The sequence below is a fragment of the Caretta caretta genome, chromosome 4 (assembly GCF_965140235.1).
Source record: "Caretta caretta isolate rCarCar2 chromosome 4, rCarCar1.hap1, whole genome shotgun sequence".
NCBI lineage: Eukaryota > Metazoa > Chordata > Testudines > Cheloniidae > Caretta > Caretta caretta.
The window spans coordinates 48,599,508-48,671,596 of NC_134209.1; the positions used below are offsets into that span (position 1 = coordinate 48,599,508).

The 72,089-nt window shown below is 43.2% G+C and overlaps 1 protein-coding gene and 1 long non-coding RNA gene across 3 annotated transcripts; one reads left to right on the forward strand and one right to left on the reverse strand.

Moving 5' to 3' along the window:
- The first annotated feature begins 9,085 nt into the window (after window positions 1-9,085).
- On the forward strand, window positions 9,086-34,888 carry LOC125635104 (uncharacterized). Of its 2 annotated transcripts, none has more exons than XR_012667939.1 (3): window positions 9,086-9,169; window positions 17,595-17,864; window positions 34,146-34,888. It is a non-coding gene; the product is annotated as an uncharacterized LOC125635104 (long non-coding RNA). The 2 variants fall into 2 exon arrangements; XR_007356146.1 differs by lacking the exon at window positions 34,146-34,888 and adding an exon at window positions 23,374-23,480.
- A 15,073-nt stretch (window positions 34,889-49,961) lies between these two features.
- LOC142071817 (uncharacterized) lies at window positions 49,962-59,625 on the reverse strand. Its single transcript, XM_075127373.1, has 3 exons — window positions 58,880-59,625; window positions 58,032-58,491; window positions 49,962-50,052 (listed from the first exon to the last, which is right to left on the reverse strand). Exons 1-3 carry the CDS (start codon window positions 59,457-59,459, stop codon window positions 49,962-49,964), a joined length of 1,131 nt encoding a protein of 376 aa, XP_074983474.1. The 5' UTR covers window positions 59,460-59,625.
- Window positions 59,626-72,089: the final 12,464 nt, after the last annotated feature.

The following is a 72,089-nucleotide window of genomic DNA, read 5'->3' on the forward strand; positions in this document are numbered from 1 at the left end:
CACATCTTCTATGTACCTTCAGATTGTACTGCAGAAAAAGGTAATTTTTTTCCTGTATTAACTAATGCAAAATTCAGCATGAAAAATAAAGCATTCATATGCCAATAAAAACAGTATAGTTTAATAAAGCAAAAGCTGTGCTAATAACTGTGCTCAGTTAGCTCAGTGATATAATCCAAACACTGTAGATCAAACACACAGCCAGGAGAGATGCTTGGTTTGTCATGTCGGATAGATCTTTTCTAATTTTTGTTTACTGTTGTCGCTGATCATGAATACGTGAAATTTGAGCTGGGTTACTCTTATGGTAGGTTTTCATTGCATGTTAGAGCAGTGAGAAGTTTCTATGAACTATACTGTGACGGGGTTCACTCATCACTCTGATGCCTCCTGCTGGCTGCCTTGGGAATTAGCTGTACATGTTAGTGCGCCCTCTGCAGGTGGTGCCTCACTGCCATCACTCCTGCTCCAGGCCCCCTGTCTCTACAAGGACAGCCTCTTCAGCAACACAGCCCTCTGGCTGTGCCACACTCTGCTTTCCCCTCTGGGGGACCTGCAGGCCACTGTCCAGCCACTTCCTTAGTGGCTACTGCAGTGAGTTGTCTGGCCACTTTCTCATGGCCCCAACAGCCTCTTTGTACTGGCCTCAGGACCTCAGCCTCCAAACCCCAGCAGCCAGACAGGAGCTATCTCCTGCTCCCCTGGTTCCTGCTCACAGCACTTCTATGGCAGTTCTCAGTCCTCCAGAGACACAGTCCTTCCTCCCGGGGCTCCCATCAGAGAACTGCCTTCCTCTTCCCTGCAGCTCCCTTTTTATATAGGCCTGCTTAGCCCTGATTGGCTGTTCCCTTCAGCCCTTCCATGATTGGCTGCCTCCAGCACAGCCTCCTTTTTAACCCTTATTCTGCCAGTGCGGGACAGCTGCCCCATCACCTGTACAAACATGTAGAATTAATCTCAGCAATGTGTTGTGGTAATCATGGGGTCAGCAATGGACAATTATGAAAAGTGCAGTGAAGCCTGCACTAAGAACTATCTCCAATAAGCAACTTCCTGGAATAAGGAACTACTTTAAAATACTTCCAATGTTTTCAAGTTTAATTTTGTTTTACCTTTAATCTCTAAAAGGCCAATCTCTGCAAGGCAGCCAATTTACCAAATCCCTAAAATGGTCACTTAAGACAAGTTCGTTGAAACTTGTAAGATATTGGCATTATGGAGATTGTAAATGTATGCAGTGAATAAGTCCGTCTTCCTTTCTTCCCTTTTAGCAGCAGCCAAGCCATAACTTTCTTGAGATAATTACACTTCTTTTGTGCTGAAGCCCAGAAGTGCATGTGTATTGTACCTGTCTGGGAAAGTGCTTTTGTTGACTGGAAGTCAATTAGAAATATTAAATTTAGTATGTGGAATATCTGGGCATGAAGAAAGACAGTGCAGCCCGTATACATTTGGTTATATCCACTTGTCATTCTATTATTTGCACTAGGTGATTACTTTCCCCTCTTTCAGTAATTACCACACTTTGATGTGCTCGTTTCTGAAAAAAATGTTCAAGGATGCAGCCTCTCTTGTTGCTTTTGTTCAGTTGTATTCATTAGTTTTCCTCTGTGCATACAGAAGTTTCTCCTGAATTCCCTTAGTTATAGAGTCAGCTATCACAGCCAGCTGACCACCTAATGTGTGAGAAATGTTCATATGTGAACCAATCAGCCATCGGCAGGACTATTTTGATTGTATCCAGGAAGAGACTGTATTAGAATCAGAGCTGTTGCTTTTGCATAAATACAAATCCTGGAGCTTTAATATTTCACTTGTCCTGCAGGGAATTACCTGACGTATAGGGCAAATTCTGTTCAATGAAACTGAGTTCCTGGTGGTGGTGGTGGTTTGTTTTTTTAAAAAAAGACTAATTTCTTGCGCAAAAAAAAAAAATACCTTTGCATTCCATTCACAGTGCAACATTTGCTTGCAGATAGAAGCCAGTTCTCCTTAGAAGTTTACTGTATAGATGGATGCCCAGCTCCTGTCATTTAACAGATTAATGTCACGAAGAACATGAAGAAAATATTTCAACTGATAACTGCTTTGACAAGATTTCCTCTAAAGAGTATTTGGGAGCAATTAGGGACTATTGTTTCACTTAGTGTTATCCCTTCCTGAACCCCATGCAACCCAGACAATACCTGTAATATTGGTTGGTTTTGGCGGATTAACCGATTTTTATTTTTTTTAATTCAGTGACTGTAAATAAATTCTGAGTATTTCCTGTCTGAGGAAACCCGTACTCTCTCCAGAGTGATATCTGCATACTAATTAGAACTGGTTTGTCTAGCTTTGGACAGCAAAGGTAATCAGCATTCAGATGAACAAATCATGCTTACAAATTTGCCTGGCCTAACTTCAGGCACATCCTGAGTATAGAAATTCTCAGGTATAGATAGGAAAGACTTAGTTTTATTTCTACATTTGGTGATATTAAGAATTCTAACATGTTAAGATAAAACATGCAAAGCCATATTTGAATGTGAACCTGCTCCTCCTCAACTAGAAGATAAGTAGAGATAATTGTTCAGTTCCACAATATTCTGCAGAAGGCATTGCTCCCTCTGAGGAAACAGTGCTATTTAAATGTAATCCCCTTTTTAACGCCAAATTTACAAAGAGCTTCCATTTCTTGAGTGCTGAAATTTACTCCTGTTCAGTGGCTTATGTATGTAGTGTTGTAGCTGTGTCAGTCCCAGGATATTAGAGATACTAGATGAGTGAGCTGATATCTTTTATTGGATCAATTTCTGTTGGTGAGAGAGACAAGCTTTCAAGCTACACAGAGCTCTTCCTTGGGTCTGGGAAAGGTATTAAGGGACTGTCAAGGTTCCTCCCCCACTCTGAACTCTAGGGTACAGATGTGGGGACCTGCATGAAAATCTCCTAAGCTTACTTTTACCAGCTTAGGTTAAAACTTCCCCAAGGTACAAATTAATTTTATCCTGTGTCCTTGGAATATCCACTGCCACCACCAAACTCTAACTGGGTTTACTGGGAAACATAGTTTGGACACGTCTTTCCCCCCAAAATCCTCCCAACCCTTGCACCCCACTTCCTGGGAAAGGTTTGGTAAAAATCCTCACCAATTTGCATAGGTGACCACAGACCCAAACCCTTGGATCTGAGAACAATGAAAAAGCATTCAGTTTTCTTACAAGAAGACTTTTAATAGAAATAGGAGTAAATAGAAATAAAGGAATCACCTCTGTAAAATCAGGATGGTAGATACCTTACAGGGTAATTAGATTCAAAACATAGAGAATCCCTCTAGGCAAAACCTTAAGTTACAAAAAAGACACACAGACAGAAATAGTCATTCTATTCAGCACAGTTCTTTTCTCAGCCATTTAAAGAAATCATAATCTAACACATACCTAGCTAGATTACTTACTAAAAGTTCTAAGACTCCATTCCTGTTCTATCCCCGGCAAAAGCAGCATATGGACAGACACAGACCTTTTGTTTCTCTCCCTCCTCCCAGCTTTTGAAAGTATCTTGTCTCCTCATTGGTCATTTTGGTCAGGTGCCAGCGAGGTTACCTTTAGCTTCTTAACCCTTTACAGGTGAGGATTTTCCTCTGGCCAGGAGGCATTTTAAAGGGGTTTACCCTTCCCTTTATATTTATGACAGGGACCATTCAAGGAGAAGTGGCCTGTTAATACCCCTGTACTCATAGGACAAAAATGCAGGGGTTGTGGGTTACAGATTGTTGCAATAAGCCATAAATCCAGTGTCTATATAAGACCATGATTTTTGAGTGTCTAGCTATTGGGTCATTTAGTGCACTGGATAAGGTACACCACATGTTGTGATGTGCATGTGTAGAACCTATGGATCTTGTAAGATGTTATGTTGTGTGTTGATCGTTGTAGCAGTGGAGATATGTTTGCAGGTTTTGCATCTGTTGTCCTGTCAGGGTCTGGTGCTACTTTGAGTTGATGTGTTCTGGTCTGTGGTGAGCTTTCATCTGATGGAGAGGCTGGGGGGTTGGTTGAAGGCCAGAAGAAGGGGTTCAGGAAATATTTCTTTAGATGGTGTCCCCATCGAGAATGGATTGTCGTTGATACTCAGTATGGGCTTATGTGTTATTTAAATGGAGGATAGGCCTTGTGCAGTCTTTCTTTAGAAGTGTGAATTTCACCTAGAATTTGCGCATGCATCCAATTTGTGAAGTGAGACAGGTATCTGTACATATAGAAAGCATTTATCATGCAAACACACTCTCACAGGTTGGTCAAAACTGAGCCCCGTGTCAGTATATGTCCCTTACTTCCATTAGGATTCATAGTGCTATCTACTTAAGATTCCTTTCTGGTTTGAAGTTCTCTTGGGAAGTAATTTTTTAAAAAAAAAAAGGGGATTAAAAAAAAAACCCTGATCCATTTCATAATCAGATAATGTTTGTAATAGCATGCCTGAAATGAAAAACAATAGTAAGATAAAACTATTACTGTTCTTTTTAACATATTGATATTGTTATGTCTAATTTATTGTAATCTGGGAGGTCAGTTAGGAGGCAAACTACTTTTCACGTGAAAATCTTGAAACCTCAAATAGAAAACAAAAGACCCACAAATAGCCACAGAAGTGAAAGACATTTGCTTAGTGGTTATCATATTCATGTTTATAAAAAATGTGGATATGCACAGTCAAAATGCATAAAACATAGCCCTCCATTACTTTCTTTTTATAGCATGAGTTGCTTTACTGTGCAAAACTTAATGATCGCATTAAGGAGGGAAATTCCAGAATGCTTCATATAGGAGAATATTTCTACTAAAGATGGGACAGAACTAAGATCTGGATCCAGAATTCTGTGGAGAAAGCATTTCAAAAGTGTTAGCCACAATTTGCAAACGGCCCCTGACTCAATTAATAAACAAAAAACATTATTAAAAAGAAGCCAAGGCTGAATGTGCATCTATGGAATCTAACAGCCAGAAAATGAATTAAGTATTATAATTCTCTACCTAAAATAATAAAACAACAATATCGTAGTCCTCTCCCAAAACTCTGGAAGTTTGAAAATGAATGTTCCCAGTTCAATTTTGTGAGGTATTCCTCCTTCACATACCGCCATTCCATGCATTTCATACATCATTGTTAAAATGTTCACTTAATTTGCTCAAATACATATACAGTTAAGAATATATGAGTAGGAGATTGTAAAATTGCATTTCCTTGTCAAGGGGTCTACTTCCATTATGCAATAATATATTACTATTACCAATAGCTGCTATTAATTTTTGAAAGCACTCCAAATTTTAGTTCATAAACATATTTATCTAGGTTCTCAGCTGGTGTAAATCAGCATAGATACATTGAACTAAATGGAGCTATGCAGTCTGTCCCTTGTCTCTCAGGCTGTGGAAGGCTTGTTTTAGTTTACAATGATATCCAGAAATTGGTCAACTTCAGTGGTAGGTAAAACACCAGTATCAGTAAAATGGTTGACCAGGCTTATCATTATGCTCTATTTGTTGTATAAACTCATGATGGCCCGCTTAGTTTGGATTAGCAAGAATAGAAATTTATGTTGTGCTCTGCCTCACCAGGCTGTTTATCTAGAAAATCAGTGGCTGATCTGTCTACCTTTTCTTTTCAGCTTGACTGTGTGGCACATAAGGTTTCTAACCGCAAGTTAATTTTTAATAAAAAGTCCGTTGATTAAATGACTTCAGAGGACACATCGGCAAGCTACAAAAAAAATTGTTTTGGTGCCATTTTCTCAGCAAGAACTTATTCACAGGAACAGAGCACATATTCACATAACTCTTCCTGTCACATTTCTCCCTGCAAAAAAAGGAACACCAGAATGTATTTATAGAACTGCTCTTAGGCTACAAAATTACAATCTACTTTTCAGGTGTGTTGTGGGTAGCAGACAGCAGAATCCAAACAGAAGCTTTAATTCTGCAGAAAATCAGTGACATGTTGAGATTTACAGCAAGTCCCTCCCCAAAGATTCAAATTCTGGAGAAAAGGATCTTCTCTGCTTAGGAATTTACCAAGTCTCACTTGAAATTATTTTGAAAGGCATTTTCAAATTTAAGTCCCAAATGGCAATGTTAAGCCCTTGCACATGCCTTTGAGACAATGGTAGAGAATTTCCAAAAAACGCAGATTGTGTGCTGGGTTGCTAGTTGGGCCAGAACACTGAGACAATAAATAGTTAGCTGTTCCCTTATGGAACCTGCTGCAAGAACTGATGGGCTGATGTAGCCTTAGTCCGGGGCATTCTTAAGGAGAACAACCCAGACAAACTTGTGAGCAGATTGTATTTCATGGTGGATTTAGGCACCATGTCTTTTGGTTACAATTTAATTTATATTAAGGAAAGGACAAAACGAAGCCTGTAAGACCAAATTAGTCATCAGACATACAAAAACACAGGCCCAGCCTTTAGTAAGTATAAATCAGCGCAGCTCCATTGACTTTAATGTCCTAGATCAGTGGTTTTCAACCTGTGGACCCCTGGAAGTCTGCAGATTATGTCTAAGGGGTCCATGAAAAGTTATCATAGAACCTGTTATCAGACCCTTAGGTCCTCAGACTATGTCTCAGATTTCCAAAGGGGTCCCTACCTCCATTCAAAATTTTTAGGGGTCTGCAAATGAAAAATGGTTGAAAACCACTGTCCAGACCTTGGCCTCAGCAACCATTCAATGATTTCAGTGGAGCTATGCCAATTTACACCACATGAGGATCTATTCTCAAGACCATAATAATGAGAAGTCTTGATGCCGTTATTCTAAAGCAGAACACAAGCAGAGAGCTGCCTTTAATTCATCATGACAGGATGAATATCTCACTTTAAAATATTCTCATTCTGATTTTGTTATACTTTGAAAACAGTATGAAAGAGGAAACAAGCATAATTTAAGTAGACAGTTTTAAAAGAAGAAAAAAAATTTCCTCCTGTTCCAGATCCCCACCCTCCTGATCCTAATTTGAAGCCATAATGTAATGTGTTGAATATATGGAAGAGGGGTGTGTGTATATATATATATATATATATATAAAAAACAAAAAAATCTTTGCCCTCTTCCTTTCTTTTCCCAGCTTCAGATTCTCCACTGGTCATCTTATAACTAGTCTAACAATGACTGGGTTATATTTCCCATTGCTTTTCACAAAGTGTCTTTCTTTCCTTTATATACTGATTTCAGTTAAGTGCTCCATTAATTTGAGTGTTTGAAAAAGTTCTCTTTTCGGGGCTTGCAACATTTTGAAAAAATCTTCCAAGCTCTAATGTGTGGTATATTTGAGGGGAGCTACAGAACTGGTTCATGATGAAAGAGCCCAGTTCTGCACTGACCACCCTCAGCAATCCTTGAAGCCTGTGGATTACATAGGGTCCAGAACAGGGGTGGGCAAACTACGGCCTGGGGGCTGCATCCAGTCCTTCAGACATTTTAATCAGGCCCTCAAGCTCCTACTGCTGAGGCGGGGCAAGCCCCTGACCCCGTCCACGCAGCTCCTGTAGCTCCCATTGGCTGGCAACCGCGGCCAATAGGAGCTGCAGGTGCGGTGCCTGTGGACGGGGCAGTACACAGCGCCACCTGGGTGCACCTCCGCATAGGAACCAGAGCGGGGACATGCCACTGATTCCGAGAGCTGCTTGAGGTAAGCGCCGCCCGGAGCCTGCACCCCGACCCCTTCTCGTGCCCCAGCCCTGATCCCCATCCCACCCTCCGAACTCCTCAGTCCCAGCCTGCAGCCTCCTCCTGCACCCCAGAGCCTGCACCCCCAGCTGGAGCTCTCACGTCCCCACCCATACCTCTGCCCCAGCCCGGAGTCCCGGCCCGCACCCTGAACTTCTCATTTCTGGCCCCATCCCAGTGCCCACACCCCCAGCCAGAGCCCTCACCCCTTCCTGCACCCCAACCCCCAATTTCATGAGCATTCAAGGCCCACCATACAATTTCCTTACCCAGCTGTGACCCTCAGGCCAAAAAGTTTGCCCACCCTGGTCTAGAATTTGGTTTATAGCAAGTAACTTTAGGTAAAGTTTGCATTAGGCTTGGAAACTTGAAAAGCTTTCTTTAAAAAAAAAAAAACCCGAAACACAGAACCCAAGACAAGTAGGAATATGTGATTTGCCACATTGGATCATATGATTATCCCCATTAGATCTAGTATCCAGCCTCTTACTGTGGCTGAAACTATTAGCCATTTCCTTTATAAAATGACTTTGCATATGCAGCCCAAAATTACATTGGCCTTTTTAACTGCCACGTTGTGTTGCAATCTAAACTCTAATGAGCTGACCTCTATAAACCCTAGTTCCTATCAGAATTATTGATTTGCAGGTTTCTTCCTCTCTTGAATATCTGGATTTTAATTCCTCAGGTATTAGTTTGCCTTTTTTCCAAGCTAAGTCTCATTTAGTTGTTTTCTGCCTATCTTCCTGCTCGCTCGCTAGTAATCATTGCATTTTTTCCTCTATCCCCCCTAGTATTTTCAACTCTTTGCAATTTAATATCATTAGCAAATGTATTGACAGTTTGCATCCTTTCCCTGATTATTTATGAAAATATTAAACAAGATTGTAAATACCAACAATCCCTGCAGGATTGCATTAGATACTGCCCCCCAACTCAATACATTGACATGATTTTGTTTATGGCCTCAGCCAGTTTTTCGTCCAAAACCAATCTGAATTATTTTCACAATTAAAATTATATTAAATATTTTACTAAAATCTAAATGTATAACACAGTTTCAACTTCCATTTTTCTAGTTATATCAAAAAGTCAAGTCTGCATGTGTGCAATATAAATATACAAATATTGATAGTAAAATGATCCAACCTCTTTAGTCATTTACAGTGTTTAATGCCATTGATGTGTGCTCCTGTAGTAGATTAGTTTCTTAATTTCTTACACCACCCTCAAAAAACACTTCAGACTTAAAAATAAGAATGCATCTTGTCTTCAGTATTTTACAAACCACCTCCTTCCTCTCTGATTCAGAGTAATCTAAACACAAGAAGTTATTTATATAGGTGCTAATAGGGCCTAATATTCCTTTTTTCACTCCCCTCCTTCCTCTAGTCACACTGACTTTTCAGCTTCTGCTGCAGAGGAATCTGGTGTCATGGAAGAAACATCCTTGACCGGTAAGTACTCCTTTTTATGTATATAACCTGGCTCCCATTTGTGTTGTCCATAAGTCCCTTTCACCAGGAGGTATACACTACCCATTCTTGTACCTGCATCTCCACCTCAATACCAGCACATTCAGCGCTTGAAATCTTTCTTGAGAGATTGGCAGAGCTGCAAGTTAAAGCACTGCAAAAGTTAACCACTGTTGCAACTATCATCCCTCTGCTACTGTGCAAGCTCTTTCTTGTGTGGTGTTGCTATAAGCCGTGGCAACACTTTCTTCCTTTTTTATAATAGAAAAATAACTAACTTGAAGCCAAGAGAACACAATTTTTCACCTTCAAGATATCATCCTGTATTTGTTAAAGAACAATTACAATCCCAGTCCCATATGATAATAGCTGTGCGTTAACAATGGCTAGAGGCATAACTTCCCTGTATACAGTAGAATACCTTGGGAATGGAGGTTGTTCGTAACTCTGAACAAAATGTTACAGTTCTTTCAAAAGTTTTACAACTGAACATTGACTTAATAGAGCTTTGAAACTTTACTATGCTGCTTCCTCTTTATTTATCTATTTTTGTAGTTTATGTTTAACACAGTACTGTACTATATTTGCATGGTTTTTTGTTTTTGGGGGGGGGTTTGGTCTTTGCTGCTGCCTGATTGTGTACTTCCGGTTACAAATGAGATGTGTGGTTCACTGGTCAGTTCGTAACTCTGGTGATCGTAACTCTGAGGTTCTACTGTGGTTTATTGTAGAAATATAGGCTAAAATTTGCTATCAACCCATGCGTTATCTTTTTCTCTGTGTAATTCCTGTATCGTAAAATTAAGTTTTCAATCTATATTATCCTAAAATAAACTACTTCGCATGGACAGGTGCTCCAGTATTGATAGCTTCTGTTTCACTGAGCAGCTCAATTAGTGTGATATTCTATCACCTTTAGTTAAAGTGAGTAGTGCTTTACTTGGAGAGTTGCCCCATGGAAGTCAATGTGAGTATGGGATTGCTAAACTTTAAAGCCAGAAGGAACTATCATGATTATCTAGTCTGACCACCTTCAACTTGCAAGCCTCAGAACCTCATCCACCCACTCCTTTAGTGGGCCCATAACCTCTGGCTGAGTTACTGAAGTCCTCAAATCTGGATTTAAATTTCCAAATTTGATTTAAAATCTACCATTTATTTTAGTTCAAACCAGGAAATGACCCATGACCCACAGTGCAGAGGAAGGCAAATAAAATCCCCAGGTTCTCTGCCAATCTGACCAGGGGAATATCCCTTCCTGACCCCAAATTAGACCCAGAGCTTGTGGGCAAGACCCATGAGCCAGACACCTGGAAAAAAATTCTCTGTAGTAACTCAGCACCCTTCCCATCTAATGTCCCTTCTCTGGCTGTTGGAGATTTTGGCTGTTAGGCCATATGCGATTGTAGGCATTCTCATCATACCAGCCCCTCCATAAAATCAAGCTCAATCTTAAAACAAGTTAGGTTTTTTTAATGCCTACTACTCCCCTATGAAGGCTTTTCCAGAACTTCACTCCTCTGATGGTTAGAAACCTTCATCTAATTTCAAGTCTAATCTTTTGTACTACTTGACACAAAGTAAATTAGCAGTATCTATGCCTCAATATCCTTGTCTATATTTCTTCTATAAAATAGGATAATAATTTACCCCACGAGTGTTTTAAGAATTAATGAGCTAATATTTGCAAAGCAAATGAAGTTTTAAAATGCTCAGTATTAATATGATTGTGATTGGTTTCCCTTGGGACGGGATAGAAAGCTGTTAACATTAAGAGCGGATTTCCTGTCCTACTTTGCTCCCTTTGCACAGCCCAGACTGGTTGCATCCATCTAACTGGGGATTCATCCCTGGAATAAGGAAGTCTCCAGTGGGCATAAAACTAGTGTAGCCTTTCCTATACCACTCTCCTCATACCCCCTAATGCAGGGTTCATGTCAAGACTGGAGAAGAGGGTTTGCTGCACTCTGGCTATGCTCACTGCTAATCAGTCCTTATTGGACCCTCCAGTAAACTGTGCTAGTGTTGGGGACTGGCCAGAGAATTAGCTTTCTGATAGCTCTCCTAATATGTTTCACCATGTGTGAATTTAGCAAAGCAGAGAATCTGGATTGGCCATAGAAATGTTCTGTATCTGAAATATCACCTATTCACATCTAACCGCAGTAGAGGGGAGAATTATACCCTTCCCTTTACTAGTAATTCTACCCATGAATTATCTGTAACAATGGAAAAAGGAAACAAACCCACACACAAATAAAGCACTTACTTAGTCATTTTAGCTTCATTTTCATTGGTGTGCAAATAAACAGTACATATACAGAAAATGGTAGATGAAGCCTACTAATTAATGTGGGTATAAAATCCATTCAGGATAAATACAAAAGCATACATAATAAAAAGACTGTCTTTTGAACAGATCTCTTCAGAGATTAAAAACAAAACATTATAGTTCAAATCCCTACCCCAGCATACACCTGTGTAACTCCATAGAAATCAATAGAACTATATCTGTGTACACCAGCTGATTATCTGCCCCCAAAATATTTGAGGGTTAGGACCTGGACTAAGTAGCTTCTTATGTTCTCAGATCTTGTCATATTACTATCAATTGTTCCTTCTAAACAAGGTTGGCTTTTCAGAGCTGTAGTAAACCATTCAATCACGTTGTCTGCATAAGAGGTATGAGGCCCACTCCTAAATATAATCCTTTGGGGCAACCTAAAATAAATTGCCAACTGTTTGTTTTTAATCATTGTTGGACAGTGTGAGCTCATCAAGTGCTCCTAATAAACATATGTGGTGATGGGGTTTTCTGATTATTCAGGAATCTGGAAGGTATTCCACCAATAATTATAATATATGTGACAAAAGTAAAAATATGTGACATGCTAGCATCATGTTGACTACCCTCCCAGCATTTACTGGGTCTGTTTTACCTGCTCTAAATAAATGTTTTGAGATCTGGTAAGTTGAGTGTTTTACATTGGCAAAAATCTCTGGAATAAAGAGCAAGAGGCATTCATGATTTTCTGTTTCCCTTTCTGTAGGGATATGTGCCATTCTTTTCCCCATTTTTCTTTAAGGCAACATTAACGGGATACTGTACTGTATTGCACATTCTCCAGAGAGGGAGGATAGATTTACAGTTAAAGTACAAAACTGAGTACCAAAGCCCTGGCTTCTATTATTGACTCTGTTACAGACCTCCTCTGTGAGCTTGGGCATGTCAATTAACCCCCATCTGCCTTGATTTGCCTACACGTAAATGAGGCATAATGCTACTTACCTACCTCACAGGACTGTTGAGTCTTTAATGCATTAATGGTTGTGTAAATGAACAGATGAGAAGAACAGAGAGAAGTCACCATAGAAGCAGTGTTCTTATTACTAAAATTCTCTCTTATGCAAAAGGGAAACTTAAAATCTGCGGGCCAGATACACAATTGGAGTAAATCAGCATTGTATGCCAGTTTATACCAACTGAGAGTTTATGCTTTGTTTACATCTCACAGTAAAAAAAAAAATTGACCATTATATCTGCAGTTGTCATAAATATAAAGGGAGGGGTAACCACCTTTCTGTATACAGAACTATAAAATCCCTCCTGGCCAGAGGCAAAACCCTTTCACCTGTAAAGGGTTAAGAAGCTAGGATAACCTCGCTGGCACCTGACCAAAATGACCAATGAGGAGGCAAGTTACTTTCAAAGCTGGGGGGGATGGGACAAAGGGTCTGTCTGTCTGTGTGATGCTTTTGCTGGGAACAGAAAAGGAAGGGAGTCTTAGAACTTAGTAAGTAATCTAGCTAGATATGTGTTAGATTTCTGTTTTGTTTAAATGGCTGGTAAAATAGCTGTGCTGAATGGAATGTATATTCCTGTTTCTCTTTGTAACTTAAGGTTTTGCCTAGAGCGAATCTCTGTTTTGAATCTAACTACCCTGTAAGGTATTACCATCCTGATTACAGAGGTGATTCTTTAATTAAAATTCTTCTTTTAAGAACCTGATTGCTTTTTCATTGTCCTGAAGATCCAAGGGTTTGGGTCTGTGTTCACCTAGGCAAATTAGTGAGGAGTTTTATCAAGCCTTCCCCAGGAGAGGGGGTGTAGGGCTTGGGGGGGGGGGGGATATTTTGGGGGGAAGACATCTCCAAGTGGTCTCTTTCCCTGTTCTTTGTTTTAACACGCTTGGTGGTAGCAGCATAAGGTCCAAGGACAAAAGGTAAAAGTTTGTACCTTGGGGAAGTTTTAACCTAAGCTGGCAAGAATAAGCTTAGGGGGTCTTTCATGCAGGTCCCCACATCTGTACCCTAGAGTTCAGAGTGGGGAAGGAACCTTGCCAGCAGTAGCCCTGTTTTACAAGAAGGGGGAATATTGTAAATACCAGTATAAAGGCAAATATCACAGTATTATAAATATCGAGATTAACAGCACATAGGGTAAGTGATTTCTTTTTAGACAACCACGTCACAGCCATTTGTTTGTGAATCAGTTCATGTAATTGTTGACAAAAGGGGCCCACATGAGTATAGTAACCTGTATGTGTTTTGAATGAAGGAAAAGAGTCACCGAGTTTGTACGTCCTTGACTTTTAGTACACTCTTCTTCAGAAATATAAACATGTATGGAAGAACTCTCATCTGGTGCAAACTGATGTGACTCCATTGCATTCAGCAAATTTGACCCATGATATTTTACCTTTAGTTTGAAAGTGTTGCTTTCCCTATAACTGCATGGATGGAGGTGATGAGTAAATCAGTGCTAGTAAGGGCCTTCATCCCTTGAAAGGCACTCTACATGGAATCCAAAACTGGTATCTTTCATAATGGAGTAGGGAGAGAAGTAAGCAGGGGAAGGTATTAAATTAACAAAAGGAAGGTGCAAAATTTGTTTAAATATTAAACCAAGCCAAGGCACAGAGCCAGAGAGGTGGATTCATTGCATAATAGGATGAAGAGTAAAGCCAGATAAAAGATGTATAGGTCTAGTAGTCCCATGTCACCAGTTCAGCATGGTCTTTTTAAAGTCACAAGTAAAAATCAGGTTTCAGAGTAACAGCCATGTTAGTCTGTATTCGCAAAAAGAAAAGGAGTACTTGTGGCACCTTAGAGACTAACCAATTTATTTGAGCATAAGCTTTCATGAGCTACAGCTCACTTCATCGGATGCATACTGTGGAAAGTATAGAAGATCTTTTTATACACACAAAGCATGAAAAAATGGGTGTTTACCACTACAAAAGGCTTTCTCTCCCCCCACCCCACTCTCCTGTTGGTAATAGCTTATCTAAAGTGATCACTCTCCTTACAATGTGTATGATAATCAAGGTGGGCCATTTCCAGCATCATACACATTGTAAGGAGAGTGGTCACTTTAGATAAGTTATTACCAGCAGGAGAGTGGGGTGAGGGGAGAGAGAATCTTTTGTAGTGGTAAACACCCATTTTTTCATGCTTTGTGTGTATAAAAAGATCTTCTGTAATTTCCACAGTATGCATCCAATGAAGTGAGCTGTAGCTCACGAAAGCTTATGCTCAAATAAAGTGGTTAGTCTCTAAGGTGCCACAAGTAAAAATCAGTGCTACTTTTTATATATTTTCTCCAGATACATCTTCTCAAAAGATTAATCTCCCTACAGATTTGTAACAGAAATTGTGTGAGCTGGGATCCACTAGCCAATATTTAGTTTTTGCTTACTGTTACCAACTATTTGCCTGTATCTACATACCATTAATTTTAAAAATGGGAAATTGTTTGGCAGATTTTCACTACCTAACAAATTGTGAGTTACCTAGAGATGCCATCAGTGTGTTACAAACAGTGAAAGGATGAATTGCATCCATTTCTGGGCATGGTTGACCTATTAGGGCCCTTTCAAATTCATGGTCCATTTTGGTCAATTTCATGGTCGTAGGATTTAAATTTCATTATTTCAGCTATTTAAATCTGAAATTTCACGGTGTTGAAACTGTAGGAGTCCTGACCCAAAAAGGAGTGGGGGGGAGGGTGGGGTCGCAAGGTTATTGGGGAGGGGGGTTGTGGTACTGCTACCCTCACATCTGTGCTGTTGCTAGCAGCAGCTCTGCCTTCAGACCTGGGCAGCTGGAGAGCGGTGGCTGCTGTTGGCAGGGAGCCCAGCTCTGAAGGCAGAGCCACTGCCAGAAGCAGTGCAAAAGCATGGTATCGTGCAGCCACCCTTACTTCTGCGCTGCTGCCTGCAGGGCTAGGTCCTCAATCAGCAGCCACCACTCTCTGGCTGCCCACCTCTGAAGGCAGCAGCGCAGAAGTAAGGGTGGAGTGGTATGGTATTGCCACCCTTACTTCTGCACTGCTGCCGGTGGGGAGCTGCCTTCACAACTGGGTGCCTGGCTAACAGCCACCTCTCTCCAGTGCCCAGCTCTGAAGGCAGCTCAGAAGTAAGGGTGGCAATACTGTGACCCCCTTAAAATAACCTTGTGACCCCCCCTGCAACTCCCCTTTTGGTCTCCCTTGTGAAGCCTGTATAGTATAGAGTAAAAGCACAAAAAAGACCAGCTTTCACAGGGGGGAGACCAGATTTCACAGTGCATGATGCTTTTTTCATGACCGTGACTTTTATAAAGGGCCATGCATACCTATGACATTATACAAGTCATATAGTATAATAAATTACTAAATAATAAAATATAAATACACTTAATTCCAGTAAATATATTGCTCAGTAAATTAATTCATTAGTATTTAATTACTGAAAATTACCAGCATCACTAATTACTTGCAGAATGGACATGTTATTTCACTACTGTTAATCATTGTAAACATTTGTTTCATGAAGTTTATTAACACTAATTTTAAGTTCACATTTTATAAAAATGATTCTGCCTAAAACTGGAGCCTTCTTTCATTACTGGTATTTTTAAAATATGTTCCCAAAACCACATCAGGACATCACAGTATCTTGCCATACACCATAAGCCATTGCAATATAAATCAGAATTTATCATTACACAGTACAGGATGTAAAACAGAAAATCCAGGGAAACAGAGTCCTAAAGAACATTTTCTTCCTTTTCTCAGACGTCTTCTGTTAGCTTTGAAAAGGCTCAAATTAGAAGTTTGCAACTAATAAATGCTGACTGCCCTTAGAAAAAGCCTTTTCTTTGCATTGTTATGCCACCCTCAGTTCAACAAGTCAGCAACACTGACTATTTCCTAGAAGCAGCTCTTTGCTTTACCCATAGGATTGATTGTGTAAAAGGGACAATGATTTAGGAGCTTTAATAAAGTATTCTGGGTTTTAACCACTATACTAGAGAGAGAGTATTGCAAGACTTATTTCTTCATCTTGTGCAAGAACCAACTGAAAACAAATTGAAAGGTCAGGAGTCATGGTGGGTGGAGTTGAAATGCATGGCCCCTCCAAGACAGGCATCCATGTTAAGAGCACAAATATTTTTTTTAGTCAGTTTCCTTAAAGTAATCCTGTAATGCTGTGATATCCATATCATGTACATCTAGGAACAGCTGGTGACCAGTACGTAGTAGTAAGTATAATCTTTTTGGATAATTGATACATCAGTGGGAAGGTAAATCATCCACACTGCAGGACTTTCTACTTCTTGAAAATCAAACTTCCCAAAAAAATCAGTACACACTTGGTGAAGAAAGAATTTAGGTTTTGCAGAAAAATATGACAGACCCTTTCTTTTCAAGGGAAAATTAATCATAAAGGGTAGTCTAGTCTCCCTTACTCATATTAATATTGTCACTAGTTGTAACCATTTTTATTGACAAGCATTCTATGAGGGGGAAAAAGCAACTGATAATGCTCTTATCCCCCGGACAGGATTCAGAAACATTATCTACATTTACAAAAGAAATCTTGTGTGTGTGTTTGTGTTGCAGACAGGTCAGTATGTTACTGTATGAATTTAACTTGTAAAAATGTGAAGAGTGTATCATTCTTCACTGACAGTGTTTAATTCACTTTTAACTGGTGCCATTTCCGAGATGGAAATGCTGCTATCCAAACTTCTAGCAAAAATATTTTATGTATTGAGTAGCCCATGAACATACAGCAGATAATCACAGTAATGAAATTCACATGGCCCTGTATTTTATGTATGATAACCATGTGACACTCTGTACCTCAAAGCAGCACCCTGGAACCCACATATTCACCACTGTCATATAATTATATGTTTTGTAATGATGCCTCGCGAGGTATCATTTTAAAAGTCTTGCTCTGTTAAATATCAATATCCTATTGGATTGTATGCACTATGATTGTATGTGAAGTTATGAAATTTTGCCATGTGTGTGCTGTGTTGTGAGGTTGGGGAACACCCACAATCAGTCTTTCAGGTACAACACTGGAGTAGCCAGACATGCTGATGGCCCACTAAAGGGAATCTACTTTCCCAACAGCCATCCCAGAAGACTTCTCAGAGACAGTATGTAGACAGTGGCGAATGCTTGACCAATGGGGGTGGACCCCAATGTCAGATGCATAGATCTTTCCAGCAAGCTGGAAGAAACTCTGAGAGGGGAAGTGACATCATGACTGGGCCTCACTCCCTGCACAACTCAATACCTGGAAGAAACGTCTGGAGGACAAAGACTTTGAACTGGGCAGTGTGGTCCCAAGCTGGAAAGGAGTCTTAGCCTGTATATTGAGGAACTATACCATCTGTCAGGGTAAGACACTGCTTGATGCAAATCCTCTTTAGTTTATAGAACCCAGACTGCAAATTTATTTTTGTCTCTTAGGTAACCAACTTAGATTTTAAGTAGCAGGCATAGAAATCAATCTTTCTATAGTTGATAAATCTGTTTTATACTTTACCTAAAAAAATGAGTTTTAGGTGAAGTTCTTGGGACATCTCAGCTCAGTTTACAAAGACTAGTGTGTGTCCTCTCCACATCGAGGAAGGAGCAGGCTGGGTAATGAACATTGGTCAGGCTTCTGACCAGGGCATGATGGTACAGTTCTAGAGTGCACGGCTGGGGAGCTGGAGGGGAATTGGCTGGAGCCTCTCTATTATTAGTTCATGAGTGGGAGAAGCATAAATGTAACTCAGTTGCGTGTGTCTCTGCCTCTGGATGTCTGTGTAAGTGCAATACGTGCCAGAGATTTGTAGCTTGCCAACAGCATCACAGGGTGAGAGGCAGCCCAGGTTGATAGGACAGAGGACTACGAACAGTCCCACAGTCCAGGCTGCACCTTGGGGGAAAACCCATCACAACTCATCAAAAGGTTCATTTGTGAAAGGCTTCAGCTTCTAGAAAGCTGCTAGAAAGAGAGCCTCATGCCCTTGGACTAAAAGTTTGATCAGGTGACTTAATGGTCCTAGCTTGGAGAGGTTTCTCTCCATGTTCCAGTCTAGTGAGTTCTTATTAAACTCATTTGTTGTTTAGAAATAGGCCTGTATACTAAAGATGAGCAGCCTGCTTGCTCTGAGGGCTAGTGTGGAGATGGGGTGGGGACACAGCCCAGTCTTCTTCCTGCCCCTCTCTGGAACTTAGTTTCAAATTCCCACCTCTTGCCTTGGGGTTCAGAAGCCTCCTACAGCCTTTGGAGAGGTAGGAAAGCCCCAGAAATAATCACCTTCATCAGCAAACAAACAACCTAAGTGCCTCCCACCAGGAGTCCTTTAGTCACCAGTCTGAGCACTTTCTCCCCTTTGGCTGATTATAGCATGCCATGCAAGTTCATAAGGGCCAGGCAGACAGGCAACACCTGGGGCTGAGCTGAAACTCTTGGACTGCTGTGTCCCTACAAGGGCAGTACATTCCATGTCCAGCACCCCATGCAGCCTCTCCTCCAAGTAAGGGTGGGATTTCTTGACACGTCCCTTTGCCAACCAGGGAACTGGGAGAGGACAGCTGGCCCCTTCATTCTATTGATATTTGAAAGGGCCAGTTGCAATCTGGCCTTTATTTTGAGTAGTTGAGTACCCATACGCCACTATGGATATCTCGTACAACAATTTCATGCCAAAATTAAAACCTCCTTATGCAATGATTGACCTCAACAAAATGAATAGATTGGCCAGGCAAAAACTATTAAAATAAAAGCCCTTAAGAAAAATAGCCATTAGCAATTCCACTTCAGGGTAGGCAAATAACTGATATTCGGGTTCAGTGATGGAACAAAAAAAATTAAATTGTTTAGGGTCAGCCTACAACAATTCTTCCAGGGGGCAAGAGGGAGTCAATTCTGATCAAACCAAAACTTGAGATGTTTAGGGGTTTTCTTGTATGGGTTTTTGTTGCTGTTAAATATAGTTAACTTTTGAAACAATGACTTTTTGAAACAAAAAGTCAAGATTTTGTTTAGAAAATGTTGAAAGGAAATGTTTTGACTTTAAGAATCCGTTTTTTCTTTTTTATTTGGCTGAAACTATTTGCCAAAGTCAACCCAAATTCAAAAATAGTTTTGTTCATCCAAAAAAAATGCATTTTTCAGAAAATAAACTATTAATCCCCAAAACTTACCCAGCTCCAATTCTACTGCCATCCACCCACCTCTTTCCCAAGAACATAGGATAAGGGGTGACATTGCAACATTTCTTTAACAAATCTAGGTTCTGACCTACCAAGGGATTTGTGGGTGAGAAAGTGAGTTCTATTAAACACTTCACACTACATGTGTAAATTTTGGCAACAAAACTATTGTACTGTAGCATCTCCTCCACTGGGAGCTGTTGTAATTATTGCCTGAAACATTTTTAGGAAATTGGTAAGCCTAAAAAATGCATCATTCCTTCTTTGTCACTTTTCTCTAAAATCTGCATGAACAGTGTTTTGGGTAGTGTATTATATAATTACCCTAGTAAACTAAGCACAGGGAGTACAGTAATAAACTCCAAATACATATTCTCTGAGAAAAACCTTGAGGAGTTGGCATACACAAGATTTTCCATGTTATTTCGTTGAAAATAACCCCTTTGACTGGAGAGATTTGTCATTCATGTGCAGCATTAAAATTGTCAAGTTTGTAGGCAACAAGTATATTTGACCCTTAATGTACCTAATTTTCTGTAAACACAGAATTAGATGTGAAGTTTAAGTGTATAGGCAATTCTGATTCATTTAAAAAAAGACAGTCAGTTTCATTATATCTAATAACTTTATAAATTAATGTAATTGTTCAGCAAATGTAGGCTTTGCATATAAAGTACCTTAATCTAATCCTAATATTAATTGAGTGTATATCAAAGTCTTTCTCTTAAAGATGTGATGTATTTTTTCCAAGTACAATGAGTCTATAAAAGAAGTTTCTAATTGGCTGAAAAAAAAATTCAGGCTCTTCAGTATTCTCCATTTTCTGTAAAGGAAATTGCTCTCAAATCAGTACAGTCTATAAGATTAGAAATCTATTTTAATTGTACCCACAGTATAACTATCTGGTTTTGCCCTCATTAAGCTGGGAAAACTTCCATGTAGTTAATGATAGTATTGTCTCTGAAAAGAAGGTAGCATAGTCCAGTGGATAGAGCAGGTAATGAGAATCAAGAGGATAGTGTCCATTTTTGGACAGTCCACAGATGTCAGTTGTCAGTCCTCGGGCCTGCAACCTATGGACTGATGAAGGAAGATTCCTAAAATGGACACTGTACTGAAGACCTGGGTTACATTCCTGGATCTGCAACTGAGGACTTTGGATAAATCAGTTAAAGCCAAATTTTCAGTGTTTATTTGGGGGTATAGCCGGACAGTCACCCCACTCTGGCCTTGAAGGGGTTAAAACAGCCCTGGGAGCCACTGAGGCAAGGTGGGGATAGAGGGTTGGGGGTTCCCCTGGGTAGGGAGACCCAGATTGTGGGTTACTGCTCGGGGCAGAACCCTGACATAGGGGGGCACTGGGGTCCGGGAGAGATACAGGGGCCAGTGGCAGGTGAGGCACCAGCCTGTGGAGGGCGCTCCTGAGGTTGGAGAGCTAATTCCCAGGATGACCAGCAGGAGGTGCCGCACCAGTGAGTCATCACTTCGTTACAGGGGACACATGAGGAGGATGAGCATGTATGGTGTAGCTAGGAGTGTGTAGAACCTACATCTATAAAAAGATGGGTGTCATATGTGGGGCTGCTTTGTAGAGATCCCCACACCAGGGCCTCCACTGGTCTAGGCTGCTAACCCTGGCCAGCCCAATCTGCTGACATAACATACAGGGCTGGTGGCCTAAGGAGATATGGAAACTCCTGAACCTTCTAATCTGCTACTGCCTTTGTGGGGTTTATACAAATTATGTTCTGAACTGCAGCAGCTAAGACTGTTTCCCTTGCCATCACTGTGCATAAAGACCTTTTGACGTTTCAAAACCGAGCAAAAGCCCAGCAAATCTGATGTAGGCACATTCAGGCTGGCTGTGAATCAGGCAAATGTAAGTCACAAGGCCCAGGAGGAGCTGGTGCTTAAACAATGTTGCCAATCCTCACATTCTGCTATAGTTTGTCTTGACTTTTAGCCTACACCTTCAGAGCAGAGTTAATTCACACTGTAACACACAACAGTAACCTTGTTACTCCAGCGTTGCCCCAACTCCACTCCTGTCCATGCACAAAACCCTCTCACCCAAGTTCAGTGGTGCTTTAAACCTGCCTTAGCTGGGAGTATAGGCTAGAGGTTGGGTGCTATTTTCACTTGGGTAGTAAGCTGCCCAGTTTGTAGGTTGGACACAGGCTAAATCATTTCTCATAATTCCCTCTATGTGCCCAGAAGGACAGACAAATTCTCCCACAATTCAATAGTAAAGAATCATGGGATGTCTCAGCTTATTGCAGCACAAAGAACCATAGGATAGGCCACCCAGAACTTCCAGAAGTCCTAGTGACACACATACGGATGAGTGCAGCACCAGTGAGAATACAGTAACTCGAGTGTGGCTTTGCGGTGTGGCTGCTTACACTTGAGTTAGGCTAACACAGGAGCTCAGAGCTGGGGGCCCAACTGCCTGACTTAACTCTGTGGTAAAGGCTTACCCTTAGAGGGAAGTTTTCTGATGTCCTTCATATGTTAATACATTAGCATACATTAATAGGTTAATAGAGGTGGGGGGTGCAGATCTGGGCAGCTGGCCAGCATTGACTAAATTGGGTAGCCATACTCATGTACATTCTTAAGCGAAGTAGACACCCTTCTGTATTTACCTTCCTCAGTCCTTGCACTGTGAATGGAGCCTGCATTCAAGCAAGTGCCTGGATGCCTAGAAACTATGGCAGAAGCCACCCTGAAAGGGAAAAATGATCTGGTTTGCAAAAAACATGTAAAATCGTTTTGTAGCTATGCATCACTGTCCCAGGGAACCTTGCAGCACCATCTGCTTTTCAACAAATGCCACAAGTTTCTGTCATGAATGAGAGCCCTGATTTGAATGAATTATCAGTTAGTGTAGGCACATTTTAATAATATAAAAAAATCTGATGGCAACACACTGTAGAAAGCATGCAAAGAGGTCTCCTAAAACCACAAAGATGTCAGTTTAACTCTTCATTAAAATAAAAGTTCTCATGTGAAGATTATTTGGCTTGGGAAAAGAAAATAGATGAAAAATATTATGTAGGAAAACAAACAGGTACAGAACCCTGTATGTAGAGTATAAAGGGAAGTTATTGTTCAGTGTTAATAAATCTACTTCACTGGGATGATATGAAACTTAATTAATTTTTTTTCAAATTAGTTTGAGGTCTTTAGTTAAAATGTTCTATAAATGCAAACTATTACTATTTATTATTTCTAATATTTGTAATTAACATTTCCTAAATTCAGTGTGAGTTACTTTAAAAGAATAGTCAACTACAAGAAGTATTTAAATAAAGGGATGCACCACCAATCTGTTCATATAGAATCTTTTTTCTGCCAATAATCACTAGTAGAATATTACTTCATCAAAGTTTTGCAGTGTGTCTGGTGAAGAAACAGTAAAATCTTCCAACTTACAGTACAGTGGCAGTACTCACCAGTTCAGAGAAAGCATTTACAGAAACTTCAAATGTCCATTTCACCCAAGCTCTGAGAAAGAAAAGAGGAACCGACTTCCCACAAACTTGCACTGCTGACAAGCTTCTCAGTGTCATTTTAAAAAAAGAGGGAACCTTTCAAAAAAGCTGTATTCTTGCCAAGTGGATGAGTTGGGACAGGAAGACGTTACCCAACCAATTTTTTGCTTCACCTGCTCCAAAGGAGTATACTACCTCTTTTACAGACAGGCTGGAGCCTACAACTAGGACTGCCTGGGGTGTAATCAAAGAGACCCTGCCCCACCCTACAGCTGGGATATATAAACGCAAAGAGGAAGCTAAAGACAAGGGAAGTAAAAGGTATGTAGACTGTAATGTTGGAGGTTTTCTATCAGGCTCTAGGAGACCAGCCTAACCAGAGGTTTTATTTGGGGATTTTAAGTTTGGGAGCTGAACTAAGGTTCTGAGGTGAGGACCTTATGAGCTCTTCATTTGAATTCTCCTATCCTGAAGCTGTGTTAAAGGACATGTTGTTTTGTTAGCGTGTGTTTGCTTCTCCTTGCCTTGGGCTGCTAAAGTGAACTTGTTGCTCCCAAGCAGGGGGAATCAATGCAGAACACACCCACAGTACCCCTGCTGGGCTGCAAGGGGCTGTGCAGGGACCTCCGACACCTTTACACCTGCATATAAGCAAAGTTAAGATTAAAATGTATCTACTATGGAGATATTGATATGATCTTGAAGTTGTTATAATGTTACTGTCCTAGCTGTTTAACTTGAGCCTACCAGATCCACTATCTGTCACAATGAAGCAGTGCCTGGGAATGCCAATTCAGTGCTTAAGGACATATTATTTGTTCATAAAGAGTTAGATCCATCTCCCATGAAAAGTCAATGGGAGTCATGCCATCAGCTTCCATGGGAGCAGGAGCAAGCTGAAAGTCTGCTGGGTGCTTTTCAGGGTGTTAATAACATGTTCACTTCACTCACATATTTTTAGAATCTTGGGTTGGCCAGTATTACAACTCACTTGAATTCTGGATGATGTCTAAGATTTTTATGTTAGCCAAAAATGTGCTATGTACTTCATAGGTATGTAAGAATTCAGGTGCCTGGCCAAAATTGCTCACAGGGGACAAAAGTACAGAAAAGGAAAAGGGATGTAACCCAAGATTTACTTTTTTTTTTTTAATAGGCTGAATAAGGATCTACAGCAGCAGATGTGTCATAAGATGAATTGCCTCTATGAGAAATTTGTTTGCTGCCCTGCTCTGACCCAGGGCCTGCGCTTACCCAGAACTACTTTGCACAGTTCCTGCCTGAAGGTCTGGGCCATAGACTGAGTATTCTCCAACCCAGCCGAGAGTGTGTAGCGAGGCGGTGTGGTGCCCCACCACACCACAGGGGGCCGAGTCCCCTTACAGTTGGTGGAGAATGCAGGCATGAGCCCTTGACCACTGTGAGAAGGGGTCTGGGGGGGGGAATGTTCCCCCAAAGGAGTCATGGATATGTCCAAACTTTTTAAGCTCCTGGCGGAGAGCCAGGATCTCCAGCAGGCAGCCCAGCTCCAGCAGCAACAGCAGCTCATCCAGCAGCTGGGGACCCAGTAGCAGCAGCTGATTCGAGACCTGGGTGTTCAGAACCAGGAGTTCCAGCGACAATGCATACAGCAGCTAACGACGGCACTGCCGTGCCCCCCAGAGCCCCAGCCGGGAGACGTGGCCGGGTCACCCTGCCCCACTGCGCCTGTGCGGCTAACCAAAATGGGTCCAGAGGATGACCCCGAAGCCTTTTTGGTGACTTTTGAAAGGTTGGTGCAGATTGTAGGGTGGGCACCCGACCAGTGGGCCACCCTCCTGGCCCCATATCTTACCGGGACTGCCCAAAGTGTGTACCAGGGGCTATCCATGGAGGATATACCCAGGTAAAGGCAGCGATTCTAGAGGCCTTAAATGTCAACCCAGAAACCTTCCAGCAGCGGTTCAGGAGTCTGACCTACCCCACAGGCACCTGACCCCAGTTGGTGGCCCAGGAGCTGAGGGAGCTGTGCAAGCGGTGGCTACAGCCCGAGAGGCAAACCCCAGGTGAGCTCACTGAGCAAGTCATCCTGGAACAGTTCATCCACATCCTCCCGCCGCGAGGAGGGGCCTGGGTCCTCCGCCATCGGCCTGCGATGCTAGCAGCCGCCATCGCTCTAATGGAAGATTTCCTTGCAGCTGAAGCCCCAGTGGGACCGGCTATTTGAGCCCACCCACCAGGACCCAAGCGCCCTAACCTAGAGATGAAGGGGAGTGCTCGGATCAAGCTGCAAAACCCTTTGCAGGGCCAGGAGCCCCAGTATAGACATCCCAAGGGGCCAGTTCAACAAGCCCCTCATGATCCTGAGACAGGGGTCGGAAAAACCAGTTGAAGCCCCCCAAGGGGCCCTGGGGGAGCATCCGCCCGGCCCGGACAACCGGAGCTCAGACCCTGTTTCACCTGTAGGAAATATGGCCACTTGCAACAGGATTGCACCGAGAGGAACTGCAGTTCGGTCACGTTTGCGTAGGGGAAAACCACGCCCAACGGCCACAGACCACCAAGATTACAGTGCCAGTAGTTGTTGGGGATTTCCCGACCCTGGCCCTGATTGACTCAGGCTGCAGCCAGACCCTAATCCACCAAAGTTTAGGCCTCCCGGCAAACCCCCACCTGGAGACCATCCGGTTGCAGTGTATCCAGGGTGATGTACGGCCCTACACCAGTGCCCAAGTCCAGCTAACAGTGGATGGGGTCACACGGCTGGTGGTGGTTGGCCTGGTTCCACAACTAGCCTGTCCTGTGATCCTGGGATGTGATTGGCCAAAGTTCTCAGGGGTCCTTCATTCAAATGCCAAGGAAGGCCCCGAGATCACCCCAGCACTAGAAGGAGGCTGCTTTGGCACCCATGGAGAGGAGGGGAAGGAAAGGGACCCCAATAGACAGAGAGGAGAGCCCGAGGACCCCCCGCCATCAAACCTAGGGTTAGCACCGACTTCTGCCGGGACCAAAGGGAGGACCCTACCTTTAGTCGAGCATATGAGCAGCCTGCAGTCATTGATGGGCCCATGATCGATCTGTGCCGGGCAAAGGTGTGGCCCCTTTTCGAGTTACGTCATGACCGTCTCTATCAGGTGGAACGAGATCCCCGCACTGGAGACGTCCAGACCCAACTGCTTGTGCCTCGATGTCACCGACGAGCAGTAATGAAACTCACCCATGACATCCCGCCTGCAGGGCACTTGGGCCATGAAAAGACCATCACCTGAATTTTGACACTGTTCTTTTGGCCTGGTGTGCACCAGGAGGTGAGTAACTACTGTAGTTCCTGTCCAGAATGTCAGCTGGCTGCTCCCGCACAGACGCCCAAGGACCCAATGATTCCCATGTCCATTGTAGAAACACTATTTGAGCGAGCAGCCATGGACTTGGTGGGCCCCCTCCCAAAAAGTATGGCTGGGTTTCAGTATGTGTTGGTCAGCGTGGATTATGCCACCCGTTTCCCCGAAGCTGCCCCGCTACGGAGTATCACCACCAGAACCATCACTGATGAGCTCATGAAGGTCTTTGCCCGGGTGGGCTTACCCCGGGAACCCCTTACTGACCAGGGCACCAACTTCACCTACAGACTGCAACCTCCTGGGGATCAAGCAGCTACGCACCTCCATCTACCACCTGCACAGCACTTCTTTGAGGTTCAACCATATCCTCAAAGAAGTGCTGTGCAAATTTCCCCCAGAGGACCTATGCCAATGGAATCAGCTGCTCCCGCCTTTGCTTCTGGCCGTCTGTGAGGTACCCCAATCTTCCACAAAATTTTCCCCTTTTGAGCTATTGTATGGACGTCGCCCAAGGGGGCTACTGGACCTCCATGAGGGAGACATGGGAGCAAGCCCTGTCACCAACCCAGAGCCTTCTGAAGTATGTCTTCCAGCTTCAGGAACGCCTCACTCAGAGAGGAGCTCTAGCTCGGGAGAACTTGAAGGTGGCTCAGGAAGCTCAGGCTGAAACATACAACCGGGAAACCCGGGTCCGCAATTTCAAACCCAGCGATTGGGTTCTGCTCATACTGCCCCCCTAGCGAATCAAAACTACTGGCCCGTTGTCAGGGGCCATATGAGGTGGTCCGAAAGGTTGGACCAGTCACCTATGAGATTAACCAGCCTGACTGGCGCAAGAAAACTCAACGATACCATATTAACCTCCTGAAGCCCTGGCCAGAAAAGAGGGCCTTTTAATTAACCCATGCCCCCCAGAGCCCAAATTGGGCCCCCGAGTACCCCTGACCGAGGACTCCATGGTGCCCCAACTCGGAGAAACCCTGACCAAGGAGCAACGTAAGCAGACCCGGTGCCTCCTACAGGCATTCCCCAGAACTTTCACTGCCCAGCCAGGCCACATGACCCTCATTCACCATACCATTCGGACAGAGACTGGAGTGGTGATCCAGGAGTCGAACAGGCCCTTGCCAAACCGCATGCTGCAAGTTGTTGAGGAGGAAGTCCAAGCTATGCTAGCCTTGGGGGTCATTGAAACATCACAAAGTGAGTGCCGCATACCTGGACGATGTCGTCATTTACAGCTGCCAGTGGGAGAACCACCTGGAACAGGTAGCTGCGGTCCTGAGGTCCCTGCGGGCAGCAGGATTAACTGCCAATCCAAAAAATGCCGCATTGGATGGCTAGAGACCACCTACCTGGGATACACTATCAGGAGGGGACAGGTGAGACCCCTTGTGGGAAAGGTTGAGGCCCTGGCGGCCTGCCCACTGCCCGCCACGAAGCACCAAGTGCACCAGTTCCTGGGACTTGCAGGCTACTACCGGTGGTTTATTCTCGGTTTCGCATCTATCGCAGCCCCTTTAACCTGACTTTTTTGACCAAAGACAGCCCCCGACGTATAGTGTGCACCCCAGAGTGCGAGGATGCCTTCCAGGCACTCAAAGACACGAGCCCCAACTTTAACTGGCAGTTCATCCTCCAGATGGACACCTCAGAGGTAGGACTTGAGGCCATCCTGTCCCAGGAGGTAGATGGAGAAGAAACCTGGTCTTATACCTCAGTCGAAAATTGTTTCCACGAGATAGGAACTACACGGTGATAGAGAAGGAGGCCCTGGCAGTGAAATGGGCCTGTGACACATTGCGTTACTACCTCCTTGGGGCCCTGTTCATGCTGGTCACTGACCATGCCGCACTTCAGTGGTTAGCCAAAATGAAAAATAATATGAGACTAACGTGCTGGTACCTGACGCTGCAGCCCTATGCTTTTACTGTCCGCCATAGGGCAGGTAAGGACCACGTGAATGTAGACTTCTTGTCCCACCTGGGAGATTTGGAAGGGTCTGGCCTCGATGAGCGGGATCCAGACTTGGGGAGGGGTAGTGTGGTGCCCCACCACCCCGCAGAGGGAAGAACCTCCCCAGACACCAAAGTGGGTGGAGCCAGTGGATCCTTCGCCCGCCTCCCAGAGGTCAAGGCACAGGACAGGAAGTATAAAAGCCCAACCCCGGAGCTCACTTGGGCCGCAGCCGCCAGAGAGGCCAGACGCCTGTGGCCTGGCTTCGGCTTGGGAGACGCTGGCAATCCACGGCAGAGCCGAGGACTGGCCAGACCAGCCAATGCCTATGCCAACCAATGCACGGAGGAGCTGCCCAGCATACCCCTCGCCAGCTGCCCAGAGGAAGCCATGGTGCCAGAACCCTCTGAGGACGCCACCCTGACCCCGGTACCCTAGGAGGGGAGTACAAAAGTAGTCCAGGGGCAGCCGACCCTCATCTGGCTGCAGCACTGCCAGAGTTTATGTCAGTATGTTGTGGCCAGGATCCCTACTGACTCCGCAGCAGGTCTTCTACTGCTGCTAGGGCCCCAGGGTAGGATGCAGTGGAGTGGGTGGGCCTACGTCCCCCCTGCCACCCAACTCGTGGGTGGTAGTCTTCCCCCCCCCACCCTGGTTGCTCAAAGCCAGGAGCCTGGGGTTTGCTGTTGCACTATTTGCTCAGTCCCTGCCTGAGGGCCTGAGCTTCTGACTGTTTGTTTGCTGCCCTGCCCTGACCCAGAACTATTTTGCACAGTCCTTGCCTGAAGGTCTGAGACACAGGGTTGCCAAAATTTTAATTAACTTTAGAATTATCTTGCAAGGAAAGGTATGGCCGCAGAATATTAGTTTACCACCATGAGAAGAACTAAGGAATAAGAAAGAGTTGGAGTTTAGAGGGATGAAGAGAGGACAGATGTGCATAGCATGGGTGTCCTGAAGATGAGACATCCTACTAAGGTTTCTTTGAAGGGAAATCCCTTAAGTATCTATTCCTTTAAACAAGTATGGCATAATTACATCAAAATATGAATCCTTCTATCTAAATGTCTGCTATTAAAGTATTATCTAGATATTCTAGAGGATAAACTTTCAAGAGATGCTACTAATCATAGAATCAGTGTCAAGGAATATATAGATCTATCCTGCACAGCTTATCCTCATGTCATGTCAAAAATGTAGATGAAGCGCAGACCAGACACGAGAGCGATAATGATGAGAGAGGTGGTTTCTGCTCCCTCTTTTGAGGGGTTGCCTTTTGTCACTGAGGATCACATTTTAAAGGACTTTTGGATCCTTGATTATACCTGCAGTCCCAGGTAGCAGCAGTGGCCAATAGGTGTTTTGTTTTTAATTATCATCTGTGTCTGCTGAGGAGGTTGCAGCTCTTCTTCCTTGATGCAGCCATCCTCACAGTTATTCATGTCTGGGACTTTCAGATTGAATATTGTATGCACTCTGCCCTGAAGACAACTCATGGACTTCAGCTTGTGCTGCTCACTTAACAGTGCCAGCCATGTATAGTGTGTTTATCACCTTGCTGATAAACCAAAGCCAAGTCTGAATTCTGGGGCATGGTGAAAAGTCCAACTTTTCTTTCAGCCTTTCATTTAATTTTTCTGAGGTTGAAGATGCTCTGAGGTTCTGAGACGAGTTGAGCTTTCTGAGGAGTGGAGGGATTCCTGTAATTCACATTGAACAATGTATTATTTTGTTAGGTCTTAAACTTTTAAATTAACTAGAACATAAATGGTTGCAGTCTCATTTTATCAGAATAAATAGATTTAAGAAAGATGCCTCTAATGAAAATTTTCTAAAGAATCCTGGAATTTACAGTGAACTTAAAAACTTCAGTGTGTCCCATAACGAGTGTTTGATATCAATAAAACTGTTTGGCTAGGACTGAACAGCCAGGAAAAATGTTTGCCTTCCTGACATGAAAACAATCTTCTCCCTTTTTTTTTTTTATTTTTTCCTTTGTGCTCTGATTTAGAGTAGTAGTAATTATATACATATCTGACAGTAATTATGGGTGAAAACTGGATGAATAGATAAATACTGAAATACCTTCTCTACATCTTAGATGTTCAAGATCTTGGAATAATCTCTGTTCTGCTAGCATGTCTCAGCAGGGTATATTTTATTATTACAAGAAGTCTTTAACAAGAAGTCTGACTCTTTTTACATGTGACTCCAGACAAAATCTGACAAATTGGAGAACACTAGAAAACCAAACCTAGCAGACTGGAATATGCAACCATCAAAAACAAAACTTGTGGCTACAATAAATAGCATAATATATCTAAGCTTTGCAATATTTTCAATAAAAAGAATAATTTGCTCTCTGCTGAACATAGAACTAACGGAAAATCAAATTAGACCAAATAACATCAGTATCCTTTGGCTGCCAAGAGGTGTAGAGGGAGATAATCTGTTTTTTGGACGTTCAGATCTAAAAAATACTTCATCTCAATGTCATAAACTACTCTTTATGCAATGAAAGAGCCCTACAATTTTCAGAGGAGGAAAAAATAGACAGGAAAATAGTGGAAGCAAGAGCACTATTCTACGTAGAATCTCAGATGTAAAAGATGAGGAAGAGGGACATTTGGGGTGATGCAAAAGCAAAGGGAGTTGTAATTCAAAGGGAGGTGGATTCTCTTTATAACTAGATCCATGCCTCTATACACAACTGAAGAGGAGAGTTTTGTTCCTATCTAGCATAGTCTTTATGGAAAAGAACAAGAGGTGTTAAATTATACTCTTTCCCCCCTCTGCAACCCCCCCCCCCCCCCGCATCCATGTTCTTTGTGCATGGACTGAGAGAGATTTTATATCATAGCCCAGATTAAGAGCCAGTGGTACAAAGGAGCTACAAAGCTGCCCTGAGCTGAGGAATCCTCAGATGGTGTAGAGCTGTCATAGCTGGCTCTACACCACCCCCTTCTGGACACTCCATTCTTGTGTGAGGGATGCACCAGGGGGACTGAGGTTGCAAACCAGTGTAATGTATAGCAGCAGTGAGGTTGCTCTACACCAGGGTCCAAGAGCAGACATAGTTTACAACTACCTTTTTTGCCCTCTCTACCCCAATCCTTTGCCAACTGTACTGAGTGATCACAGTATTATGTTTTCTTTCTGGATTCTCACTCACACTCACACTGCATTGCTGTATGACTAGTTGAATATACTTAACTTCCTTAATTTCTAAACTGTGCCCTCAGACAGAGCATCCATATTTCTATCTCTATAGACATTCTGCTCTCACTTTTACATGACAATTAATGGTGTTTCTTTAAAAAGGCAGAGGCCTGAATAAGCAATCAATACTGTTTATATAAGATTGACTCTATAAATATATAGATATAATTCAACTTTGGATAGTACAATGTAAACTTTAAGCATTTTTCCTTTTTCAACATTGGATCAATTTAAAAAATAATAAGGTGGATTAAGAGAGACATACATAGGCAGGCATCTCAGTGCAGCTCAAAGCTTAACAGGATGGATCCAAGGGTAGATACAGAATCACAATTTTAAGGGATGGCATATGTTGAGGGACAAATTAATTATAGGGCAATAACTCTGTCTAGAATCTGCTGGCACCTGACTAGCTGTCCATGCTCACTGCCCATTCCTCAGGCTCATTGGCTGTGCCTGCATAGCAGGAGAGGCAGCTGAGAATGGTACAGATGGAGAGTGTATCCTGCCTCCCCATACAGTCATGGCAACAGCAGTGGCTGAAGAACTGGGAGGAGGTGGGGCTGAGCAAGCTGCAGGTGACCCCACTCCTCAAGCATCCAAACCAATGGCACACTCTCAGCCTTACAAGAGTGCAGTGTGTGTAATTTGAATGGGGGGGAGGGGAGGCATATGTGCATGTCTGAATGAACGTTAACAGATGTAAGCTGGGATTTTCACTTCCCTTGAATACCTTATCCAACCTTATGGACAATGAAGATGAATACTGACCATAGCTTAACATTTCTCAGTAGAAGAATTAAGAAGTCAGGGAGTCTTGAAATTGCCACTTTTTAAATCCTGCCTTGACTACTGCAACATCCTTTGGGGACTTCAATAGCACAGATATAGATGTGAGGTCTTTTTTAGGAGTGGTGGGTGAAATTCTGTGGCCTGCGTTGTGCGGGAGGTCGGACTAGATGATCATAATGGTCCCTTCTGGCCTAAATATCTATGAATCTATGAATCCTTCTGTCTGGATTCCCAAATACACACAATATCCCTGTCAGTGCATAAAAATTGATGTCCCTAAACTCATCTACTTTGTCTATGGGATTCCTGATTTGAATCCCTCTGCTCACTCTACCTCTATCACATTTAAGCTTTTATCTTCAAAGATCTATATAACTCTGCCCCACTCTACGTAACCTCCCTTGTTAAACTTCATGTTGCCCCCATCCCCTCTGCTCTGCCAGTGCTCCCAGCTTTATCTGCCCATTTGTCAGTTTCTCACAGTAATCCCTGTGCCTTCTTCCACATTGCTTCCTATGCATGATGTAACATCTCTGACTTCACCAGAAAAGGCCCTTTCCTGTGTACATTTAAGTCCCTTTCAACAGTCTAATTTCTACCATGATGCTTAAAGTGAGTCATATTTACTTGCATATAATTTGCCTATGGTTGTTTCAATTCTTTCCCCTAACCTCTGACTACTTATCTGTACTTAGCTTGTGAGCTTGTGGGATCAGGACTCATCCTTCTTGAGTGTTTGGAAAGCACTACACACACAGTGGATGCCTCTGTAAAATAACAACAGTAATAATAATTAGAAAAACACAAAAGTTGACGCATGCATTAGATATTTGTCCTCTGAGAACAGAAGGTGAGACCATTTATTTTTGTGTTCTACTTTCTGGGCCTTGAGAGCATTAAAATTCATGCTGTGTGGTTGTCTTTAACTGGATCTGAATAACTTTCTTTCATTTCCTCTTCATCCCTGAAATAGGCTATTTAATATTAAAACTTTTACCTCTTGTGCTTCCCTGCAGAAAGTGTGTAATTCCACTGGTTCGCAGAGGTTAGGTTCCAAATAACTCAATAGTCCTCTGAAAGAACATATCAAGTTTTGACACATTTTTCACATTCTGGTGGTGGTGGTTGTTTGTTGTTATATTATTACATTATTTACTAAGACCTTGATCCTGCAAAGCACTTGAATGCATGTCTAACTTTAAACACACCAGTAGTTTCAGTGACTTCAATGGAACTACTCATGTGCTTGAAGTTAAGGACATGCCTAGGTACTTCACTGCACTGGGTCCAAAGTGCTCAGCAATTTTCAAGATTGAGTCCTTAAATCACAGAAATTAATTTCTTCATTGCTGTCCAGTATCTATTTCTCCTGAACCCCAAGGATGGAGACTTGGTATTATTTCATGTTTCTTTGCTGCCACAAAAAATACAATTTCGCATAGTTAATCCCTGAGCCTGTAGACCTTGATGCATGTACTTAAATTTACTCCCAAGAATAGTCTTCACTTACTTCAGTGGCACTGCTCACATGGGTAAAACTACTCCCTTGTGAGAGTGTTGGAGGATTGGAGATTAATTTGAAATGAGGCTGAACAATCCATTTTCAATTAGACTGATAAAGTTTGCATTGTGTTAGTCAATATTACACCTGTCATCAGCCTCACTAACAAGTACGTTTTTTTTTTTTTCAGATATTCAGACATGCAGAAGAATTTGGCACAGGGTAAACAAGTCCAAATGTAGATGATAATGTCATTGGTCTAAAATGTACCGTGTCTGGCACAGCTGTCCAAGGAGGACCCACTCGTGATCTCTGATATTCGGACAACTATAATAACCATAAGCCACAATTATATAACTCCATTCATTCTGAAGGATCATACAGCTTGCTCCTGCTCCCATTGAAGGCAGTGAGAGCAGGAGCAGGCCCACAAAGTGTTTTACAGACATATATTTACAAATACACAGCCTCATTGTGAAACAGTTCAGGTTGCTGCACGCATCACATGCCTATATACCTGACACAAAACCAAAGCAATGAAATGTTAACTTACTAGCAGTAAATTCCCTCTGCTTCTTACACACAGGCATACACCCTTACTGCAACTACCATACACATGGCCCACACATCACAGCTTTACCCGTCTTCTAGCAATGCCATCTTTCTATCACCCACTTTACAAAATTACCCTCTCCAAGTGAACGAGAGTACCTTTCAACATTCCGTTTTGCTTACCCCCTTTACCACACTACTCTCCTCCCCCAAAATTATCAATTGTTGACATTGGGATACCCAGAAACATCGTTTCACAGACCCGCTACCAAAAGCTATGGGCAGCTCTTAAGCCTCTTCTCAGTGACACACTTAGCAGGAAAACTAGTGGGTCTGATAGAAGCTCATGGCTTGTTCTGTTCCCCATTGATTATATAATTTTCTGCCAGAATACCTAAATAAATGGAGAGCATTTCCACCATTCCGAATCTGGGTGATATGTTGTGCCACTAACACAATTTTATAGTAGATTTCTATTAATAGGGTGGATGCAGCTACTCTTTTTTCCAAATCTATGATCAGAGCTCCCACTGAAATGTCTCATTCTGGGGATATCTGCCAGAGTTTCATAAGTTTACTTTTTTTAAGTTTTCTCCAAACTGAAATTAATCATATCAGTACTTAAAATCTAACTTGTTCTAGAACTCCATGTACATTAGTGATTCAAAGACCAGGGGCATACTGCCAAAGCTTCAAATAACAGGAGAAAAGTAAAGATTGCAAATCACACTTTGTGTTTCATCAAATTGCAAACAGCTATAATCTCTGAAGTTATAAAGCAGAGTGATGGGGACCAGAGAGGGGGAAATATGGTAAGCCCCATCTTGTGTCCCATACTGTGTCCCAGATGTTAAGGGAGAAGACAAACAAAGTATACTTATAGAATTGTTAAAGCTTGTGAAAAATACATCCAGACACATCATTTGTTCTGTCTGCACACAATGTTTACCCAATGTGGGATGTGTCTGTATTTGACAACCATAGGTGCAACAGACATATGCTGCCAAATAACATTTTCTGATAAATGCCTGTGTGAGCTTGCCATCTGCCATTAGTTCTTGGTGGTTTTCTTAACTATAGAGATGCATTCATTTTGATTGAAAGTGCTTCATAAATATGCTGAAGGACAAGAATGGAGTGAGTTAAGAATAAACAGCTAATCCCATCCACCTTATATCTGTCTCCCACCCAAAACTGGAGTGGAAGCAGCAGGTGGGGACCCCCCCCCTTCTCCCTGTCCCATCTGTAAACAGGAATGGCAATGCCAGCTCAAGTTTCTTGAGCTTGTGGGACTGTGGCAGAGCTCTGTGGAGAGCATTCCCATCTGGTGGCTTTCTGGCACTGCAGCAGACTGCCTCCTGGTGTAGACAGTATGCTCTTCATGAGTATCAGGCTGCGTGTGATGCTGTCACTGACATTTTCATATAACAACTTGTGAGCCCCGAGTTGAGGGACCAGGCCTGGGAGTATAGTGCCTGGTGGTGAATCTGGCCTTGGGTATCTGTATTCACTGTTCATGTCGTATACCAGAATACTGTCCAATGCTTTACTTTACTAATTATACTTTGTCCTTTTCAGACAATGCAAAAGTTTGAAGAAGGAGACAAAGTGGAAATGAGAACAGGCAGGAATTTAAACTGATCAGTTGTTGTGGTTCTGTTGCATGTAACAGAAATGAGAAATGTAGAAGGCTGATCCTGGCTAATTTACGTTAGTTTTATAGCAAACTGTGCAAGCAAACTTACAACAGCTTGTTTTATTATCACTTCGTATTAGCCCATTTAGCCTTCAGAGATTACTGAATAACTGTCTTGTGTTGTCCCCCCATATCTAGTGTGATATGGGTTATGTGTATATTTGTGCCATTCCCTGGGTATTTGTCCATGTACTGCTAGCACCTGTACCCCATGCCCACACATGTGCTATGCACAGGCATGTACCCACATCCACACTCCCCCTTTTCAGTATGCAATGGTAGAATTACCATTTCAGGGACAGTATCCCAGCATCCTGTGTGTCACAGGAGACACTGTGGGAACTGCCTTGCTGTGTGTTGGTGGAACTGTACACCACCTTCACATATTTGGCAATGGCAGCTCCCAGTCATCTTTTCCTTCTATCCAACAGTGTTGAAGACATGGAGCAAGTTCATGATTATATGGTTCTCCTCCTGCTACTGCTCAAGGGACATATACTCATGCAGTCCAATACTGGATGGAATGGTGTTTCTGTTCCCACAGTTATTTTGCGGGATCCCAAGTACCTGCTTCACCCACCCCCACTTTTCTTGGCTTCTGTAGTGGAGCTCAGAGGACAGACACAAGGGACTGGGAATGGTAATAAACGTTTGAAATGGTCACAGGGAGAATGGATTGCTTAGATGTTCTTCTGACAACAAAATCATTCCCTTTCTCTTCCTGGACCGAGGTGGGCCTGCTTACAAGCATCCAACCATCCCCACCCTCATGTGGCTAGCATTTATAAGGGGAAAATGGGCAAAGACGTCCCCACCACCACATGTCCCCACCACCCAAGTGTTATAAAACTCTTTTTCTCACACTGACCATTTCAGAACCCATCACACCCTCTAAGGCTGAATACACTTTCAGTCCTTAGACAAAACTATTATTGAAGGGTTTGGTCCATAAAAGATACATGCATTCACCTATGCTTCCAAATCTATTCATCATGGTTTATATAAACTTGTTTTAAAAAAATAAAACACTAGACTCCTTAAATGGCTCTTTTGCCCTCTTAAAGATTTGAAATAAAATTTCATAAATGCCGTGTAGAATGGCATTTCAGTGGTACAAGGTTTTGTTTTGTTGTTTTTAATTCTCTTCCCATTTCTAATAAGTGGTTTGACCCATTTCTTAACCTGCTGTAATGAAAAGCTTTCCTGTAGAATGCCAAGATGAATTCCCCAAATTTCCATTCATAGGCAATTCCATTCCACATTTTGAATGTCTCATATCAACCTTTTATCCATCCCCACTGCTGTATTTTGACATATTTCTGTTAAGGTTTTGATGTATATTTTGGTCTAACTACATATTTGTTAAAAGGTGACCTTTTGATTTGATTGTTTGGCTGACTTCAGTGCTAATAAGCTGAAGGATGAGATGTCTAATGAATCCAGTGTATAGAAATAATGATAGATGACTTATTTGGAATTCTACAGACACAGCACTGCCAAGCATGCTAAGTCTCTGGAACTGAACCAATCTTATAGCAGGAAGTTTTATTGATTACCTGGAGACAGGGCACATTTTAATCATTTTTACAGCACTACTGCCTGAGGTACAAAAATCTATTAAACAAGGATTATAAACTTTGTTTTAAACTGGATCCTAAATTGTTTCTTGATGTACAGTCAACAGCAACTCTGTAGGATCAATCACCGTTACTAAAGCATATTAAAATCAACATATTTAATTTTAATTGCTCATACGCCTGACCCTCTGTGAGGCAGCTGTTCATAAAGCTAAATTACTTTTCTCCCATACAGGAGTTTCATTTCACTTCATGCTGGACTTTTTTTTTTTTCCTGTCCACTAACAAGCCCCGTTCTTCACTCTCCTTCAGTTTTCTCTCCCTCCCTCCCTGTTCCTTGGCCACAATTCCCTTATCTCTTCAGCTAATTTTCTCTCCCTCTGCCTCTCATCCTTATTAGCAGATTCTGCATCCTTGCCAATAAGTCAACTTTAATAAAGTGGTGGATTATTTTAATTATTGTTTTAAAGTTACAGGCCTGCAGCTCTTTAGGAATCTCTGTTAACCTATGCAACATTTGTGATTATGCTTGCAGACTCTTAATCAGATCATAAAAGCTACTGCCTGGATTGATGAGTGTATTATGAAAAAGTACATATATTTCAAACTTCTATTTTCTGTTTAGATATATAACTTTTAGTGTCCCATGCTCTGGCTTTTCCTAAGGGATTTCCAAAGCAATTTTTCAATTTAATCCATGTTTTTGTGTCTTCCTTTCAGCCATTTCTTTTTATGACAGTGGGAGATCCTAGGCTGGTTCATTTCACTAATATGGGACTAGAACAGCAATAAATATGATCCTTTCCTCCTTATGCCTGAAGTGAGTCATGGCCTAGTGATCTTACCACCACATCCCTGAAAATCAGGAAGTCATGAGTTCCATGCCTACTGATCCTCTATGATTGTGAGTACATTATTTAATATCTCTACTGCCACTATTTCACCATCTATACAATGGGCTTATGAATTCTTACCTACCATACAAGGCAATGCACCCAGTAAGATGCTGATCACTTGCTAGAAATTACTGGGTGCTCTCAATTTCCAGTGACTGTTGACAGTGCTCACTGTCTTCCAGGAGCCTTTCGTCAGGCTGAATATGTGCTGTAGGGACTGACTAGTTACTGTTTGTAATGTCTGTAGAGCATTATGGAGTGCTAAACGGTATTGTCTCTCAACATGTAACATATGGAACTATATAATAGAGAATAGTACATTTATATCCGTATACAGTGCCTCGCACAATGGGACCTCTAGGTACTACTGCAATACACAGGAATACGAATAACTGATGGTATTTATTATTTATTTGTATAGTGGTAACATCTAAGGGCCCCAATCCATGATTCTGTGAGGCTCTGTACAAAGACAGAAGAAGACAGTCCTTGCCCTTGCTTTAAGTAGAAGATGAGACAATAAGGGGATGTAACAACCAGAAAGAGAAGCACAAAGTAACAATGAGACAATACTAGAAAACCTAAGCAATGGTCACAGCACACCAGATCCCTAGTTATTGTGGAGGTTTTGGAAGGCATCACAGCAAAGGAAAGTTTTAAGGAGGCATTTGAAGGAGAAAAGTGAGGTGTCTTAACAGATGTTTATGGAAAGCTCCAAGCATACATAGGGGGTGGCATGAGAGAGAACATGAAGGTGTTTGTTTGAAAATTTAACACATGGAGTGTGAAGATTGGCATCATTAGTAGAGGAGAAGTAGGAGTCAGTTTGATAGCATATAAAATAATCATAATATAAAATTGTTAAATAATCTATGGAATTATACAGCATTGATAGAATCATGTAGAATAAAATCTAGAATTTTATCAAAAAATCTATCACCATAATCCTATTTTGTATGAAATTATGTAGGATTCCAAAATAATCTCTATAGATCCCTGTTGGTTTAGTCCCCATCAAATTGTACAGGGTTTTTTCCATAAAGATAGTCTCCTGCGGTTTCATTTCTTACAACTTAAGTTCATACAGGGCTCATCTCGGTTTCTTCCTTGCATCTCATTTTTTCTGTACATTTACTGTTTCTCAACAGCTTTTTAAAATGCAGTCAAATGCATTCAACATGATGCCCTCCAACTGGTGCAGTGGACAAAGTGTGTATATATGCTGCTGCCCTGATGTGGTAGTGTGAAGTTTGACAGAGCCACAAAATGTTTAAATCTCTTTTCATTTTTCAGACATCTATTTATCATTATTTACTCCTGCTCTGGCTATTCTCAGATGCCACTGAGTAATGCTGGAAACACTAGAAAAGTGCTATTAAACCAAACTAAGTTCTTTTATTGGTATCCTAATACAGTAGAACCTCAGAGTTGCAAACACCTCAGGAATGGAGTTTGCTCATAACTCTGAAATGTTTTTAACTCTGAACAAAACATTATGGTTGTTCTTTCAAAGTTTGGATTTCTTCCAAAATTTGGAAGACCCCTGACTTTTGCTAATGCCAGTTTCAAAGTTATGATATTATACTGATTTCCCACTCAATCTCATTCTCACATAGGCAAAGAAAGACAACTATAATACTGTCGGCAAGTGGACATCAGTACTACTTAAACTATTTTGCCCTTGTCTGCTCAGTTCCCTGCCGGCCAATGACTTAGTCAAGCATATAATAACCAGAATCCTAGTGAATTGGAACCTCCTGCTTCAGTTTGGGATTTTGGCAAGCAGTTGATCTTCTACAGCATCTACAGGATTTTTGCTTTGATAGAGTACCTAAGATTAAACAATGATTTAAGCAAGGTTACCTTCTCTTTTGGACTCTGTTTAATATAAGGGTAAATATCTACAAAATGACCTCCTTAATACCTATCTCCCAGTGTACTTACTTAGTTTTGCTTTTTTCAGGCTTCTAACACAATGCTTTATATATCTTGAGACTATAAACACTATACACTCAACTCTTGTGCACCAATGTCAGTCTGGAGTGAATCCGTTGAAATTGTGGAGTTACAGCCATTTAAATGAGGTCAGAATTGGACCCTATATGTTGTGGATGTGATTAGCATCTAGTGAAGTGAAAAATTGTCCCATGCTTTTATTGCCAAATCATCCTCCATTAACTGCTCTTCTACAAACTGTGAACTGAGCAACATTTCTTTCTGCATGTCTCACATCATGTTTTACTCAAATACCAGGAGATAAACAAGAAACAGTTTTTACAAAGAAAATGATCCTGTAAGCACTATGACTCATAGACCTGGAGTGTACCCGCCAGGGGCATATCTGCCCACACCTATGTACCTCTCCTTCAGTACCATCCCCGCTTCTTGGGATCTGCCAGACACCTCTCCACTGGGTCTCTCTGTAGAAGATTCCCCAGGGTTTAGAGATGGAAAAAGAGACTAACACCATCCTGTGTTCAGCTCCATGTGGCAATCTGGTCAGAAGTTAATTTAGCTCAGAGCCAGAATCTAGCCAGACACCAGGAGACATCATCAGAGCTGCTTAAAGGAAGGACATGTCCAAATGGAAATCTCCTGCAAGCATAGGTCTAAAGTGTCCCCCTTAAAATGGATCTTCCCTCCCTTCTCTGCTGTCCTCCAAATCCTTCTATGAATTTCCAGAAGGGTACTCTCAGAATTTTCCTGCCCCTTTGTCCTTCTCCCCAGGATTTGGCCCTCAGCTTTTAGTTATTGTTTTATTACATACATGAATTAACACACAAACACCTGTCAGGGATGGTCTAGATAATATTTCGTCCTGCCATGAATGCAGGGGACTGACTAGATGACCTCTTGAGGTCCCTTCCAGTTCCACAATTCTATGATTCTATATAAGGACATGGCTGCAGGTACTTGGAGCAGTATTGCTATTCAGAAGAAGAACATACAGGGTATTTGGTTATTCCTTGATAGGCTCATAAATAGTTGATCTAGAGGGCTTTTTACAGAGTTAGTTACTTGGGTATTTATTGAAGAAGTAGTATGGACAATTCCTGAAAATAATTAATTTTCAAACTGCAGTTCTCTACCAATTAAAAAACTTTCCTTAAGCACTCAAAAGCTATAATTTAAAGTTGTATTAGAAATGCAAGGAACTCCTAACTTGCAATGATTTTTAAGTATTAAAACAGTTTTGAATCATGCAAGCAATAAAAACAAGCTTTTTTAGCAATTATATAACTTTAAAATTCTCAGAGCTGATGGTTGGGTTTTTTAATCAGATTAAAATTGATTTTGTTTTTAACTGTGTTCCAAACAGGAAGTTATAGGCCAAATTTTGAAGTGGAATGACTTTCTACAATCAAGAAATAATGGGTGAAATCCTCACTTCACTGAAGTCTATGGGAACTTTGCCATTGACTTCAATGAGGGCGGGATTTCACCCCATGACCTTAAAGTGGGATTTTATTATAGAAGTGCTCTCACAATATCAACAGTAATGCAACTTCTTCATTGTGGGCCTACTACTCTGGTTTTTTGAATGCCAGAAAGACCTACCAGAATAAGGGGGATAAGTTTGGGTATTACTTGTACATTTGAGAAATATAACAAAATGAAGTAATGGGTACAGTGAGAGAGCACAAAGGTAAGTAAGCATTTTAGCTGGTGTTTGTTTTGTTCACAATTCAAATTTGTCTTTCTCCAGGACAATACAAATAATACTTATTTGTGAAAGAAACACATTCTTATGCAGACAGTCTAACTCCACTACCATTGCTTGTGGGCTCTATTAATAGAGTAACTTCAGTATCATTATGTCTACTCAGTGTTTTGACTGTGCTAGCAAATATTGATCTATAAAATGGTCTGTTCAAGGGCAACAGCATCATTAGCATCATTAATTGCTAAGTGATCTGCAAAACAATTAGAGACCTCCTAGCTGTTGTATAAATAGATGAATGGAGCTGTCTACCTAATCGAATACGGTTCTATCTGCAGACTCAATTGTGGTGTTCAGAAATGACTTCAACATCTGTCACTTTCCCACTTTTCACAACAACATATGTCATGGTCTAGTCACACTTTCTCAAAAGCCTTTGACCGGAGTTGTGTGTGTGGTCTAATAGTTTTTAAACATAGAGCATCAATCAAAAGTTTGAGCATAAGAAAAGCTCTAATTCCCATTTGTGTTAAGAGGAATAAGGAAAGGCCCATATATAAAAAGGGATACATCAAAATATTAGTTGTTTCAATAAACCTAAAGTTACAGGGACCAAATATTGTATAAACTCTTATTTAATATACCAGTACTTCTGTTCTGGTTGTACTAATTGGCCACTGTCAGAGGCAGTATATCAGACAAGAAATAGTACAGGTTGACTCAGAACTTCCAACCTTCTAAATGCTGTTCCTGTTTACAGTGATCTTTAGATGAACACAACTACTGCATAGTTACTCAGGACTTTGAGTAAGATCAGGATTTGGCCCATTATTCTGAATTTTCTGTTTTCAATTACAATCTTGCAACGCTGTTTTTCTTAATCTGTGCCCTGGTCTACACTAGGACTTTAGATCGAATTTAGCAGCGTTAAATCGATTTAAACCTGCACCCGTCCACACAATGAAGCCCTTTATTTCGACTTAAAGGGCTCTTAAAATCGATTTCCTTACTCCACCCCTGACAAGTGGATTAGCGCTTAAATCGACGTTGCCGGCTCGAATTTGGGGTACTGTGGACACAATTCGATGGTATTGGCCTCCGGGAGCTATCCCAGAGTGCTCCATTCTGACCGCTCTGGACAGCGCTCTCAACTCAGATGCACTGGCCAGGTAGACAGGAAAAGAACCGCGAACTTTTGAATCTCATTTCCTGTTTGGCCAGCGTGGCAAGCTGCAGGTGACCATGCAGAGCTCATCAGCAGAGGTGACCATGATGGAGTCCCAGAATCGCAAAAGAGCTCCAGCATGGACTGAACGGGAGGTACGGGATCTGATCGCTGTTTGGGGAGAGGAATCCGTGCTATCAGAACTCCGTTCCAGTTTTCGAAATGCCAAAACCTTTCTGAAAATCTCCCAGGGCATGAAGGACAGAGGCCATAACAGGGACCCGAAGCAGTGCCGCGTGAAACTGAAGGAGCTGAGGCAAGCCTACCAGAAAACCAGAGAGGCGAACGGCCGCTCTGGGTCAGAGCCCCAAACATGCCGCTTCTATGATGAGCTGCATGCCATTTTAGGGGGTTCAGCCACCACTACCCCAGCCGTGTTGTTTGACTCCTTCAATGGAGATGGAGGCAATACAGAAGTAGGTTTTGGGGACGAAGAAGATGATGAGGAGGAGGTTGTAGATAGCTCACAGCAAGCAAGCGGAGAAACCGGTTTTCCCGACAGCCAGGAACTGTTTCTCACCCTAGACCTGGAGCCAGTACCCCCCGAACCCACCCAAGGCTGCCTCCTGGACTCAGCAGGCGGAGAAGGGACCTCTGGTGAGTGTACCTTTTAAAATGCTATACATGGTTTAAAAGCAAGCATGTGAGAGGATTACTTTGCCCTGGCATTTGCGGTTCTGCCTTTGCAAAAGGTTTCTGGGGAGGGCAGCCTTATTTCGTCCTTCATGGTAGGACACTTTACCACTCCAGGCCAGCAACACGTACTGGGGAATCACTGTAGAACAAAGCATTGCAGTGTATGTTTGCTGGCATTCAACCAAAATCCGTTCACGCGGTGGGAGGAGGCAAAATGCGACCTTGTAACGAAAGCACATGTGCTATGTATGTAATGTTAACTTTCAAGGTTTACCCTGAAAGAGTGTAGCCACTGTTTTATAAAATGTGTCTTTTTAAATACCGCTGTCCCTTTTTTTTTCTCCACCAGCTGCATGTGTTTCAATGATCACAGGATCTTCTCCTTCCCAGAGGCTAGTGAAGCTTAGAAAGAAAAAAAAACGCACTCGCGATGAAATGTTCTCCGAGCTCATGCTGTCCTCCCACACTGACAGAGCACAGACGAATGCGTGGAGGCAAATAATGTCAGAGTGCAGGAAAGCACAAAATGACCGGGAGGAGAGGTGGAGGGCTGAAGAGAGTAAGTGGCGGGCTGAAGAGAGTAAGTGGCGGGCTGAAGACAGGGCTGAAGCTCAAAGGTGGCGGCAGCGTGATGAGAGGAGGCAGGATTCAATGCTGAGGCTGCTGCAGGACCAAACCAGTATGCTCCAGTGTATGGTTGAGCTGCAGCAAAGGCAGCTGGAGCACAGACTGCCACTGCAGCCCCTCTGTAACCAACCGCCCTCCTCCCCAAGTTCCATAGCCTCCACACCCAGACGCCCAAGAACACGGTGGGGAGGCCTCCGGCCAACCAGCCACTCCCCCACAGAGGATTGCCCAAAAAAAAGAAGGCTGTCATTCAATAAATTTTAAAGTTGTAAACTTTTAAAGTGCTGTGCTTAAAGTGCTGTGTGGCATTTTCCTTCCCTCCTCCACCACCCCTCCTGGGATACCTTGGTAGTCATCCCCCTATTTGTGTGATGAATGAATAACGAATGCATGACTGTGAAGCAGCAATGACTTTATTGGCTCTGCAAGCAATGATTAAAGGGAGGAGGTGAGGGTGGTTAGCTTACAGGGAAGTAGAGTGAACCAAGGGGCGGGGGGGTTCATCAAGGAGAAACAAACAGAACTTTTACACCGTAGCCTGGCCAGTCATGAAACTGTTTTTCAAAGCTTCTCTGATGCGTACCGCGCCCTCCTGTGCTCTTCTAACCGCCCTGGTGTCTGGCTGCGCGTAACCAGCAGCCAGGCGATTTGCCTCAACCTCCCACCCCGCCATAAACGTCTCCCCCTTACTCTCACAGATATTGTGGAGCACACAGCAAGCAGTAATAACAGTGGGAATATTGGTTTCGCTGAGGTCTAAGCGAGTCAATAAACTGCGCCAGCGCGCCTTTAAACGTCCAAATGCACATTCTACCACCATTCTGCACTTGCTCAGCCTGTAGTTGAACAGCTCCTGACCACTGTCCAGGCTGCCTGTGTACGGCTTCATGAGCCATGGCATTAAGGGGTAGGCTGGGTCCCCAAGGATACATATAGGCATTTCAACATCCCCAACAGTTATTTTCTGGTCTGGGAATAAAGTCCCTTCCTGCAGCTTTTGAAACAGACCAGAGTTCCTGAAGATGCGAGCATCATGCACCTTTCCCGGCCATCCCACGTTGATGTTGGTGAAACGTCCCTTGTGATCCACCAGAGCTTGCAGCACTATTGAAAAGTACCCCTTGCGGTTTATGTACTCGGCGGCTTGGTGCTCCGGTGCCAAGATAGGGATATGGGTTCCATCTATAGCCCCACCACAGTTAGGGAATCCCATTGCAGCAAAGCCATCCACTATGACCTGCACATTTCCCAGGGTCACTACCCTTGATATCAGCAGATCTTTGATTGCGTGGGCTACTTGCATCACAGCAGCCCCCACAGTAGATTTGCCCACTCCAAATTGATTCCCAACTGACCGGTAGCTGTCTGGCGTTGCAAGCTTCCACAGGGCTATCGCCACTCGCTTCTCAACTGTGAGGGCTGCTCTCATCTTGGTATTCATGCGCTTCAGGACAGGGGAAAGCAAGTCACAAAGTTCCATGAAAGTGCCCTTACGCATGCGAAAGTTTCGTAGCCACTGGGAATCGTCCCAGACCTGCAACACTATGCGGTCCCACCAGTCTGTGCTTGTTTCCCGAGCCCAGAATCGGCGTTCCACAGCATGAACCTGCCCCATTAGCACCATGATGCATGCATTGTCAGGGCCCATGCTTTCAGAGAAATCTGTGTCCATGTCCTGATCACTCACGGGACTGCGCTGACGTCGCCTCCTCGCCCGGTATCGCGTTGCCATGTTTTGGTGCTGCATATACTGCTGAATAATGCGTGTGGTGGTTAATGTGCTCCTAATTGCCAAAGTGAGCTGAGCGGGCTCCATGCTTGCCGTGGTATGGCGTCCGCACAGAAAAAAGGCGCGGAACGATTGTCTGCCGTTGCTCTGACGGAGGGAGGGGCGACTGACGACACGGCTTACAGGGTTGGCTTCAGGGAGCTAAAATCAACAAAGGGGGTGCCTGTACATCAAGGAGTATTTCAGGCAGGACTGCACGGAGGGTTCCAATAAGAAATGGTGCACCTAAGTTATCGTTGTTATTGGAACAAGGAGGTTAGCCTGGCCTCTGATTGATACATGGCTAGATTTACCTCGCTGCACCTTCTCTGTGAGTGACTGCAGTGTGACCTAGAGGAATGAGTCCCCTAGACAGGGGAGGAGGCAAATGAGTACAAAACAAATCTGGTCTATTTCTTGTTTTGACCCACTCCATCTATCTTTTACATCTTTGGCTGGCAGCAGACGGTGCAGAAGGACTGCATGCCATCCACATCTCATGGCTGCTTGGCAGAAGATGGTACAGTACGCCTGCTAGCCATCCCCATCTCTTGCCTGCCTGGCAGAAGATGGTGCAATACGACTGCTAGCAATCCTCATCTCTTGCCTGCCTGGCAGAAGATGGTACAGTACGACTGCTAGCAGTCCGTATCGCCTGCCTGCTCACCATAAGACGGTTCAATAGGACTGACTGCAGGACTAAAGAGAATGACCTGGTCAAGTCACTCCAAATTTAGTTCCTGCGCCCATGTCTGCCCAGGCGCTCCCAGCCGACGCGGCCAGGAGCACCTCGGACACGATGAGGACGACTACCAATCGTATTGCACCGTCTGCTGCCAGAAGGCAAGGGGTTGCTGCTACTGTGCAGCAAAGCCGTACCGCGTCTGCCAGCACCCAGGAGACATAGGGTGACGGTTACCTGAGCGGGCTCCATGCTTGCTGTGGTATGGCGTCTGCACAGGTAACTCAGGAAAAAAGGCGCGAAATGATTGTCTGCCCTTGCTTTCACGGGGGGAGGGAGGGAACGGGAGGCTGACGATATGTACCCAGAACCACCCGCGACAATGTTTTAGCCCCATCAGGCATTGGGATCTCAACCCAGAATTCCAATGGGCAGCGGAGACTGCGGGAACTGTGGGATAGCTACCCACAGTGCAACGCTCCGGAAGTCGACGCTTGCCTCGGTACTGTGGAAGCGCTCCGCCGAGTTAATGCACTTAATGCACTTAGAGCATTTACTGTGGGGACACACACACTCGAATTTATAAAACCGATTTCTAAAAAACCGACTTCTATAAATTCGACCTTATTCCGTAGTGTAGACATACCCTGTGGGTTCTCATGAAGAACATCAAAATATGCAGTGCGTGCCACCCTTTGATGCTCTTGGTGTTTTGTGTGTGATATTTTATTTTTAGTGCCTCTAGAAAGTTTGGTGATGAAGTATAGGTGCTAAGATTTGACTGACTTTAGTCATTTTATTTACATATGACCTCTTATTTAAGGTCTTTATTACAACTGGATGTGGGTAAGGGTTTGTTAGTAAACTTCCTATGCCTTGGATTTTTTAAGTGATTCTAACTGGGAATTTTAAATTGCTTTGAGTTGAAACAATATACAAGCTGTCAAGATGCTATTTTTTTTCCTCCCAAAATATTGCCTAAGTGGATTATGCTTCGATTTAGCACTAGAGTAGGGGAAAAAATAGCTTGTGGGTGTTTGATATTTTTGTCGCGCTCTGAAAAAAGGCCTGATTTTTAAATTTTGCAGGAAGATGCTGCTGCTTCTGTCTCAAACCTTGCCACCAGAACACAGCCCAAGCAGCCTCCTTGTGAGTTGGAAAGTTCCTAGGGTACTTGGGGGAGAGGGAATCTTAGCTATACACTGTGGAGTATTAATAGTACCATTCCAGGGCTGCTTTTCCACACTCAGTTTAGCAACTGCTGCTCTTGCATGCACACAGAGAAGCTGATCAATCTGCATAGCAGTAGATCCACTGGCCATCCCTCCAAATCCCCACTTTGAAGGAGCGGGCAGGGATTCCCTGCAGTACACAGTGGATTTTTACCTACTGCATAAGCTTCTTGAATCCCCCTCATCCCCTGTTGTGTTTTCTGCTATGGGCAAGGAACCTATGAAGGAAGCAGCAGGGTTTTCCCAAGGGACAGGATTTTTATTTTTAAAATGACAAATAAAACTGTTTAATTTTGAAAAGCAGCTTCTATCCTAACAGTGTTGCTCCTATCCTTGTTTTGCTTTTAAGCATCAGTCATCTGCACATGGATCCTAATCCATAGTATTTTTACAACACAAATTCCTATTTCAGTGGAATGGTTTTGTCACAGTTCCATTGACATCACATCAAGGGTTAGGTGATGCGGTCGGTTCAGAAACTAGCCTTCCTGCTCTGCAAGCCAAAGTTCAAATACACGTCAGAGCACACCTAGAAATGAGTTTAGTGGTCTTGCCCTAGTCCTGTGCTTTACAACAGAAGGAAAATAGAATGACAAAAGGCTAACTCTTTGGCAGCATCCCAATTTAATTTTCCTCCATGTGTCCTGCTGCCCTCTGTGGTGTGAGGACATAAACACAAAGAGCTATGCTTTAAGCAGCAACTAGAGAACTCCCTAATCAGGAAGTTTATATGTGTATTAAGCCCCTGGCACAACACACACTAATGCTATCTGGCAACTGAGGAGGATCAGGAACTCTAACCATTCCACATCATTCTTTCTTTATAATAAGAAATTTAAAACTTTATTATAATCCAAGGTGTGTACACACACACTCACACTCTCTCTCTCTCTCTCTCTCTAATAAACTTCAAATTCCTTAAAACTATTTACTATGTCCCCTTATCAATTGCATTTAAATACCAAAATCTTCAGGGAGGTTTGAGCAGTCTTCCAGCCCATGCTTTCACTTCTGTTGAGATTTTGTGTGGCATTCCCTGTGGAGGGGGCTCACTTCATGACAGAGTACCTGCAGGTTGCAGCTCTTCTCCTCATTGAGTTGGGAAATGTTGAAGATGAACCTGATATTTCCAGAGAAGTCCTTTTTGGGGTCTCCACTAGGTAGGATCTGGGAGTTTCTGCCAAATAATGAACAGTTCCAAATGTCTGGGAGCTCCTGAGCCAACCTTTGTTCCCTGGTCTCAGTTCAGGTAGTCCTTTTGTTCTGTGCTGAACTTTGAAGTTTTGCCACATTTTTATTTCAGCATCCCATTTGCAACATTCCTTTAAGTCGGGCCACTTAGCTTTAAGCTGTTTTGGTGCCATAGGTAAAGGTGTCATTAGTTGTCTCTCTGTCAGAAGTTTTGCTGAAGATAGTCCAGACATAAGCAGTGTTACTGAAATGCCAGGAGTGCTTTATATGGGTCCACTTATTTTTGCAGAAGTCTTTTCGAAGTCTTCACTGCTCTCTTTACATCCCCATTGCTCTGGAGGTAAAATGGACTTACTAGTAAAATGAAAGTCAAAATCAAAGTCCTGTGCAAAGGCTAGGTATGTTTCCATGTCTTGCAAATATTGAAGTTAGTTTCTCAATGATCTGTGCTGATGAAGTCTGTGTAAGTATAGCCAAGACCAGTGGCGCCAGAAGAGGGAGGGCCAGGGTCCATGGACCTCCCACTTTTGAAAGTGGATGGGCCTGACCTGTCCACTTTTCAGCAAGGGCCCTGCCCACACTGTCCCTCTTCCTCCCAAGACTACCCCGCCCTGGCCTGGCTGTTAACTGGAGCCCAGCCGGGGAACCCAAGCAGCTGTGGGGCGCTGCACCACAGACCTAGGGTTGCCAGGCATCCCCTTTTCGACTGGAATGCCTGGTCGAAAAGGGACCCTGGCGGCTCCAGTCATCACCGTCGACTGGGCTGTTAAAAGTCTGGTCGACAGCGCAGCGGGGACCCAGAGCTAAGTCAGGCTCCCTGCTTGCCCTAGCTCTGTGTGACTCCCAGAAATGGCCACCAGGTCCTGGTGACCCCTAGGCACATGGGCAGCCAGAGAGGCTTCGTGCACTGCCCCCGTCCTGAATGCCAGCTCCGCAGCTCCCATTGGCCAGGAACCGCAACCAATGGGAGTTGCAGGGGTGGTGCCTGTGGGCGTGAGGGCAGAGTGTGGAGTCTCCCTGGCTGCCCATGCACCTAGGGGTGGCAGGGAACTGGCGGCCACTTTTTGGGAGCCATGGTAAGCGCTGCTGGGAAACCCCCAACCCCCTCCCCCCTCACACACACCCTGCAACCCCCTGCCCCACCCAGAGTCCCCTCCCATTCCCAACACCCTCCTGGAGCCTGCACCCCACATTCCACCCCAACACCCTGGGTCAGCCTGGAGCCTCCTTTACCCCAAACCCCTCATCCCTAGCCCAGAGCCCACACCCCCAGCCAGAGTCCTCACCCTCAAACACACATCCCAACTCTCTGCCCCAGCCCTGAACCCCTCCTTTATGGCCCTGTCCAGAGTCCATACTCCCCCTGCACTCCACCCTGAGCCCAGATCCCGCTCCCACACCCAAAACCCCTCATCCCTGGCCCCAGCCTGGTGAAAGTGAAAGAGGGTGGGGGATACCAAGTAACAGAGGGAGGGGGATGGAGTGAGTGAGGGAGGAGCCTCTGAGAAGGGGTGGGGCAGGGGCAGGCATATTCAGTTTTGTGCCATTAGAAAGTTGGCAACCCTATGCAGACCACCTATCTTCCCGGGTTACAAGGTCAAGAGCAGCCCCCAGCCTGTGTCCCTACCCTATGGGTCACCTGCCCAGGGCAAGAGGGTTCATGGCTCCCCACAGCTGCCCATGCATGGCTCTTACCTGGACCCAGCTCTGGTAAGAGGGCTGCAGCCCGACCATGATAACAGCTATGCAGGCAGCTATGGGGAGCTATGACATGGACCTCCACACCTGCCCACAGTGCAGTGAGCCCTTGGGGCAGAGGCACAGGCTGGGGGTTGCTCTTGACTCCCGGAGAGCTGGAGGATCCATGGCAAGGCTCCCCACAGCTCCCCACATGGCTCTTACCATGGCTGGGCTGTGGCCCCTCAGCCAGAGCTGGGTCTAGGTAAGACTCATGCATCGCATGCAGGCAACTGCAGACCCTCCTACCCTGGGAGGGGGAGCCTACGGGGAAGGGCCATGGGCTGCTTTCAACCTCCCCACCCCAGGTAGGTGGAGAGTTCCCAGCTCCAGCTTCTGGCTTGGCTGGGGGCAGGGCCTTGGACAGAAGAGGAAGGGTGGGGGGCCCTGGCCCCCCACACACACTTTTGGGAAGGCTCTGCTGCCATTAGCCAAATCAATACATCTGGAGACATAATTGACGACAAAAATATGTGTGTCCTTTCCAGAAAAACAAATATGTGGTTACCATCTGCCAAGGTCTATCGGGAGCTTTGTAGAGAGTAATGGTTCTGGCCATTGGTTTTTGTTTGGTTGGTTTTTTTGTATCGTGCAGCCTTCTGCAGCCATGTCACCATACATATTGCTGTGCTCACACCCTGCACTTGTTTATACCTTGGTATCCCTCATGGAATTTGTATTTCTTTCTGAAATACTGTAGAGATAAGAATGTGCTGTCCTTTCAGAAGAAGGCCATCAGTCATGGGATGGTCATTTTGATCCTGCCAGTATGAATTAGGTCTGTTGCAAGTTGACTCCTTTGACCCCACCTTATTTGGTAGAGTTGAGTCAGTTTCTGCCAAGTCTCATCCTTTAGTTGTTCATCTCTAATTTTCTGAAGTCAGCTTGCAGATGCTGGAATTGCTGCCAGAACAAGGGTAATATAGACATTGACATTTTTTTCTAAAGCCTTTTTCTTCTTCCATTGGTGGCTGCTCAGTTGGGGCTCTAGAGAGTGTCTGCCACTGAGTGCTTTGAGTGGAAAGAAAATCAGAGTCTGTAGTTGAAGTCTTTGAATCCTAGGTGCAAGGCCATTCAGTAGAGGTTTTGAACCCAACAGTGCTACTAAGGGCTTGTGAATCATAGAATATCAGGGTCGGAAGGGACCTCAGGAGGTCATCTAGTCCAACCCCCTGCTCAAAGCAGGACCAATCCCCAATTAAATCATCCCAGCCACGGCTTTGTCAAGCCTGACCTCAAAAACTTCTAAGGAAGGAGATTCCACCACCTCCCTAGGTAACGCATTCCAGTGTTTCACCACCCTCGTAGTGAAAAAGTTTTTCCTAATATCCAACCTAAACCTCCCCCACTGCAACTTGAGACCATTACTCCTTGCTCTGTCATCAGCTACCACTGAGAACAGTCTAGATCCATCCTCTTTGGAACCCCCTTTCAGGTAGTTGAAAGCAGCTATCAAATCCCACCTCATTCTTCTCTTCTGCAGACGAAATAACCCCAGTTCCCTCAGCCTCTCCTCATAAGTCATGGGCTCCTAATCATTTTTGTTGCCCTCCACTGGGTAGAAAGGTTGATTCATGTACTTTAAGTCTAACCTTACAGCACCAAGAGCAGAGAATTGAGATGCAGCAGCTTTTTGAAGGAGGTTCAGAAAAAAATACACCTCTGTACGTATAACTAAAAAATCAAATAGAGCCCTTGCTTTACATTAGATTGGCTTGATTTGCTAACAAAGACAAAACTTGATTTTATTTACATCTTCTGCCACCTCCTGTGAGCAGAATATTCATTATCTGTTACTTGCAAAGCTGTAATGTTCAATTTTCAGAAAGGTGTGCTTTCATGCTCATCATTTGCAATGAGTGAGTAGGAGTCTTTTTTTTTTTTTCTCCTCACCAATAATCCCATTGGGGATGGTAACTGCATATACTCAAAGCAAATCCAAGTTGTTTGGACATATCAGGAATAAACCTGGACTCAATTTTCCACCACTGAAAATGTAATTTCAATGTCTCCTGTGGCTTGGTCCTTCTCCCTCCCCCGGGTACCCTAGAAACTAAGACTGTTTGTTGTTGGACAAAGCATTGTAGGAACCAGAGTTTAAATACACTTCTTTGTTCCTGTTTGGGAAATACTGTTAGAGAGCAGCTTTCTCAGGGAAGAGGAGAGAGTTGAGCACCCCGTCAGTAGAGGCCTTACAGTCAAATCTGATTCTGTAAGCCACAGCTCTGAAGAAAAGACATAGGTGTGATATTTGCTCTTCAAGGGAGTAGTAACCTGAGCCTTCCCATTGAATGAGCTCTCAGTACAAAGAAATAGATACCCCTTAATTATTCTACTTCTAGAAACTGTCTGCTGTAGAAATCACAGTGATGCCAGGGCACTGTTAGGAGGTAAAACATTCCCATTCTGATTTGGTAGCATTTTAAACTAACCTTGCGTTGGTGTAAATGGCTACACGCAATGTAACCAGGAATAGGGCCAAAGCGTCTGAAAATGAAAGTCCAAACATCTGGATTACAATTTGATAGCCCAAGCCCCACGAGCCTGAGTCAGCTGACACGGGCTAGCCATGGGTGTTTTATTGCAGAGTAGACATACCCTAACAGGCCACATTCAAATTAAGGCTCTGCCTCAGGCATGCTCAGCAGCCTGTCCCATACCATCCCCATACCATGTTCTTCCTGTCCCATACCTTTCTCAAAGGCATCACCTGCAAGACCAATCACTGTTCCCTTTGACTAGCAGCTCATCTGTATTGCTCCACTAAGGGTATGTCTACACTACGGAATAAGGTCGAATTTATAGAAGTCGGTTTTTTAGAAATCGGTTTTATAAATTCGAGTGTGTGTGTCCCCACAGTAAATGCTCTAAGTGCATTAAGTGCATTAACTCGGCGGAGCGCTTCCACAGTACCGAGGCAAGCGTCGACTTCCGGAGCGTTGCACTGTGGGTAGCTATCCCACAGTTCCCGCAGTCTCCGCTGCCCATTGGAATTCTGGGTTGAGATCCCAATGCCTGATGGGGCTAAAACATTGTCGCGGGTGGTTCTGGGTACATATCGTCAGCCTCCCGTTCCCTCCCTCCCCCCGTGAAAGCAAGGGCAGACAATCATTTCGCGCCTTTTTTCCTGAGTTACCTGTGCAGACGCCATACCATGGCAAGCATGGAGCCCGCTCAGGTAACCGTCACCCTATGTCTCCTGGGTGCTGGCAGACGCGGTACGGCATTGCTACACAGTAGCAGCAACCCCTTGCCTTGTGGCAGCAGACGGTACAGTACGACTGGTAGCCGTCATCGTCATGTCTGAGGTGCTCCTGGTCGCCTCTGTGAGGTCGATCAGGAGCGCCTGGGCAGACATGGGCACAGGGACTAAATTTGGAGTGACTTGACCAGGTCATTCTCTTTAGTCCTGCAGTCAGTCCTATTGAACCGTCTTATGGTGAGCGGGCAGGCGATACGGACTGCTAGCAGTCGTGCTGTACCATCTTCTGCCGAGCAGTCATGAGATGTGGATGGCATGCAGTCCGTCTGCTGCCAGCCAAAGATGTAAAAGATAGATGGAGTGGGTCAAAACAAGAAATAGACCAGATTTGTTTTGTACTCATTTGCTTCCCCCCCCTCCCCTGTCTAGGGGACTCATTCTTCTAGATCACACTGCAGTCAAGGTGCAGCGAGGTAAATCTAGCCATGTATCAATCAGAGGCCAGGCTAACCTTCTTGCTCCAATAAGGACAATAACTTAGGTGCACCATTTCTTATTGGAACCCTCTGTGAAGTCCTGCCTGAAATACTCCTTGATGTAAAGCCACCCCCTTTGTTGATTTTAGCTCCCTGAAGCCAACCCTGTAAGCGCCCCTCCCAGCGTCAGAGCAATGGCAAACAATCGGGCATCTGAGAGTGCTGTCCAGAGCAGTCACAATGGAGCGCTCTGATGGGGCTAAAACATTGTCGCGGGTGGTTCTGGGTACGTGTCGTCAGGCCCCCGTTCCCTCCCTCCCTCCGTGAAAGCAAGGGCAGACAATCATTTCGCGCCTTTTTTCCTGAGTTACCTGTGCAGACGCCATACCACAGCAAGCATGGAGCCCGCTCAGGTAACCGTCACCCTATGTCTCCTGGGTGCTGGCAGACGCGGTACGGCTTTGCTGCACAGTAGCAGCAACCCCTTGCCTTCTGGCAGCAGACGGTGCAATACGACTGGTAGTCGTCCTCATCGTGTCCGAGGTGCTCCTGGCCGCGTCGGCTGGGAGCGCCTGGGCAGACATGGGCGCAGGGACTAAATTTGGAGTGACTTGACCAGGTCATTCTCTTTAGTCCTGCAGTCAGTCCTATTGAACCATCTTATGGTGAGCAGGCAGGCGATACGGACTGCTAGCAGTCGTACTGTACCATCTTCTGCCAGGCAGGCAAGAGATGAGGATTGCTAGCAGTCGTATTGCACCATCTTCTGCCAGGCAGGCAAGAGATGGGGATGGCTAGCAGGCGTACTGTACCATCTTCTGCCAAGCAGCCATGAGATGTGGATGGCATGCAGTCCTTCTGCACCGTCTGCTGCCAGCCAAAGATGTAAAAGATAGATGGAGTGGGTCAAAACAAGAAATAGACCAGATTTGTTTTGTACTCATTTGCCTCCTCCCCTGTCTAGGGGACTCATTCCTCTAGGTCACACTGCAGTCACTCACAGAGAAGGTGCAGCGAGGTAAATCTAGCCATGTATCAATCAGAGGCCAGGCTAACCTCCTTGTTCCAATAACAACGATAACTTAGGTGCACCATTTCTTATTGGAACCCTCCGTGCAGTCCTGCCTGAAATACTCCTTGATGTACAGGCACCCCCTTTGTTGATTTTAGCTCCCTGAAGCCAACCCTGTAAGCCGTGTCGTCAGTCGCCCCTCCCTCCGTCAGAGCAACGGCAGACAATCGTTCCGCGCCTTTTTTCTGTGCGGACGCCATACCACGGCAAGCATGGAGCCCGCTCAGCTCACTTTGGCAATTAGGAGCACATTAACCACCACACGCATTATTCAGCAGTATATGCAGCACCAGAACCTGGCAACGCGATACCGGGCGAGGAGGCGACGTCAGCGCGGTCCCGTGAGTGATCAGGACATGGACACAGATTTCTCTGAAAGCATGGGCCCTGCCAATGCATGCATCATGGTGCTAATGGGGCAGGTTCATGCTGTGGAACGCCGATTCTGGGCTCGGGAAACAAGCACAGACTGGTGGGACCGCATAGTGTTGCAGGTCTGGGACGATTCCCAGTGGCTACGAAACTTTCGCATGCGTAAGGGCACTTTCATGGAACTTTGTGACTTGCTTTCCCCTGTCCTGAAGCGCATGAATACCAAGATGAGAGCAGCCCTCACAGTTGAGAAGCGAGTGGCGATAGCCCTGTGGAAGCTTGCAACGCCAGACAGCTACCGGTCAGTTGGGAATCAATTTGGAGTGGGCAAATCTACTGTGGGGGCTGCTGTGATGCAAGTAGCCCACGCAATCAAAGATCTGCTGATATCAAGGGTAGTGACCCTGGGAAATGTGCAGGTCATAGTGGATGGCTTTGCTGCAATGGGATTCCCTAACTGTGGTGGGGCTATAGATGGAACCCATATCCCTATCTTGGCACCGGAGCACCAAGCCGCCGAGTACATAAACCGCAAGGGGTACTTTTCAATAGTGCTGCAAGCTCTGGTGGATCACAAGGGACGTTTCACCAACATCAACGTGGGATGGCCGGGAAAGGTGCATGATGCTCGCATCTTCAGGAACTCTGGTCTGTTTCAAAAGCTGCAGGAAGGGACTTTATTCCCAGACCAGAAAATAACTGTTGGGGATGTTGAAATGCCTATATGTATCCTTGGGGACCCAGCCTACCCCTTAATGCCATGGCTCATGAAGCCGTACACAGGCAGCCTGGACAGTGGTCAGGAGCTGTTCAACTACAGGCTGAGCAAGTGCAGAATGGTGGTAGAATGTGCATTTGGACGTTTAAAGGCGCGCTGGCGCAGTTTATTGACTCGCTTAGACCTCAGCGAAACCAATATTCCCACTGTTATTACTGCTTGCTGTGTGCTCCACAATATCTGTGAGAGTAAGGGGGAGACGTTTATGGCGGGGTGGGAGGTTGAGGCAAATCGCCTGGCTGCTGGTTACGCGCAGCCAGACACCAGGGCGGTTAGAAGAGCACAGGAGGGCGCGGTACGCATCAGAGAAGCTTTGAAAAACAGTTTCATGACTGGCCAGGCTACGGTGTAAAAGTTCTGTTTGTTTCTCCTTGATGAACCCCCCCGCCCCTTGGTTCACTCTACTTCCCTGTAAGCTAACCACCCTCCCCTCCTCCCTTTAATCATTGCTTGCAGAGCCAATAAAGTCATTGCTGCTTCACAGTCATGCATTCGTTATTCATTCATCACACAAACAGGGGGATGACTACCAAGGTATCCCAGGAGGGGTGGTGGAGGAGGGAAGGAAAATGCCACACAGCACTTTAAGCACAGCACTTTAAAAGTTTACAACTTTAAAATTTATTGAATGACAGCCTTCTTTTTTTTGGGCAATCCTCTGTGGGGGAGTGGCTGGTTGGCCGGAGGCCTCCCCACCGTGTTCTTGGGCGTCTGGGTGTGGAGGCTATGGAACTTGGGGAGGAGGGCGGTTGGTTACAGAGGGGCTGCAGTGGCAGTCTGTGCTCCAGCTGCCTTTGCTGCAGCTCAACCATACACTGGAGCATACTGGTTTGGTCCTGCAGCAGCCTCAGCATTGAATCCTGCCTCCTCTCATCACGCTGCCGCCACCTTTGAGCTTCAGCCCTGTCTTCAGCCCGCCACTTACTCTCTTCAGCCCGCCACTTACTCTCTTCAGCCCTCCACCTCTCCTCCCGGTCATTTTGTGCTTTCCTGCACTCTGACATTATTTGCCTCCACGCATTCGTCTGTGCTCTGTCAGTGTGGGAGGACAGCATGAGCTCGGAGAACATTTCATCGCGAGTGCGTTTTTTTTTCTTTCTAAGCTTCACTAGCCTCTGGGAAGGAGAAGATCCTGTGATCATTGAAACACATGCAGCTGGTGGAGAAAAAAAAAGGGACAGCGGTATTTAAAAAGACACATTTTATAAAACAGTGGCTACACTCTTTCAGGGTAAACCTTGAAAGTTAACATTACATACATAGCACATGTGCTTTCGTTACAAGGTCGCATTTTGCCTCCTCCCACCGCGTGAACGGATTTTGGTTGAATGCCAGCAAACATACACTGCAATGCTTTGTTCTACAGTGATTCCCCAGTACGTGTTGCTGGCCTGGAGTGGTAAAGTGTCCTACCATGAAGGACGAAATAAGGCTGCCCTCCCCAGAAACCTTTTGCAAAGGCAGAACCGCAAATGCCAGGGCAAAGTAATCCTTTCACATGCTTGCTTTTAAACCATGTATAGCATTTTAAAAGGTACACTCACCAGAGGTCCCTTCTCCGCCTGCTGAGTCCAGGAGGCAGCCTTGGGTGGGTTCGGGGGGTACTGGCTCCAGGTCTAGGGTGAGAAACAGTTCCTGGCTGTCGGGAAAACCGGTTTCTCCGCTTGCTTGCTGTGAGCTATCTACAACCTCCTCCTCATCATCTTCTTCGTCCCCAAAACCTACTTCTGTATTGCCTCCATCTCCATTGAAGGAGTCAAACAACACGGCTGGGGTAGTGGTGGCTGAACCCCCTAAAATGGCATGCAGCTCATCATAGAAGCGGCATGTTTGGGGCTCTGACCCAGAGCGGCCGTTCGCCTCTCTGGTTTTCTGGTAGGCTTGCCTCAGCTCCTTCAGTTTCACGCGGCACTGCTTCGGGTCCCTGTTATGGCCTCTGTCCTTCATGCCCTGGGAGATTTTCAGAAAGGTTTTGGCATTTCGAAAACTGGAACGGAGTTCTGATAGCACGGATTCCTCTCCCCAAACAGCGATCAGATCCCGTACCTCCCGTTCAGTCCATGCTGGAGCTCTTTTGCGATTCTGGGACTCCATCATGGTCACCTCTGCTGATGAGCTCTGCATGGTCACCTGCAGCTTGCCACGCTGGCCAAACAGGAAATGAGATTCAAAAGTTCGCGGTTCTTTTCCTGTCTACCTGGCCAGTGCATCTGAGTTGAGAGCGCTGTCCAGAGCGGTCAGAATGGAGCACTCTGGGATAGCTCCCGGAGGCCAATACCATCGAATTGTGTCCACAGTACCCCAAATTCGAGCCGGCAAGGTCGATTTAAGCGCTAATCCACTTGTCAGGGGTGGAGTAAGGAAATCGATTTTAAGAGCCCTTTAAGTCGAAATAAAGGGCTTCATTGTGTGGACGGGTGCAGGTTTAAATCGATTTAACGCTGCTAAATTCGATCTAAAGTCCTAGTGTAGACCAGGGCTAAGCTCCTTCCACTCTTCCTCTGACTGGCAGCTCCATTCTTTTGCCCTGCTCAGCCCTTTCTCCTCCCCTACTCCTGAGCAACTCAATTCTCTTTGCTCCACTCCCACTCAGCCAATCACACTCTGTTCTGACTGGCAACTCAATGCTCAACCCACCCACATCTCCCTCTGTTGTGCTTCTCCGACAAGAAGAAAATGTAACCCTTTTACTTGCGCAGGTAGTAAGTTGTCCTGGGCTTTTACAACAGAAGTTTTCCTAACCCTTCTGGAGATATGTGAAAACTATTCTTCAGGGACCAAGGCCCAACAGAGAAGAGTTTTTAAAACATTTCCCTTTCGTTTGGTCTCACAAGGACTAGCTCCCATGAAGTGCCTCCTTATAGGAGAAGGGGAGCTTACATAAATATTTAACTTCAGAAAAATATATTTCTTTAATGGAATTTTGCAAAAGTGAAAAAAGGCATTTCCTATCTGTTTTTTCTTTTGCAGCATGTGCAAAACAAAGAAGCGTTCTCAGTCCTTTCTTTATATCCTATTTCTTCCCCATAACTTAACAGAACAAAAGAAAACAAGATTTTTGAAACTTTATTTCCCCTAAACAAAACAGGAGATACAAAGCATGGTCTGGTATAAAGGGTTGAGGCTTAAGAGGGCTGGCTAGCTTCCATTCCTTGTCCAGTCATAGACTTCCTGTGTGACCTTCTGTAAGCCATTTAATCTGCCCACCATTCCCTAGCTGTTAAATAGAGATAGTATTTCCCAACCTCACAGGGATCTTGTGAGAATGAAAATCCATTAAAGACTGTGAGGTGTTCAGGAGCTCTGGTGAGAAGAGCAATATAAATAGATAGAACAAAGCCATGAGTTGCATGAAATATGTAGGTGATTTGCTAATTTTTGCTGCTAAAATTGAGTGGCCTCCCCTCACATCTGATACCAAATTACCCTGCCCTCCTCCCCATGAATCTGATCCCCATTGATCAAATTGGTAAGATTCATTCTGTGGAAAGAGGTTGCAGCAGGCAAGCATCGCACTGTGAGGTAAACCTCCTCTATCTCATGAAGTACAAATTGTCTTTTTGATCCTAAACAAAACCGTGTTTTTCATGCATGATGATAAAACCAGTTTTGATTTGTTTTCTTCTCTCACGTATTCATTATGGCCGGGATTATACTTACACGCAGTGGTTCCATCCTCTACAAATAGATTCACTGATTTCAGTGGGGCTACTTCTAGAGTAAGGTACCACTTAACATGACTAAAGGTGGCACAATCCAACTCAGAATTTGTGAAACCCTCAGATTTGTCCTTTCCACAGATCTCTTCATGACAATGCCAGAATGTTACAAAAGTGTCCCTTCCTACATGTACAATGGCCCTTATAAGTTTAATGACTAGCGCCCTGATCCTGATTTCAATGTGACTACTAACGTAAGTAAAAAGATGCATATACAATAGTGTTTTCAGGATTGGGGCATAGGTGGTTTCAATTTCATTTTTTAATTACATGCTTAATTTGTATTTTTAAACTGTAAACCTTTGTATATTTTGAACATAAGTACAATTAAACCAGCTAAAACAACAGTTTTCCCCATCTTTATCCAACGATAAAACAGATGAACCAGTTTAAAAACACTTTAAAAATTACCTCCAAGCTAAGTTTCAGCCAAAAAAAATTTTGCAGCCAAATTATCAAGGCCTCTAAAAGAGCGTTTCTAATGAAAATGCTGATGCAATGCTTATTATACTGATATGAATAGCTATAATGAAGCCTTCAATTGATGCTTTGGCAAGTCTTATGCAAAAAATCATTCTAAATTTATCTGGTATTCAAAATAATGCTTAAAGTGGCCAAAATGTTTATGCCACCATTATCATATCAACAATGTTCCTTTTATCCCAGAGGAAGTCAATAAACAAATTCAAGCAACGTGTGAAATGTGCATATTTAGCATCTGCTATACGCTCTGTCTTGATAATATTGTTCTCTATGAGAAAAATAGGGCCAAGGGCTCAGCCACCAACTAAGAAAGAGTTGTGTTGAATCATACATTATTGGCTATTGTATCAATTTTCTAAGCCCATTAGCACCCTGTATAAAGTTGTTGTTTTTTTTCTGATGAACGGAGTTTGACATATGATAAAGGAGCTCTTGTTTCTGAGATATGGGATCTACTTCAATGTGGTAACATTTCCTAAGGCCCACATTCCCCTTTTAAGTTTTACATAGAATTCCTTTATACACCTTAAAATAGCCCTTCACTTTTCTTTTTTAAAGAAAAGTTTAGAAAGGTCACAGAAGGGTTTGTTACTGTGGGTTAATTATAGCCATGAGGCATGCTCCAAATCTCATTGAAGTTAATGGAAGTGATTGAGTTCAGTGGGCTTTGGATCAGGTCACGGGAGACTTTGGTGTTAGAAAACAGTTTCATAACCTAAGGGACAACTGCAGGTTAGCATTTTTAGGGGTAGCATTTCTTATTGTTTTTCCCTCTCATATTCACTGTTAGCCTATAAGTTACTGCCATTGCCTTTACTTACAACTTATCTACACATAAAACTTGCACCAATGTAACAAAATTTGGGTATTCATTTGCTTTAGATAAACTGGTACAAATTCCTATGTTCCTCTTAAAACCTGTCTTATATTGATTTTGCTTAAGGTGGAAAGGAATTGATGTAGGTTAAATCAATATAAACAAGATTTAAATTGATTTAAGAAGGTCCTCACAGGAGTTTGCACTAGTTTAATAAAATGAATTTAAAAACACGCCTTTAGTTACACTAGTGCAATACTGTTCAAATCAGGCATTGAGCTGTATTATCCACGCTATTTCAATACTTATGCCATTACATCATAAGAAAAATACACATAGCTCCACATGTGGATATTTAAAGGCTAGAGTTGGTTTAAAAATTGGGATTTTTTTCACAGGAAAAAATATTTTTCCAGAAAATTTTGCTACTCTATGAAAAAAAACTCAAAATAAAACAAAATGACAACTTTGTCAGTTCTAGATGATAGATTCAGGTCAGAATAGGTTGTCATTTATTATCATAAATAGATTTCTTGGACTTAAAGATTGCTCCCTAACAGTTAAACAAGATTCTGATCACACAAGCATATATGCATCATTAACAAGCAGATTTTTTTTTTTTTTTGTATTTCAGAAAATTATGCTCCAGGATACCTTTGACTTCCAGTTACTAATTACTATTAAAGCAAACATTTCTTACAAGGGTTGGTAACCTTTGCATTGGAAGGCAAGGGTGAGGTGAAACATGGAGGAAGTTTGAGCTAGCTTGCTATCTTTTAGCTGAAGTTTAAAAGCCCCTTCTATTGCTTATCCCAGTGTTGTTGACTTCAGTGGCAGCACTTGTTTTGTTTGTTTAAGGGAGACAATGAACCAGATATAATCACTTTAGTTGGAAGCCTTTGAAGTAGAGGGAACATTTTCAACAAAGTGAAATATGCTAATTTATTGGCTAGATTTTCTAGCCTGGGGTTAGGACACTGGGCTGGGATGTGGAAGCCCCATGTTCAAGCCTCTGTTCCTTTAGCCAATTCAGAATTTTTGATTGCTGATCACTCAGAAGCAGGCAGAGCAGGACATAAGTGTAGGGCTCCCCATCCCTTACTAGCACCCTAACCAGTAGGATATAATCCCACAAACACATGCCTAGCTTCCAGAATCAAAAAGCTCAGGTTTCAATCTGAAAATAACTAATGTCCCACAATTCTGTTTTCACAAAAATATTCAAAAGGTTTTGATTTCATTCCAGTCTGAGATTAAAACAAATTTCAAAACCTCAAACATTGCCACAAAACAGAATTGTCATCCTCGGTCAGCTCTGCTTCCAAGACTCCTTTTACCGCTAGAGTTTGTTTGCCTCAACAGCTCAGCTGGCATTTATTCAACAAAAATTGCTTGATTTAACATTCGATAATTAACTTCACTTTTTCCACCCAATGTTTCCCTTTGCTCTGAAGCCTGTGACTATGAGTGACAAAAATAGAACATCACGAGCTGCCATGCATAATCTTTGTTTTTTGCCTGGAGAAGGAATCTCATATGTTGAGCAACAATAAAAATAAAAAATAGCTCTTAATGACAGTGCCTGGCACTGTTACAGCTGATTGCAAGTTTAACTGATAGTCGGTCCTTTCTCAGTATGAGATTTAATTTTCTTTTAGATAGCTAGCTGTGTCTGGTGTCAGTACATATAAACTGTCTTGTCAGCAGTTGGCTGCACACAGTGTTACAGAAGTGCTGAAGTGTCCCATGGGAAGGAAAAAGCAAACCATTTCTCAGCAATGTATCAGTACTCTGAGATGCTGTACGGTGCTGCCATCATGTCAGAAATGGGTTGGGCTCATATATTAAATATATGGAGTTATGAGTTATACCATCTAATCAGCTGAAGCAAAGAAGTCAAGGTATGTTGGGGGAGGGGAGGGAGGAAAACAGAGGGCTATCATATTAATAAACCACAAGTCTTATCAAAGTAGCATATGATTAATCAAAACAGCTATATTATATTCCATCTTGTAACATAGGTAAAAGCAAACCAACATCTAAATGATCCAGATTTTGTTGTTGGAATGATTGATTAACTATTGGACAAAAATATTTCCTGGAAACCCATAGTGCGTGGGGGGCATCATCTTGAGATGACCAATGGCTCAAACAGAAACCAGTCAAAGCATAAAGGAGATGCTTTTTCAGCCTAATTGATTCTTATTAATTAAAATGGTTAAATACAAAAGATAGATATCATAATGCTAAATTGTTGAGAGCTGGCTTGATACTGGCAGTGGTAGGATAATCCTCCTATTGAAGTGTCACATATAGGAATGAGAGATCTGGTCTCTCAGCCACTTTGACATAGGCAGAGCCATCCCTTGGGTACAGCGAATTGGGGTGACCGCTCTGGGCCCAGTGCTTTGGGGGGGCTCCATTCTTCAGCGTGAGTCTGTTGTGTGGGGCCAGGCGCCGACTTTTCAAACTGTTAGGGGGTGCTTGACCTCTGGCTCTGTCCCAGGCCCTTCCCCCACTCCACCCCTTCCCCACCCAGTTCCATGCTCCCACCGCGAGCATGCCACCTCCCCGCTTCTCTCCCTCCCTCCTAGCCTTCTTGAACACCGCAAAACAGCTGATCACAGCGGGTGGGAGGTGCAGGGAGGGAGTGGGAAGGCGCTGATCTGGGGGTCCACCAGCGGTCAGGAGGTGCCGGGGGCGGGGGAGGGGAGCTGATAGGTAGGCTGCTGGTGGGCGCTCATCACCCACTACTTTTTCCCTGTGGATGCTACAACCCCGGAGCACCCACGGAGTCGGCGCCTATAGGCCAGCCTGGGGCAGGGGAGTTAGAGGTCTGGGGCTCCTTAAAGGCTGATTTGTCCCGGGCCCCGCACCTCCCTAGGGATGGCCCTGGAGAGAGGGTCTATCTTCCATGATGTTATAATACAGTTGATGACCATGTCAAATAAAATGGCTGGCTAAACGAGTCTGTTCTAGAAATATAGTATACACGCTAAATTCTGCAGAAATGGAAGCACTATTTAGAGCAGAGAATCTCTGGTTAATTATTGTTATTTTCCTGAGACATTAAAAAAAAACAAATGATGCATAGGCATAAGAACCTATTGATTTATACGTATTATTCCAATCCCACTCCCAAGGGACTTGAGTTTATTTCCCCCCTAAATCATACAAATCGTTTCTCATATGTTAATCCTACTAAACATTTATTGCTCCTATCTGTTGATCTTTACATTTGTTTTGGATGAGTTACATGAACACACAAAAACTATTCATTGTTAAAAGGACTTAATTTTACCATAAGGCCCCTGGGCAATATATTAATATGAATAATTATAAACAGAGGAAAATGTCTCAGTGATTAAACTCCTTGTATGCTTTTTAGAAGATTTCTGCTAATTTTATGTTAATCTTTTAGAAGATTTAAGCACCTACACTTACACATCAGTAATTGATGGACCTCAAAAAAGTTGGATAACATCCAAAAAACCTGGATACTTTATTCTTCTACCTACAGTAATATCCTCTGCCTTACCTTTTGTCTTCTAATAAAATGTTCTTCCTACTTTTGCTCCAAGAGGATCCATGATTCCTTTCTCCTTAAATTTCCTTTGACCTCCTTTCTGTCTGTAGTTTACATAAGGTGTGACATTCTCTTTGGGATAATTTGGGAACCTAATTCCTTGCATACTCAAAACTCCCATGGAAGCCAAAGAATGGTCCCTAAATCTTATGTGTTGTGAGAAGACGGTAAGTTTTCAAAGTTTCCTCATAAAAACTATACAATAATGTATTCAGGGCATGCCTCTGGGCAACACCAGTGAGACTACTAAAATAATAGACCAGACACAGCAGAGAGAACTAAGGGATTTGAGTCTGCATTTGGGTTCTTTCAAAGTGAAGTTCTTCTTTTCCAACTAAGGTGCTCAGCCCTATGAGACTGTTTAAACTGGAACCAAGATCACATAAGGTAGAGACTTTCCAAGGGGCATGTGGTGATAGAAGAGTATTTATCATCATTGATCCAAACTGTTTAAATACTCATTTTGGAGGTAGGCCTCAGTTTGAGCAGTTCATAATCCTTTACCTTTTAATATCAAGCACAGAAGCTGCACACTGTACAACTTTCTTTAGTCCGATGAGACTGTTGTACTTTCACACAACCAAAAAAAAAAGTTGTCTAAGGCCTAGTGTCCAATTTGTTTCATTTATTTGCTCATAAATTGATTTAATTTCTTGCAGACAATCTAGAACTCAGAACACTTCTTTCATTTACATTTCAGAAAATGTGATAGCTTGTTTAATTATGTCCACAGTTTATAGAAATGCATATCAACAGCAGAGAATCAAGGATGGTGGTGGTGGTGGGTTTTTTTGTGTATGACTTTATGCATGTTACTGCAACGTGCTTCCATTTCAAAGAGTTTCAGCCAGCCCCTGATTGGCTTCAGGTGTCCCAATCAACCTAGCATGCTCTCTGCCTTCTGGAAAGTTCTTAATTGGCCCCTGGTGTCTTAATTGACCTGGAGCAGCTTCCATTTCACTTAACCTGGTACTAGGGATTTGTTTAGCCTGGAGCTAATATAGCTATCTCCCACTACTTTTCTATAGCCATCTGGCCTTGCCCCGTCACACTATGCTACAATCCTAAATGGGTTTCTGCAGTAATCATTGCTAATAGAGGATTAATATTGTATCCAGTAGACACACATGTCAAATATCTTCAGCAGCTTTTAGCAGAAGCTTCAGCACCTTCATGGATGAATAAATTGTAAGTATAAAAATTTCACATCCAGAACATATGGATGCAGAATTTCTGCTGTGTCAGAATTCTTCCATTCCACAGTCATGGCCATTATCACTTTTAGCAGTTGATCGTGTGCCAACTTCTCTTTCCACACTAGTTATTAAATCTGCTGTTACGTCTATTTTATGTACACCATGCCATGATGGAAGCTCCCATTTCAGTAACCCCAAATAGATATCATTTGAGGAGACTCAGAGAACCTAGCAGTCATTTGAATTCATAATTATTTGTGGCACTGCACAAACTGTGACAGAACAATATCTGAACTAAGTCAGAAATCCAAGGTAGTCTGCTATCATTTTTCTAGTTCAAATCAACAGAATATCTACTTAGATACAATGGTAATTGTGAGTTCTATAAATGCTAAGTCAGATTATTCAGTTAAGGTGGAAATATATACTATGAATTGATATTCTGGGTGACTTTCTGTAGAAAGAATAGTCTTCCTTAAGAGTTTACCTTAAAAATTATGAGATGGCATCACTCTTCTATGTCTGAGGGCAGGACTACACTACAGACGCTAGATTGGCACAGCTGCACCTCCATGAAAGGACATAGCTAGGTCAATGGGAGATGCTCACCTGCCAACACAGCACTGTCTACACCCCTAAGTGATGTAGCTATACCAAAGTAAGTATGTAGTGTAGACCTGGCCTGAGTTATCTACTGAAAAATAATTTAATACTTTGCTGCTGGTGTATTCTTTTAGTTTGGGAATCTGTTTAGGGTTCTTAATTGTGCTTAAGCAAATCTTTTATCTTTTGTCACAAGTAGTCTGCCATTTTTTTAGTTTAGTTTGTGAAGCTGTCATAGCATAGCATAGTGTGGTACTTTACACCTTTCCACACATGTTTTCTACCACTTGGTTGCTTTAAAAAATGAAGACTTCACAAAAATCAATTCAGACTGATTTAATTTTTCAAAAATGAAGGCAAAAACTTTCTCAGGATGAAATCTGCTCCTAATTTTCCCCATCAAGGCAATGACAATACACAGGATTAAAACAGGCCAAAATTTTGTCCTAAAAGCAGATAGATGTGTCTTACAAGTGCTTAGGATAGACAGTGGTAGGGAGATTGGCCTCACACATTAAAATTTCCATAATTCTTCATGTTGTCACTCCTTAGACAAATATACACTGCATTTTTTAAAAATGGCATTATTGAAACAGTAGTTTTCTTCTTTCTACTAATAATGCCTCCGTGATTCTGTGCTGAGTAATGGAAAAAGATTCTAACCACCAGCAGGCGGACTGGTGGGCAAATGTAATTTTAAAAATAGGCTTATAGAATTATATTTAGAGAGTGATGAAAACAGTTTAAGCAGACATGAGATGCTTCATGCAAAAGAAGTTGACAGAAGAAGATCGAAGAACTCAGTATCCACCACAGGCAAAGTTTTAGGACTGGTGACATTTTAAAAACATAATAGTATTATTTAGTCTTTTACATGTCTAAAGAACTGTGCAAACATTAAGAAACAATAATATAATGATAACATTGCTCTTCTTCTGAGATCTGCATCTTGTTTCTGACAGCAGTGTCAGCCCTTTGCCAAATAGTAGGTGATATGGGGCATTGCAGGTTGGTTTTCCAATGGAGGAGAAATGAATCTTGTGGAGTATGAGTATCTTGTAAGTGTAACTTGCTTTATTCAGACATTTACCAGTTCTGGAACGAATACACGGGCAATCTCTTCATTCAGGAATCACAGGCCAACATCAATGCCTGAGAATACAAGTGTTCCCTGTCAGTGCCTGAGAATACAATGCCTGAGAATACAACTGTTCCACTCTGCCTCAAAAACTGACTCTCATCGGAGATCAAGGCAGTGAGCAAATTCTCCTGCCTCTAGCACTGCTCCCTCTATCCAGAACCTTGTAGAACCAAAAACTGAAACCACCACAAGCATTTCTTCCAAGTCTACCACTTGTTCGCATACTGTAGTGGTGGGGCCTAAGATAGGTAACCAGCCTCTCTCTGATATCCATGATCCTGTGCTGGGAAATGTCCCTCCTAGGGCTATGTTGGAGACCTGGCTTGAGGAAAGGCAGGCTGAAAAAGCAGGGCAGTATATAAGCCCTGCTGTTTTCTAAGTGGAAGACAGACTGGAAAAAGAAACAAGCTGTGCTGTTGTGGGTGTCCTGAAAGTTATCGGTGAGTGAGTTATCGACTGGCTTTTGCTGGTTTATATAATGCTTTTTAATGTGAACCTGAGGCAAACACCTTTATGAATATCAGAACCAGTTTCTGTGGGGCTGTGGATGCATTTTTCTGCCTTTGGTTTTGGTGGTGAATTGAAATATAAAGCCCTGGGCAGGAGAACTTTCTTGTTTACAAATTACATGTTTTGCTTGTTTGATTTGCCGCAGAAGATAGCTGATCTCCCCTAAAAACAAGTTCTCTGCAATGACAATAATATAGCATAAGAAATTAGTATTACAAAATTCTTAGAAAAAAGTTTTCTACTTGCAAGGTTTCCACAATAGTAGAGATGTTTGGCTCACACAGCATTGGCATTCAAAATGGAAAATTTGTGAGAAAGGGTAACTTGAATCATTGATGATGATTAGCATTTTCCCAACAAATAACAAATACCTGAACACTATTTTTTTGGACAGAAGCTGTGAGGTGTGTAAAATTACTTCTGTTAGGTATACGCTAAATGGTATATAAAATGAAATGTTGTTAATAGGCTGCTTAGATTAAGTGGGGTGGAAGAAAGGCCATAATTTCACTCTTATAAGGAAAAAAATATTTTTCTAATAAAATACAATAGCAAATGAAGTGCCAAATACTGTAACCCATATTACTCATGCTATACTTCCATTGAAATCAATGAAAGTTTTCCCAAAGTCACCCAAATAAGGGTCCTGAATATGATCTATAACTTCCAGCTGGGAAAGCTACAGATGTAGTGCCCTCAGCCATGAGGGGAAGGGTGAAATTACCAAGTGGTCCACTCTGACCAATGACAGGAGTAGTGTTGATAAACTATAGAGGGAGCAACATCCAGTTCTAATGAACCAGAAAAGGAAAGTAATAGAAAAAATTGTTAGATCATGAAGGACCCCATCTTCCTCTCCCCTCAACTTCCCACGGTTTCTACATGGAGCTGTGTTTGCATGTATCAAAGGTCAGAATATGCTTCAAGGACATTTATTTTTGCTATATTGCAATTTCCTTGTTGCTTCATTGATTCTTTTTGTAGGAACTGTTTCCCCCTGCAACAGTTTATGACCTAACTATTAGCAACATAAACAGCTCAGCAAGTGGAGGAAAGAAGACTAAATCTCAATCAAGAAATCCTTTTATTTGAAATAAATGTGTTTTAAAGGGTCAGTGGGAAAGGAGGAGAAGAAGAGAAGCCTCTCAAAATATAAGTGATAGGGAAGACTGAGCCTTTCCCTTATTACATCTAGAAGGCAGAAGGACGTGCTCAACTCTTCAGGTCATATACATTTATTTATAGGTGTATTAACATCCTTCAAATGATTAGGACTATCAGTTGTAACCTGTGTAGTTGTTATAAACAGCATGAGAGTCAATGAGCTTGCATGCTTTTATAACAGTTATTAAGCAATAGCTCTTTGTTAAAGTTAATATGAAAGATATTATTCAGTAACAACAGTCCTAAAACCTTAACTGCCCAAGAAGTTATAATACAAAGAATAATAAGACACGTAAGAGCTTTGACAGATGTTAGTAACAAATATTTTAACCCTTAACTTATTCTCAAGTATTTTATAATGTGCAGTAGAAAATACTTAAATATGTTTCAATAATAATACATAGTGCTTGCCCATCCTAAAGGGAAGGCATGTTAACAGCACATTCAAACAAAAGTATTTATGAATTTAAGGAAGCACAAAGTATATTTTAAGGAGGACATATTGACTTCAGTTAATTATATAAAGTCTGTTTTTTAACAGAAATTACACATACAAATGGGAGCACATAGGGTTATAGATAGACAGGAGCAATACCTTCCAGGTGGGATTTTTCAAAAGCGCCTAAGAGAGTTAGGCACCCAGCTCACATAGAACGTCAATGGGCATTGAGCACCTAAGAACTTCTAGTGCTTTCGAAAATCCTACCCTCTAGTCTTATGCACCATCAGGAGAGTGCAAAGAAACAGAGAGATTAAAAGGCCAGTGTCTCTAACTCAAACAAGTCTGTCCTCTTTCCTTACTTTCTCATCTTCTCCCCCTCCCCCCCCCCCATTGCTTCTCCTTTTCTATATTCCATCTTCCAGGCCAAATAATTTTTATTTACAATGTCTTCTCTGGTGCTGACCATTGTAGTATCTGAACACTTCACAAACTTAATAGATTTAGCCCCACATCACTCTTGCTGTGAAGCAAAGCTACTTGCCCAGGTCACAGAAGACTGTAGCAGTTTCAAGAATCAAAACCTGATTTTCTGAATCCCAGTCCTGTTTCTTACTCTCCCGCTCCAGTCAGTGGTCTACTTTCTCTTTTCAATAGATTCTAATAGTTAGAAAAAATTCCAAGAAGTAGCGCCAGAAAAATTAACACAAAACAAATTTCCAATTTCTTTTACCAACAGTTACTATGCTGGGGCATCTGAAATTCTGCTGTTATTTCTTAACATATAAAATAGGAGATAATGGCAGTACTTTAAATGCCGTGATGTGGTAACTGATGATATATTATTGACTTTATATTTGTAACCAGAACACGGTGATGGAAAGAGGATCTCTATAAATGAATATGGTGCTTTGAAGATAAATCTTTGTATCTATAGGTTATCTGGCCACACGAACAATTCTGATTTAGGGTTTTAGATATGGGACCTAGAGTGAGTCTATCCCAATAAGACAACATACCATACAGACAGAGCCCCAAAGCATGTATGTGCATATGTGCACACGTTACTATGATGCAGTGAGGTGCTCTCAGTTTT

Bases quoted from the DNA above. Each gene is read 5' to 3' on its own strand.
- LOC142071817 (XM_075127373.1), bottom strand. From the start codon at position 59,459: ATGCAGAGCTCATCAGCAGAGGTGACCATGATGGAGTCCCAGAATCGC. The intron at 58,492-58,879 runs GTGAGTGTACCT...TTTCTCCACCAG, and splicing joins AGGCGGAGAAGGGACCTCTG to CTGCATGTGTTTCAATGATC. The intron at 50,053-58,031 runs GTGGGGAGGCCT...TCATTTTACTAG, and splicing joins CCCAGACGCCCAAGAACACG to TAAGTCCATTTTACCTCCAG.